At 36.1% G+C, this 72089-nt stretch overlaps 4 protein-coding genes and 2 non-coding genes across 6 annotated transcripts; 2 read left to right on the top strand and 4 right to left on the bottom strand.

The window, feature by feature from the left end:
* Nucleotides 1-31128: 31128 nt before the first annotated feature.
* On the bottom strand, nucleotides 31129-31256 carry LOC143628831 (small nucleolar RNA snoR77). The gene has a single exon (XR_013152826.1). It is a non-coding gene; the product is annotated as a small nucleolar RNA snoR77 (small nucleolar RNA).
* Nucleotides 31257-31329: 73 nt separating this feature from the next.
* On the bottom strand, nucleotides 31330-31425 carry LOC143628829 (small nucleolar RNA snoR1). Its single transcript, XR_013152825.1, has one exon. It is a non-coding gene; the product is annotated as a small nucleolar RNA snoR1 (small nucleolar RNA).
* Nucleotides 31426-33846: 2421 nt separating this feature from the next.
* LOC143628748 (endo-1,3;1,4-beta-D-glucanase-like) lies at nucleotides 33847-37254 on the top strand. Its single transcript, XM_077098245.1, has 7 exons — nucleotides 33847-34006; nucleotides 35547-35568; nucleotides 35793-35910; nucleotides 35976-36066; nucleotides 36723-36812; nucleotides 36895-36992; nucleotides 37059-37254. Exons 1-7 carry the CDS (start codon nucleotides 33847-33849, stop codon nucleotides 37197-37199), a joined length of 720 nt encoding a protein of 239 aa, XP_076954360.1. The 3' UTR covers nucleotides 37200-37254.
* Nucleotides 37255-48659: 11405 nt separating this feature from the next.
* On the bottom strand, nucleotides 48660-52733 carry LOC143628808 (monodehydroascorbate reductase 4, peroxisomal-like). The gene is made up of 7 exons (XM_077098293.1): nucleotides 52560-52733; nucleotides 50936-50987; nucleotides 50718-50798; nucleotides 50221-50339; nucleotides 49895-50114; nucleotides 49644-49762; nucleotides 48660-49556 (listed from the first exon to the last, which is right to left on the bottom strand). Exons 1-7 carry the CDS (start codon nucleotides 52677-52679, stop codon nucleotides 48825-48827), a joined length of 1443 nt encoding a protein of 480 aa, XP_076954408.1. The 5' UTR covers nucleotides 52680-52733; the 3' UTR covers nucleotides 48660-48824.
* A 5877-nt stretch (nucleotides 52734-58610) lies between these two features.
* On the top strand, nucleotides 58611-63020 carry LOC143628807 (shaggy-related protein kinase epsilon-like). The gene is made up of 13 exons (XM_077098292.1): nucleotides 58611-58828; nucleotides 60580-60766; nucleotides 60880-60972; nucleotides 61083-61142; nucleotides 61225-61497; nucleotides 61591-61662; nucleotides 61752-61808; nucleotides 61890-62030; nucleotides 62121-62171; nucleotides 62264-62359; nucleotides 62453-62536; nucleotides 62631-62733; nucleotides 62811-63020. The coding sequence occupies exons 2-13, from the start codon at nucleotides 60647-60649 to the stop codon at nucleotides 62891-62893; spliced, it is 1233 nt and encodes a 410-aa protein (XP_076954407.1). The 5' UTR covers nucleotides 58611-58828; nucleotides 60580-60646; the 3' UTR covers nucleotides 62894-63020.
* Nucleotides 63021-65169: 2149 nt separating this feature from the next.
* Nucleotides 65170-70062, bottom strand: LOC143628806 (phosphoenolpyruvate/phosphate translocator 2, chloroplastic-like). Its single transcript, XM_077098291.1, has 9 exons — nucleotides 69724-70062; nucleotides 68230-68352; nucleotides 67978-68130; nucleotides 66736-66821; nucleotides 66558-66642; nucleotides 66366-66485; nucleotides 66206-66283; nucleotides 65441-65570; nucleotides 65170-65366 (listed from the first exon to the last, which is right to left on the bottom strand). Exons 1-9 carry the CDS (start codon nucleotides 70060-70062, stop codon nucleotides 65296-65298), a joined length of 1185 nt encoding a protein of 394 aa, XP_076954406.1. The 3' UTR covers nucleotides 65170-65295.
* Between the last annotated feature and the right edge of the window lie 2027 nt (nucleotides 70063-72089).

The raw sequence follows: 72089 nt of genomic DNA, 5'->3' as shown, positions 1-72089 counted from the left end.
GCGGAGATCAATCTTCGAGAAACAAGAGGCACCTTGGAGTTGATCAAAGAGGTCGTCAATACGCGGTAAGGGATACCGGTTTTTAATGGTGAGTTTGTTCAACTCGCGGTAATCAATACACATGCGAAACGATCCATCTTTCTTTTTAACGAACAACACCGGAGCACCCCAGGGCGAAGAGCTAGGGCGAATGAATCCTTTAGCAGTCAACTCTTGAAGTTGGCTTGCCAATTCTTGCATCTCAGCGGGTGCAAGACGGTAAGGAGATTTAGCTACGGGGGAAGCACCAGGGACAAGATCAATACGGAACTCGACTTCACGAGCGGGAGGGATACCAGGAAGATCATCAGGAAAAACTTCAGGGAAATCACGCACGACAGGGATATCGCGAAGCTTCTTCTCTTCAGCAGGTTTAACCACATGGGCTAGAAATGCAATACACTTCTTCCGCATGAGCCTTCGGGCTTCGGCGCAAGACATAAGTTTAAGACCGCGGGAGGGTTTCTCGCCGTAAATATGAAGATCACCATTTTCTCGAGGAATGCGAATCAACTTCTTGGCGCAAATAACTTCGGCGCGATTATTCGAGAGCCAGTCCATACCAATAATAACATCGAAACTTCCAAGAGGCATGGGGATGAGGTCGATTAGAAAATCGTTTTCGTTAAGGTTAAGCGTACAATCTTTAATCACCGAGTTAATTAAAACAGTTTCACCGTTAGCCAATTCAACTGAAAAATCTTCTTTTAAATCGTTGCGCGGTCGCGCAAGCTTCTGCTCGAAGGCGCGAGAGATAAAACTTCGATCGGCGCCAGTATCAAAAAGTACAGAAGCATAAAATCCGTTAAGCAAAAATGTACCATTAACTACGTCATTATTCGCTTGCGCTTGGTGCGCGGTTATGTTAAAAGCTCGTCCACGCGTCACTTGGTTCGAAATCTGGTTCACCGGATTCGCTTGTGTGATTTGCACTTGTAGTCTCGGGCACGCGTTCCGGAAATGACTGGGATCACCGCAGTTAAAGCACGATCTGGGTCGTGGGTTTTGGTAGGTTGGTTGTGGGTTCTGCGGGTAGACTGGTGGTGTTGGCGCAATTGGATTGGCGAGAAGGACTCTACAGTTTTCTGCAAGGTGACCAGTACGGCCACATCGGGTACAAAGTCGACACGGGGTTTGGGTTGGGTGGTGAAATCTACAGGTTGGGCAAAAGGGATGGTTTCCTGTGTAAGGTTTCTTAGTTGGCGGGGCAGGGAGTGCTGGATTGGTTAAGGCATAGTTGTGGACTATAGGGGGAGTTGGGTAGGCTGATGGTGGGTTAGGCGTGTAAACTGGAGGTTGGTATGCGGGTTGCTGGACAATGGGCGGGTTGGTAAGCGCATAGGCCTTGCGCCTGCGCTTGAGGTTGTTACGGTTTGAGGGTTCAGGTTTGGTTTCTGTTGGTTCAGGGGCAGTCTTGGTGAGTTTGGTCTTCTCAGCTCCCCGCAGGAACAGGGTTCCTGCTCTGACATGGTTGTCGCTGAGCACAGCGGCCAACTCAATGGCGTCAGAGAGGGTTACTGGGTTCCTGGCCCATACAGAATCTTGAATTTCCATGGGGAGACCCCCAAGGAATTTCTCTATGGCTCGGCGGGAAGGGGTAACAAGGTGAGGGACAAGCAGGCTTAGTTCATGGAAGCGCGTCGCGTACTCGCGCGCTTCACCGCTGTATTGCTTCAAGTTCTAGAATTCCTCCTCTAGGCGCTTAATTTCGTTGGGAGGGCAGAATTCTCGCGTCAGAATTTCCTTGAATTCCTCCCATGTCATGCTAGAAGCAGCCTCTGCGCCACGCGCATGAGCTACTCCATTCCACCATGTAAGCGCTCTAGATTCCAGGACACTGGAAGCATACAGGGTTCGTCTGTCTGAGGGGCATTGGGTATGGAGGAAAGTGTTTTCAATCTTTTCGAGCCATTGGAGCATCACGGTGGCTCCTTCAAGACCTGTGAACTTTGGAGGGTTACCCGCGTTAAAGGACTTAATGTTATAACTGGAGGTATTGTTTTGGCTCAAAGCTTGGGCTATCGCGGCGGCCATTTCCTGGGAACGTTGCTGTCTACGCATGCGCGAGGCTTCTCTTCTCTGAAATCGGCGAGATAGCGGAGGCATTCTATAAAAATTTTAATTTTAGTTAATATCTTGGTTTTAGCGCAAAGTTTTAATCTTATAAAGCTTGGTTTCACGGAGTCAGTTACTGTCCAAAGTAAAATAAATGACCCTAAATGCAGACTTAATAAAGGTAACAAACTCGAACCAAGAATCGGCAATTCATGTATCACCATGACTTTCCGAATTCCCAATTTAAAATGACTAGTAAACGAGTATTGGAGATTGACGATTCATGTATCACCATGACTTTTCAATCTTCAATATAAAATATACAAGAAAATGAGTATTGGAGGTTGACAATTCATGTATCACCATGACTTTTCAAGTCTCCAACCTCAGAACATAATCGTAAATGAAAATTGAAAATCAACTATTCATGTATCACCATGACTTTTCGGATTTTCAAATCCAACAAACGAATATGTAGGTAAAATCAGTAAAAATCAAAATTCAGCAAAAATCGAAATATCGCGAAATAAAACATAAAATCATATACTGCGCAAGCGCGAGCATATTCATAAATAACGAGTAATTAACAATAAGCGCGCAAACATGAGATTTCTCTCATGCGCGAGAAGGGACTCTTAGGTATTCTAGGCCGTTACGTCTAACCACCTATCCTAAAGTCAACGAGCTCTGATACCAATCTGTAACACCCCGACCAAAGGCGGATTATACATCGGGGCGCCACATATTGTTTCATTACTCGTGACACTATTGGGTGTCAATATTTAATAAATACATTCATTCGCGCACGCGCAAAGCAAAAATAAGATGACATAAATCATCATAAATCAATATATTATAAATCATAATATTCGAATAGCAATAACTTGTCTTGATACATTTTAATCTAGGTCAAAAATAAAGAAAACTTCCTACGTGTCCACAAGCTCCAAAACAGCTACTGCAAACCTGAACATGTGTTAAAATAAAACGTCAAACACTTGCGTGTTGGTGAGAAATCAAGTTTAATACAATACATAGATAACAATAAATCTGCGCGCAACATGTGTATGTCTGGTTTTCAACAAGGGTGTAATCTGATCGGGACCAACTCTAAGATTCATAAGACTGCCAGTGCTCACAATTGAGCTCACAAACAAAACAAACTGTGCATGTGTAAACAAAAGAGAAAATCATAAACGATAGTTCTCCCGTGTTCATCTAATGGTACCATGAAAACTGCGGAATAGACCGACAAGACGGTTAATGATCCACACATACAAATAAACAGCCAAGTCTACGTCCTCAACACATGGGATATTGCGCGACTAAAGTTCATAAACAAGTTTAAGACTCTAAGTTTGTATGAACACATGAACATCCCAAAACATTAAAAGCAAAAAGGGATTAGGTACGAGATTACTCACTTGATAAACGATGCGGTGTAAGATAAAGCAAGAACCAACTTTAAACAAGCACAAGTTAACCTATAATTAAAGATTATTGTTTTAATGATTGGTTTTAAGTCTTGATTACAAGTTAGCATAATTAATAAGTAAGTTATTATATATAATATATTACCGGAAAACAGGGCAGAACAGGGAGGAAGACGGAGGCAAAGAGGGAGGCGGCAGAGAGAGCAAGGAGGAGGACAGGAGAGGTTAAGTGTTTTGTGTGTGTAGTGTTAGGAAAATAACATTATTATTTATAGAGAAACCCTAGGGGACACAATCCCTAGAAAAAGGGGAAAAGATCTCAAAAAGTAAAAGATTCCAAAAGCAAAAGATATCAAAAGATATGGCAGCTGCAGGGGGCAAGATAAAGCTGTCAGGAAACAGTAAAAGCATGGGCGGGTCAGAAAAAGGTACTGGTCAAGCATGGAAAAAGCAGATCTCAAAAGATAATGTCAGTCACTTTTTCTGCCAACCAATGGGGTTGGTGCGCATGCTGCGCCGAAAGTAACTTTTCAGACATAAAGCAGATTAGGTCAACAGCTCAAAAGATAAGACAACACAAAAGCAAATGGCTAGATTCAACAGAAGAAAACTCAAAGGGTTTAGCGCGAGAAGGCTGACACAGAAGGTCAAGAGAGCGCGAGCGCGAAGGCAGATAGAACTAACCTTAACGCGTCGCGGAAAGAACTACATTTCTAAGCGCGCCGCGGGAAGAATCACATTTCTTAGCGCGCCGCGGGAGGAACTAAAATTCCTAGCGCGCCGCGGGAAGAACTATAATTCTTCGCGCGTCGAGGGATGAACTACGATTCTTAGCGCGCTGCGAGAAGAGTTCATCTCGCGTATCGCTGAAACAGGTGGTCTTCACGCAGGATTCCTTGTAAGGGATCTGGCGCGTGGAGCTGCGCAGACAACCTTAGGCGGGAAGGAACAAAGGACAGCAAAGAGTAAGGAGAGAGAAACAAGGCTTAAGGGCGGGACGGCGACAAGAGGGAAAAGAAGGCGGAAAGAGATAAGGAGGAAGAGGGAGGGGACGGCGGAAAGAAAGAGAGAGAGAGGCGGGAAGGAAAATATATTATTATTATTAAAAGTAAAATATAAGTATAAATAAATATTAAATCATAAAAGAAAGAGATCGGATAAGGGAAACGGGTACCTGGGTCGGGTCGGATCGGGGCAGATGTCACACATACCCCTTGTCGACACGTGCAATATCCGAAGATCGTTCACGCCCCGACAAGTATTCATTTGAAACATTCATACATCTTCGATATATAATATTCGTACCTTTATTTTTAACCTGACAGTACGCGCAATATCCGAAGATCGTTCGCGTACCGACAAGCAATCATTCATATCTATCACACATATCACATATGACATACACTTATCACTTAGGATAAATGTATTAACAACACATCGAGTATGCACACAGCCCCGAAAACATAACAAGGAATGGGGCTAGAAACTCACCTGAACATGGTTACGTTCTCCGTTGATCGTAATCCCTTTTCTTCAGTTGTGCACGGCTGACTGTATAACAAGTATACATATCAATTTAACTATCACTACTTATAACATCTTTCTAGTCTTAATTACTACCCACAACGAACGGGGGTCCGGGGGCAGCGCCCCTGGCAGCGGGGTCTAGGGGCGGCAGCCCCTAGCGGGGTCCAAGGGGCGGAGCCCCTGGCTGGAAAAATTTTATTTTCGATAACTGCCTTAACACATTTTCCATTAGGTTTTTAATTTATTTTCTAAACGAACTTCACTTCAGGCGAAGTTAAACCTCGGGCGAACTTGGCTTCAGGCGAAGTTAAACCTTAGGCGAACTTGGCTTCAGGCGAAGTTAAACCTTAGGCGAACTTGGCTTCAGGCGAAGTTATCCTTAGGCGAACTTGGCTTCAGGCGAAGTTATCCTTAGGCGAACTTGGCCGTAGGCGAAGTTATCCGTAGGCGAAGTTATCCTTAGGCGAAGTTACGCTTGAAGGCGAAGTTACGCTTGAAGGCGAAGTTCATCAGGCGAACTTAATCTTGCAGGCGAAGTTATCGCGCTGCAGATCTGTTTGCCCATAAATCCTTCGTTTCATAGCCAAATAACTCGATTTTGGTACCCACGGAATCATATGATCGGCGCCTACAAATCCCAACCATCAAATCGGCCTAAAATCGACGTTTTAGGGGTCCGATTTGGGCAGTTTGGGTTTCGGGTCCGGTTAACCCATCCAATCCTAACCATTTCAGTAATATTAGCTTTGTTGGATTTGTTCTTACCTTACCAACTCAGATCTATCAACAAAATCTCGGGTCTCGGCTTCGAATCTTGATCGGTTATAATGTGTGTGTTTTGAGTGTGTGAAGAAATAGATGTAAATGAAGATATTTTTGGGATTTTGGGGGTATTTATATCCCTGAAATCCCATTCTTATTTAACCCATCTCAATTAATCCACGTCCATAACCCACATCCATTACCCGACACTAGCCCGACCCATACCAACTCCTATTCTTTTATTTATTTCCTGATAACCCGAGCAAACTTTCCCTCTATTATTAAGTAATATAATTAATATTATCTTGAAATTTCGGGATGTTACACCGACTACTGACGCATAAGGTATCATTCTCATCTGCTCCTTTTCAACCTCTGTCTTCGGGCATTGGAATGCACCAAAAACGTCTCCTTTAACTACTGGAGCTGCAATTGGGTTACAATATTGCATCTTGTAACGAGTAAGGACACAATCAATGTAGGCCCTTTGAGATAATCCTAAGATCCCTTTGTGTCTGTTTCGGTGAATTTCGATGCCAATAACATAAGAAGCATCTCCGAGATCCTTCATGTCGAAGTTATGCGAGAGTAATCACTTTGAATCATGCAACATGTCTAAACTATTACTTGCCAATAAAATATCATCTACGTAAAGGACAATATAGTAAATTTACTACCACTTATCTTGAGGTAGGTGCGTTGATCCACTTGATTCTTTGCAAAACCTTGTTTCTTCATGACTTCATCAAACTTTAGGTACCATTGACATGATACTTGTTTCAACCCATATATTGACTTTTTCAGCTTACAGACTAGATGTTCTTGACTTTTAGGTATAAAACCTTCAGGTTGTTTCATGTACACATCTTCGTCTATATTTCCGTTAAGGAACGCGGTTTTTACGTCCATCTGATGCAGCTCTAAATCAAAATGAGCTACTAGGGCCATAACGATCCTTAATGAATCTTTTCGAGAGACAGGTGAGAAGGTCTCTTGATAGTCAATTCCCTCTTTCCGAGTGTAGCCCTTTGCAACCAATCTTGCTTTATAGCGTTCAACGTTCCCACTTGGATCAAGTTTTGTTTTGAACACCCATTTTCATCCTACGGGTTTGATACCGTTGGGAAATTCTACCAAATCCCAAATGTCGTTTTTCTTCATGGAGTCAAGCTCATCATTCATCGCTTGATTCCATTCAGAAGATTGTTCACTGCTTATGGCTTCATTATAAGAGATAGGATCGTTAAGCTTTTCGGTGTCAACTTCAGTCAGGTAGGTGACATAATCATCAAAGTTAGTAGGTTTTCTGGACCTAGATGACCTCCTGAGTTGATTAGCGGGTTCGGCATTATCTTGGTTTTGAGTGTTTGATGTGCCTTCATTTTCTGTTATAACGGGTTCTGGGTGTGGAGAAGCTGAGTGTAGAGAAGTTGGTGCAGTAGGTTCAATTGCATTGGGTACAAGAGGAATAACCGGAGATACAACAATCGACAAGTCTCCCCCCGCATCTTGTATTTCTTGCAATTCTTATAAGGGTTGGTACTGCTCCCACTGATCTTGTAATCCTTCAGGAACACGGCACGTTTGGTTTCTACAATACGAGTGACATGGGAAGGACAATAGAAACGATAACCCTTTGAATTTTCAGGATACCCGATAAAGAAACAGGTAACAGTTTTAGGGTCAAGTTTCTTTAGGAAAGGGTTATATAGTTTTGCCTCAGCAATACAGCCCATACTTTCATTGTAAGGCCCCGAACCCGGTAGCCTTACTTTAGCGTCGGATTTACTCATAAACACAGTTCTTACAAATCAGAGTTCATTAAAACTTTCGCGGAATATAAAAACTTTCATAACAAAACACGTCTTGTCTTAAAACATCATTTTATCTTTCAAAATAAACGAAACATTAAACTTAAACGTCTTGAGTCTTCCGATGCCAGCCTCTTATTCAGTGCCACGTGTCTCCTCAAGCGAGCTGCCTCATCCTACTCACCTGCGTGCATACTAAAAGTCAGCTACGCTGAGTGAGTTCTAGTTAATCACATAATCATACAATACCTTCTTACATTTCATACTTAACCTCTTAACTTTCTTTCATACACATATAATTGCATATACTTTCATTCTTACCTTCATACTTTCTTTACATACATAATCATACGTTTTAAAGAGCCTTTCGCCCTATAACCTCACAGATATTATAAGGGTCTGGTCCCTAACATCACAGATATTATAAGGGTCTGGTCCCTAACATCACAGATATTATAAGTGTGACATCTGCCCCATCCGACCCGACCCAGGTACCCGTTTTCTGATACGATTCTTTTTATGATTTAAAATTTAATTATTTTCTTTTAAAACTTGACATTTAAAATATATATTACTAATAATAATTTCCTTCCTTCCCGCCTCCTTGTCTCTCTTGTCGCCGTCCCGCCCCTCTGCTTAACCCTTAAGCCTTGAACCCCTCTTTTTCTCTTAACTCTTTGTCCTTTGTTTCTTCCCGCCTAAGGATGTCTGCGCAGCTCCACGCGCCAGACTCCTTACAAGGAAGCCTGCGTGAAGACCGTCTGTTGTTGCGATACGCGAGGCGAACTGTCCCTGCAGCGCGCTAAGGATTATAGTTCTTCCCGCGACGCGCTTAGAATTGAAGTTCTTCCCGCGGCGCGCTTAGAATTGTAGTTCTTCCCGCGGCGCGCTAAGGTTGGTTCTGTCTGCCTTCGCGCTCGCGCACTCTTGACCTTCTGTGTCTGCCTTCGCGCTCGAGCCTTCTCGCGCTAACCCCTTTGAGTCTTTCTTCTGTTTAATCCAGCCGTTTACTTTTGTGATGTCTTATCTTCTGTGCTGTTGACCTGACCTATCTTATGTCTGAAAAGCCACTTTCGGCGCAGCATGCGCACCAACCCCATTGGTTGACAGAAAAAGTGACTGACATTATCTTTTGAGATCTGCTTTTCCATGCATTGACCAGTACCTTTATCTGACCCTCCCATGCTTTTTACTGTTACCTGTCAGCTTTTCCCTTGTCCCCTGCAGCTGCCATATCTTTTGTTATCTTTTGCTTTTGGAATCTTTTACTTTTTGGAGATCTTTTCCCCTTTTCTAGGGATTATGTTCCCTAGGGTTTCCCTATAAATAATAATGCTATTTTCTTAACACTACACACACAAACACTTATTATCTTTCTTTGCTCTCCGCCGTTGTCCTCAGCCGCCTCCTCTCTCTGCCTCCGTCTTCTCCTCTCTTCTGCCCAGATTTCCGGTAACATATAATATATAATAATTTGATTTACATATTAATAACGGTTACATATATTCAAGACTTAAAACCAATCGTTAAACCAATAATCTTAATTATAGGTTAACTTTGCTTGTTTAAGAGTTGAATCTTTCATCGCACCATTTATCAAGTGAGTAATCTCGTACCTAATCCCTTTTTTTATTTTTAATGTTTTGGGATGTTCATGTGTTCGTACAAACTTGAGTCTTAAACTTGTTTATGAACTTTAGTCGCGCAGTATCCCATGTGTTGAGGACGTTTACTTGGCTGTTTATTTGTATGTGTGTATCATTAACCGCTTTGTTCGGCCTATTCCGAAGTTTTCATGGATCCATTAGATGAACACGGGAGACCTATCGTTTACGGTTTTCTTTTGTTTACACGTGCACAGATGATTTCTTGTTTTTGTGCTCAATTGGGAGCACGGATTGAACTATGAGCTATGATCTATTTAGGCTTGATCACAATCTGATTACACCCTTGTTAAACACCAGACATACACGTGTTGCGCGCAGTGATTATTGTTATCTATTATTATCTATTAAACTTGATTTCTCACCGACACGCAAGTGTTGACGTTTTATTTTAACACATGTTCAGGTTCGCAGTAGCTGCATTCGGAGCTTGAGGACACATAGGATGTTTGCTTTTATTTTGGACCTAGATTAAAATGTAACGAGACAAGTTTATGTTAATTGAATATTTTGAATTTTAATATATTGATTTATGTTATCTTGTGATTGCGTTGCGCGTGCGCGATAAATGTGTATTAATAAATATTGACACCAAATAGTGTCACGAGTAATGAAACAATATGTGGCGCCCCGATGTATAATCCGCCATCGGTCGGGGTGTTACAGATTGGTATCAGAGCTCTGTGACTTTAGGATAGGTGGTTAGACGTAACGACCTAGAATACCTAAGAGTCCCTTCTCGCGCATGAGAGAAATCTCATGTTTGCGCGCTAATTGTTATTTACTCGATATTTATAAAATATGCTTGCGCATACGCAGCGTATGATTTTATGTTTTCCACGATCTTTCGAATTTTATTGTTAATTCCGATTTGTTTCTTTATTTACATATTCGTTTGCGGGGGATTGAAAATCCAAAAAGTCATGGTGATACATGAATAGTTGACTTTCGATTCCCATTACTTTATGTTTTTACATTGAAGGTTGAAAAGTCATGGTGATACATGAATTGTCGATCTCCAATGTTCGTTTACTTGTATAATTTATATTGAAGATTTGAAAAGTCATGGTGATACATGAATTGTCAATCTTCAATACTCGTTTACCCGCGTATTTTAAATTGAGAATTCGGAAAGTCATGGTGATGCATGAATTGTCGATTTTCAATTCGAATTTGTTACCTGTACTAAGTCTGCATTTAAAATTCATTTTATTTTTACTTCAACATTTGATAGTATCTAACTTCGCGAAACAAGCTTTACGACGATGTACTTTGCGCTAAAACGATATTAACAAAAACTAAAACTTTTATAGAATGCCTCCGCTATCTCGCCGCCATCAGAGGAGAGAAGCCTCGCGCAGACGTAAGCAGCAACGTTCCCAGGAAATGGCAGCCGCAATAGCCCAAGCCTTAAACCAAAATAATCCCAACCCCTCCGGATACAATATTAAATCCTTCAAAGCGGGTAACCCTCCGAAATTCACAGGACTTGAAGGAGCCACCGTAATGCTCCAGTGGCTCGAGAAAATTGAAAACACTTTCCTCCATACCCAATGCCCTCCAGACCGACGAACCTTATATGCCTCTAGTGTCCTGGAATCAAGGGCGCTTACTTGGTGGAACGGAGTAGCTCATGCGCGTGGCGCAAAAGCTGCTTCTAGCATGCTCTGGGAGGAATTTAAGGATCTCCTGACGCGAGAATTCTGCCCTCCCAACGAAGTAAAGCGCCTGGAGGAAGAATTTTGGAATCTTAAACAGTACAGTGGTGAAGCGCGCGAGTACGCGACGCGCTTCCATGAATTAAGCTTGCTTGTCCCACACCTAGTTACCCCTTCCCGCCGAGCCATCGAGAAGTTCCTTGGGGGTCTCCCCATGGAAATTCAAGATTCTGTATGGGCCAGGAACCCAGCAACCCTCTCTGACGCCATCGAGTTGGCCGCTGTGCTCAGCGACAACCATGTCAGAGCAGGAACCCTGTTCCTGCGGGGATCTGAGAAGACCAAACCCACCAAGACCGTCCCAGAACCAACAGAAACCAAACCAGAACCCTTAAACCGTAACAACCTCAAGCGCAGGCGCAAAGCCTATGCGCTTACCAACCCGCCTACCAACCTCCAGTATACGCTCCTAACCCACTGCCAACCTACCCAACACCTGTAGTCCATAACTATGCCTTAACCAATCCCGCACTCCCTGCCCCGCCAACTAAGAAACCCTACACAGGAAACCAACCCTTTTGCCCAACCTGTAGACTTCACCATCCAACCCAAGTCCCGTGTCGACAATGTAACCGATGTGGCCGCGTTGGCCACTCTGCTGAGTACTGTAGAGTCCCTTCCGCCAACCCAATCGCGCAAACACCACCAGCCTACCTGCAGAACCCACAACCAACATACCCTAACCCACGACCCAGGTCGTGCTATAACTGCGGTGATCCCAGTCATTTCCGGTACGCGTGCCCGAGACTGCAAGTTCAGATTACGCAAGCGAACCCAGTTAACCAAATTTCGAACCAAGTGGCGCGCGGACGAGCTTTTAACATAACCGCGCACCAAGCGCAAGCGAATAACGACGTGGTTAATGGTACATTTTTACTTAACGGACATTATGCATCTATACTCTTTGATACTGGCGCCGATAGAAGTTTTATTTCTCGCGCGTTTGAGCAGAAACTTGCGCGACCGCGCATAAACTTAAGCGAAAACTTTTCAGTTGAATTGGCTAATGGTGAAACTATTTTAATAAACTCCGTGATTAAAGATTGCACGCTTAACCTTAACGAAAACGATTTTCTGATCGACCTCATCCCCATGCCTCTCGGAAGTTTTGATGTTATTATTGGTATGGATTGGCTCTCGCAAAACCGCGCTGAAGTTATTTGCTCCAAGAAGTTGATTCGCATCCCTCGAGAAAATGGTGATCTTCATATCTACGGCGAGAAACCGTCTAACGGTCTTAAACTTATGTCTTGCGCTGAAACCCGAAGACTCTTGCGGAAGAAATGTATCGCATTCTTAGCCCACGTGGTCAAACCCGATGAAGGAAAGAAGAAACTTCGCGAAATCCCTATTGTGCGTGACTTCCCTGAAGTTTTTCCCGATGATCTTCCTGGTATCCCTCCCGCTCGTGAAATCGAGTTTCGTGTTGATCTTGTCCCTGGTGCTTCCCCCGTAGCCAAATCTCCTTATCGTCTTGCACCCGCTGAGATGCAAGAATTAGCAAGTCAACTTCAAGAGTTGACCGATAAAGGATTCATTCGCCCTAGCTCTTCGCCCTGGGGTGCTCCGGTGTTGTTCGTTAAAAAGAAAGATGGTACGTTTCGCATGTGTATCGATTACCGCGAGTTGAACAAGCTCACCATTAAGAACCGGTATCCCTTACCGCATATTGACGACCTCTTTGATCAACTCCAAGGTGCCTCTTGTTTCTCCAAGATCGATCTCCGTTCTGGTTATCACCAGTTGCGTATCCGCGAAGAGGATATTCCCAAGACTGCTTTCGAACTCGTTATGGCCACTTTGAATTCTTGGTCATCGGTTTAACCAACGCACCCGCCGTTTTCATGGATCTAATGAATCGGGTGTGTAGACCTTTCTTGGACCGATTTGTGATCGTGTTTATCGATAATGTTCTGGTGTATTCTAAGACCAAGGCCGAGCATGAGCAACATCTTCGGTTGGTGTTGCAAAAGCTTCGAACTGAGCAACTCTATGCTAAGCTCTCCAAGTGTGAATTTTGGTCGGATGAAGTACAGTTTCTTTGTCATGTTGTAAACAAGATGGGTATCCATGTCGACCCATCCAAGATTGAAGCAATCAAGAACTGGATTACGCCATCCACTCCTACCGAAATCCGTTCCTTTTTGGGCTTAGCTGGTTACTACCGGCGATTTATTTCGAACTTCTCAAAGATCGCGTTGCCTTTAACAGCATTAACGCACAAAGGCAAACCGTATATTTGGGGCTCGAAGCAAGAAGAAGCCTTTCTAACGCTCAAGCGATTGTTGTGTGAAGCTCCTGTTCTTGCGCTACCTGAGGGTAATGATGATTTTGTCGTGTACTGCGATGCCTCCAATCAAGGTCTCGGTTGTGTTCTTATGCAACGAGGCAAGGTTATCGCTTACGCGTCAAGGCAGCTTAAGATTCACGAAAAGAATTATACGACTCACGATCTCGAACTTGGTGCAGTTGTATTTGCCTTGAAGATCTGGAGACACTACCTTTATGGTACTAAGTGTATCCTTTACACCGACCATAAAAGCCTTCAGCACATTTTTGATCAAAAGGAACTTAACATGAGACAACGCCGATGGAACGAACTCATCAGCGATTAACACCCTGGGAAGGCTAATGTTGTAGCTGATGCGCTCAGCCGCAAACCCAGCCAGCTTAACTGTATCTTGCCGCGCACGCAGCTTCACTTCGCGCCGATCCAAAGCAACCTTGAATCGCGCATTCGTGACGCGCAGCGCGCATCCATCAACAATGGCAACCTTCGCGCCGAGTTAGCGTGTGGCGCGGAAGCGCATTTTGTCCCTAATCTGAGTGGAATTCTCTGCTATCTCAATCGTATCTGGATTCCTTGTGATGAGAATCTTCGTGCTGTCCTACTGAGTGAAGCGCACAAAACTCGGTATTCCATTCATCCTGGCGCTGATAAGATGTACAAGGATTTGCGCATTACTTATTGGTGGCCCGGCATGAAAAAGGATATTGCTGTGTTCGTAGCTAAATGCCTGACTTGTTCTAAGGTAAAAGCTGAACATCAACGCCCATCTGGTTTGCTCGAACAACCAGAAATTCCTACGTGGAAATGGGAAAGTATAGCGATGGACTTTATCACCAAGTTACCTTTGACCGCAAGCAAACATGATAGCATTTGGGTAATAGTGGATCGATTGACTAAGTCTGCTCACTTTCTGCCCATTCGTGAGACCTACCGTGTTGAGCATCTTGCGCAGCTCTATGTCAAGGAGATTGTCTGCCGTCATGGCACTCCTTTGAGCATCATATCCGATCGCGATGGCCGTTTTATATCTCGCTTTTGGAAATCTCTCCAATCTGCGTTAGGAACTCGTTTGGACATGAGCACTGCATATCATCCTCAGACTGACGGACAGTCTGAGCGAACCATTCAAACCCTTGAGGATATGCTTCGATCTTGTGTTCTTGATTTTGGAGGTAATTGGGATTTACACCTACCTTTAATCGAGTTCTCTTATAATAACAGCTATCATTCCAGCATCGGTATGGCCTCATTTGAAGCACTTTACGGTCGAAAGTGCCGCTCACCGATTTGTTGGAGCGAAGTGGGTGAAGTACAAATCACAGGACCCGAACTAGTTCAAGAGACAACCGATAAAATCGCCAAGATCCGTGATCATCTGCTGACTGCCAGAAGCCGATAGAAGAGTTACGCAGATCGCAGGCGGAAGCCTCTCGAATTTCAAGTTGGTGATCTTGTTCTCCTCAAAGTGTCGCCCTGGAAGGGTGTTGTCCGCTTTGGGAAGAAAGTTAAGCTTGCACCTCGTTATGTTGGTCCGTTCAAGATTCTCGCTCGCGTAGGAAAAGTTGCCTACAAACTTGACCTGCCGCCCGCGCTCAGCAATGTGCATCCAACGTTCCATGTATCCAATCTCAAGAAATGTTTAGCTGACGAGAACCTTCACATACCACTTGATGAAGTTCAAGTTGATGAATCCATGCATTTCGTTGAGAAGCCTGTTGAGATTTTGGATCGCGAGGTAAAGCAAACCAAGCGCAGTCGCATCCCTATCGTGAAAGTTCGCTGGGAGTCCAAGCGCGGAGCCGAGTTTACATGGGAAAGGGAAGATCAAATGAAGATCAAGTACCCGCACCTGTTCTCTGCGCAGCCTACTTCGAGATAAATTTCGGGACGAAATTTCTTAAAGTAGGGGAGACTGTGACATCTGCCCCATCCGACCCGACCCAGGTACCCGTTTTCTGATCCGATTCTTTTTATGATTTAAAATTTAATTATTTTCTTTTAAAACTTGACATTTAAAATATATATTACTAATAATAATTTCCTTCCTTCCCGCCTCCTTGTCTCTCTTGTCGCCGTCCCGCCCCTCTGCTTAACCCTTAAGCCTTGAACCCCTCTTTTTCTCTTAACTCTTTGTCCTTTGTTTCTTTCCGCCTAAGGATGTCTGCGCAGCTCCACGCGCCAGACTCCTTACAAGGAAGCCTGCGTGAAGACCGTCTGTTGCTGCGATACGCGAGGCGACTGTCCACGCAGCGCGCTAAGGATTATAGTTCTTCCCGCGACGCGCTTAGAATTGAAGTTCTTCCCGCGGCGCGCTTAGAATTGTAGTTCTTCCCGTGGCGCGCTAAGGTTGGTTCTGTCTGCCTTCGCGCTCGCGCACTCTTGACCTTCTGTGTCTGCCTTCGCGCTCGCGCCTTCTCGCGCTAACCCCTTTGAGTCTTTCTTCTGTTTAATCCAGCCGTTTACTTTTGTGATGTCTTATCTTCTGTGCTGTTGACCTGACCTATCTTATGTCTGAAAAGCCACTTTCGGCGCAGCATGCGCACCAACCCCATTGGTTGACAGAAAAAGTGACTGACATTATCTTTTGAGATCTGCTTTTCCATGCATTGACCAGTACCTTTATCTGACCCTCCCATGCTTTTTACTGTTACCTGTCAGCTTTTCCCTTGTCCCCTGCAGCTGCCATATCTTTTGTTATCTTTTGCTTTTGGAATCTTTTACTTTTTGGAGATCTTTTCCCCTTTTCTAGGGATTGTGTTCCCTAGGGTTTCCCTATAAATAATAATGCTATTTTCTTAACACTACACACACAAACACTTATTATCTTTCTTTGCTCTCCGCCGTTGTCCTCAGCCGCCTCCTCTCTCTGCCTCCGTCTTCTCCTCTCTTCTGCCCAGATTTCCGGTAACATATAATATATAATAATTTGATTTACATATTAATAACGGTTACATATATTCAAGACTTAAAACCAATCGTTAAACCAATAATCTTAATTATAGGTTAACTTTGCTTGTTTAAGAGTTGAATCTTTCATCGCACCGTTTATCAAGTGAGTAATCTCGTACCTAATCCCTTTTTTTATTTTTAATGTTTTGGGATGTTCATATGTTCGTACAAACTTGAGTCTTAAACTTGTTTATGAACTTTAGTCGCGCAGTATCCCATGTGTTGAGGACGTTTACTTGGCTGTTTATTTGTATGTGTGTATCATTAACCGCTTTGTTCGGCCTATTCCGAAGTTTTCATGGATCCATTAGATGAACACGGGAGACCTATCGTTTACGGTTTTCTTTTGTTTACACGTGCACAGATGATTTCTTGTTTTTGTGCTCAATTGGGAGCACGGATTGAACTATGAGCTATGATCTATTTAGGCTTGATCACAATCTGATTACACCCTTGTTAAACACCAGACATACACGTGTTGCGCGCAGTGATTATTGTTATCTATTATTATCTATTAAACTTGATTTCTCACCGACACGCAAGTGTTGACGTTTTATTTTAACACATGTTCAGGTTCGCAGTAGCTGCATTCGGAGCTTGAGGACACATAGGATGTTTGCTTTTATTTTGGACCTAGATTAAAATGTAACGAGACAAGTTTATGTTAATTGAATATTTTGAATTTTAATATATTGATTTATGTTATCTTGTGATTGCGTTGCGCGTGCGCGATAAATGTGTATTAATAAATATTGACACCAAATAGTGTCACGAGTAATGAAACAATATGTGGCGCCCCGATGTATAATCCGCCATCGGTCGGGGTGTTACAATAAGGGTCTGGTCCCTAACATCACAGATATTATAAGGGTCTGGTCCCTAACATCACAAATATTATAAGGGTCTGGTCCCTAACATCACAGATATTATAAGGGTCTGGTCCCTAACATCACAGATATTATAAGGGTCTGGTCCCTAACATCACAGATATTATAAGGGTCTGGTCCCTCTTTCCTCGAATATTAGTAGGGTTCGGTTCCCTAGTTCTCGAATATTAGTAGGGTTCGATTCCCTCTTCGTTACCATACAACCATACATCATACCTCGAGTATTATTAGGGCCTGGTACCCTCTTCGTAACCATACAACCATCCTTTCATTCTTTTATTAACTTTATCACATTCATACACATAAGCATACATATCATACTTACCTTATACTTAGCGTTACAACCTGACAGTACGTGCAATATCCGAAGATCGTTCACGTACCGTCAAGCCATCATTCATACATATCACATTATTCACATAAGGCATACACTTATCTCTTAGGATAAGCGTATTAACAAACATATCGAGTATGCACACAGCCCCGAAAACATAACACATAAATGGGGCTAGAAACTCACCTGAACTCTGCTTCTTCCTCCGATAGTTGTAAATCCCTTCTTTAACTGAGCTCGGCTGACTGTATAAGTTACACGTATCAATACTCGCCTGATCTAATCTGGTGGCCTAGTATTAGCTTACTTTTACTTATCGTTTTTAATTTATTTTCTAATCGAACTTGACTTTAGGCGAAGTTAAACCTTAGGCGAACTTGGCTTTAGGCGAAGTTGTCATCAGGCGAACTTAGCTTTAGGCGAAGTTGTCATCAGGCGAACTTAGCTTTTAGGCGAAGTTGTCATCAGGCGAACTTAGCTTTAAGGCGAAGTTGTCATTAGGCGAACTTAGCTTTAGGCGAAGTTGTCAGTTAGGCGAACTTGGCCGTAAGTGAAGTTATCAATTAGGCGAACTTGGCCTCAGGCGAAGTTACCAGTTAGGCGAACTTGGCCGTAAGCGAAGTTATAAATTAGGCGAACTTGGCCTCAGGCGAAGTTATCGCTTTGAAGGCGAAGTTATCGCTTTGAAGGCGAAGTTGCCCAGTTCGCGGCGAAGTTGCCCAGTCCAGCCGCTGTTTGGTTTCTATCAAGCATTTTGGCGATTTTAACACCCTTGTTATGGTTCAACATCACCCACTACGTTCCCCAACCGTTTTCGGTCGTTTATACACTATAAAGCTTGGATCTTTAAACTTCAAAGATCAAGAATCATACCTTTTTGAGCTTGTTTGGATCTCGTTTAACTTGTTTAATCACAACTAATCGCTCACCCTCTCTCGGATCTTGTTCGTTCCTCTCCTCGGCCGCCGGTGGTGTATGTGGTGTGTGTGTAGAGATATGGATAAATGGATGGAATGGAAAGGATTGGGGTTTAAGGGGGTATTTATACTCCCTCAAGCCCATGGACCGAAGGCCCATTTTTCCTTTTGGTCCATATCCAAACCTATCTAATTATCCTACTAAGTCTTCATATTATGCTGTTCCACTAACTCGTTTATTTCACCCGACAAAATAATATATTAAATATTACTTAGAAATTTCGGGATGTTACATTCATATAATTAAGACTCGGTTTCCTTCCTGTCCAAAGTTCATAAGGATTTTTAGGGACAGACTTAGAAGGAACTCTATTGAGTATATGAACGGCTGCTTTTAAGGCTTCAGTCCAGAGGAATAGAGGTAAATTAGTGTTGGCTAACATACTGCGTACCATATCCATAAGGGTTCGATTTCTCCGTTCAGCGACACCATTTTGCTGAGGAGTACCTGGCATGGTGTATTGGTTCATAATCCCATGGCCCTTACAAAACTCATAAAATGGACCAGGAGCCTGACCCACATCAGTATGTCTTCCATAATATTCACCTCCTCTATCTGATCTGACAACTTTTATTTGACGATCTAATTGTTTTTCAACTTCAGTTTTATAATCCTTAAAAGTTGTTACAGATTCATATTTTTCTTTAATGAGAAACAGGTACATGTAGCGGGAATGATCATCAATAAAAGTGATAAATGAAGTATGTTCAATTATGCCAGCAATGGGGTAAGGGCCACTGATATCAGTATGAATGAGTTCTAATAAATTAGAGCTCCTAGTGGCGCCTTTCTTATTTGCCGATGTCATTTTGCCTTTTAGGCATTTGACACATGTTCCAAAATCGGTGAAATTGAGATGTGGTAAGACTTCATTTCTCACGAGTCAGGCTAACCGGTCCCGTGAGATGTGGCCTAGACGTTGATGCCACAACATAGAAGAAGTCTCTAAGTCTCGTTTCTCTTGAATCTTTGTGAGTGATTCATTAATATTATACGACAACAAAGATTTAGAAAAATTATCATCTAGTTCTAATTTATAAAGACCACCATCCAAAAAACCATAACCAAACACTTGAGAATTAAAAGAAATAGTAAGTTTGCCATGACCATGAGAAACATCAAAACCGTCCATGTCTAACTTTGGTCCTGATACTAGATTCCGAGTAATCTCAGGAATATATAAGGTATCATAAAGTTTAATACATAAACTAGTTTTCATTATTAATTATAAAGTTCCCACAGCCTTGACTTCAAGTTCTTTATCATTCCCAGTCTTAGTGTTCTTTGGTTTCTTTCCAGCTTCCGGATTGAAAGGAATCCCTGAGTAGAATTGGTCACATGAACCATAGAACCAGAATCAAACCACCATGTATTAGCAGGAACAGTTAAATTATAGGATTCAAGTACCATAAAGAGATCATTACCTTTCTTGATCAGCCACTCCTTAAAGTCTGGGCAGTCTTTCTGCTTGTGAATGTACTTCTTACAGAACTTGCAGAAAGGCTTTCCAGTGGAGTTTTGAGAGCTGAATGAAGCACCTGTATTATTCTTTTGAACTTTAGCAAACTCATTTCTTGAATGAGTGTTCTTCCTCTTCTTGGAGCTGGTGGAAAGGTAAGCAACTTCAGGTTTATCCATCTTCATACGCTCTTCCTTTTGCACGCACATAGCAATCAGGTCACTCATGGTCCATTTATCCTTCTGGGTGTTGTAATTGATCTTGAAAGCTTCATAGGCAGCAGGAAGAGAAGTCATGATGAAGTGCACCAGAAAACCATCACTGATCTCCATGTCTAATCCCTTTAGTTTATGGGCCATGTCGTTTATCATCATAATGTGCCCACGAATGCCACTCCTTCTATCATACTTAGTAGTCACCAGCTTGAGAATAAGAGTACTAGCATATGCCTTAGATGTTCCTTTATATTGCTCTTCCACAGAAGCCAGATAGGTTTTAGCATCTTCAGAGTCTGGAATGGATCCTCTTATCGGCATGCTAATGGAGTTTTTCATAAGCATTAGAGACATGCGGTTACACCTCTTCCATTTTTCGAACAATAAATGCTCAGCAGGAGTACTGTTGGTGGTTAATGTTGGAGGTTCCTCCTCGAGTAGAGCATAGTCGAAATCCAGGAAGGCGAGATGAAAATATTAAGATACTAAACTAGAAGAGACTTAGAGTGATCTAGGGGAAATTAAACTAAGGCAGGCATAGATAAGGACCATTTAAAATTATGAAGTTGTGATAATAAATGTCTACTATTAACATCAAACTAATAGACAACTTGAATAAAAAGTTCTGCTTAAACAAAAAATAAATCACCTTTGGGCATAATTAAATTTTATTTAAGTATATGCACAAAACAATTGTAACACATCACCTTTAGACAGAAGTGAAACAATCATTTTAATTATCCACGAGTTAGTTTTGCTTGAATTAAATGTAACTCATCACCTTTGGGCAGAAGCGATACATTTAACTCATGTTAGGCTAAACTAACACGGCTTTGTATTAAGACTTGAACGATATGCTAGATGTAATGCATTACCTTTGGGCAAAAGTTTACATCAATAGTTTATTCAAGTTTAAGCCTTTTCATGTTTTGTAAAATCAATCAATATATATTTATATTATAAGTGTCTTACAAAACATTAATTAATAGCAAAGCAACCGTTACTGCGGATCGAACTCCGCGATGAGTTCACTGGGGGTTGCAGGGGTAGTGCGCCCTGCTCGGGGTTCGGGGCGGGAGCCCCGAAAAAATTTATCGTGTTTTCGGTTTTATGAGATCTCGGAAATTATGAGTTCTCGGTTAACACTTGGGTTTTCGTTTTTTATTGTGTTTTCGGTTTTATAAGATCTCGGAAATTATGAGTTCTCTGTCAATACTTGAGTTTTCGGTTTTATTGAGATCTTGGTTTTAACCAAGATTTCGGTTTTAATGAGATCTCGGTTTTAACCAAATCCAAATTATTTAAGGTAAACATATCTTGGTTCAAATTCTTTAGAGATTAATTTTATCACCAAGATTTGTTTTTAATTTTGAAATTTATAGATTTCATAATTATTCAAAATTTAAAATCTTTGAAGATTTGTTTATTCAATTGTTTTAGGAAAAACACAATCATAATCCGAATTTTAACCAAAATATGTAATATTTTCGAAAAACTCATGATGAACACGAAGAGCATCGCCGAAAAACCATAAGGTTTTTAACAGATATTTAATGTGAAATTGGTTATAACATTGTTTTTAAACAGTTTATGTATAACCAGATTTCAATAAGTTAAATAAGAATTTAATGATAATAAAATAAGAAATAGAATTCGGGTTTATCAGATTTTAGTTTCATGTTTTCCGGTTTAGATCCAGATTTAGGGAAAACATAAAGAACTGATTAATCAACATCGCTCTGATACCACATGTTGATCAGTTCTTTACGTATGTAATGAAAAACATAAATGTTATGGTAAACCCACAAGTAAAACATACCTGTTACAGCAGAGAGAGTAGCCATGGTTGATGAGAATCCTCTTGATGACATGATAGTCAGCTTGGTCGAGTTTCCCTTTAGGATGTATGTTAGTGATGGGGATTAGGGTTCTTGAGAAAAACCGAATATAGAGAGATAGGGGTCACGAATTTCTTAAGTGTGAGAGTTAGGTTTTTCTTATGATGTTAATATATCTCTTTCATTTATTTATATATATACACCCAAGGGGAAACCCTTGATTAGCAAGTAATGGCAATGTAGTTCATCAACAATTACCTAGCTAATATACTAACAAGGTATAATTAATTTTGATCTATTATTATATAAATGATAATGATGGTCACACATAAATATATATATCCATATATTTATTATTATAGAAACCAATTTAATGACTGGGTTAAGATTGATTTTGGTTCGGGTTTTGATCATTTTTTGTTGGGGTTTTGACCGGTTTTGGCCAGGTTCGGTTAACTAGTTTCTGCAGAGAAAATTACGTATAAACATTTGTAGGTGGTAACATTTGTTTTATTGAGATGATTGAAACTTGAAAGAGATTGAGATAACTACGTATAGACTAATCCCACTTATCCTCTTGGGTGTATTTTTCCTACCACTATTTGTGGCATAGGAATTTTTTGATACTATTCAAACAGGTGTACGACGCGTAGTCGTGAAAGGGTTCGGTTTCTTTGGGTTAATCGGTTACACCACCTATATGCGGTAAAGGCCTAAACTCTAAAGGGGATCTAGATGAGTTTTCAGGTAGTTTTACCCGATCAACAAAAGTGAAAAGTGACGTTGGTAAACAGTCAAATGACCGTTAAATTTGATCATTCCAAGATTTTGAGATATTGTTTCATCGCTTGGATAACCATTTCGAGATAAGGGTTTTACATAAGTCAAAACGTATCGTTCTTCCGATCAAAAGTCCTAAAACATCATTTGAAACTCTTGAAAAAACATAACAGCTTTAAGTGTTTTTTAACGTAGTTGAAAGTTGGGATTACTGGTAGTGATTTTTAATGTTGAGATTATTTTCGGTCAATACACAAAAATTGGGATTATTTATTTCCAATTTGTCTTTTTTATTTTACCACTATGAATACTAACCAACTTTAATCAATTGTTTTACACCAAAATTCACATCCTCTTTTCTACTATTTTTCTACTCTCCTTTCATCAAATTGATTCCAAATTTCCAGAGATGGTTCTAGCCGAAAAGCCTCTAAATCGAAAGGTGGTTCTGGCCAATATCAACTAATACAACCTTCGTTTCCACTTTGATGGGTGGTAAGGGGGTTAAATGTGAAATAGGAGGTTACGGGTTCAACCCCCGTAATGTTTATTTATTAATTCAAACAAAAATTATCTACTTCTAGAAAGTAGACTTTCAAGCACTTATAGAAAGCAGTATCTAATTCCACTTAAAAAGTTGTTTATAAATAGAATGGCAAGTATAATAAGATCAACGATCAAGTTTGGTTTATATGAATTATTAGAAAAGTAAGGAAGAACGTTATAATAAGATCACTGATATTGAAATGTGGTCACAATCTATACTCATGTAATCAAAGCATGGGTGGTGTAGTTCAAATTCCCTAGTATTGATGATCAATCTAACTACATGTTTAGTCAAAGTGTGTGAACTTTTAGTCCAACACGTCTTTTTTCTTTTTTACATGTTCGTTAATTTGTTCATGATTTTTAGCAAAGAGTTAATGGCTATTTTCGTCTTTGTGATGTACTACTTTTGTCACTTCAGTTCAAAGTTTGAAATTTTGTCAATTTAGTTCTCACAGTTTTATATATTGACCAATTATACCCCCGTCTAACATCATCCAACTATGTCATTAGTTTAAGGGTATTTTTGTCTTTCTCCTTTTTATTTTTGATGATGTTTAATTTAATTCATTTTGTTTTTGTCTATAAGCCCTAAGAGCATAATCCAGCCCTAAACCATTGAGCATCGGCCAAAACAGGTTTGCACTTACTCTGTTGACAACAGTAATCATACCCTCTCGTATGTAATATTTGGGCATTTCCTAAACTCTCCCCTATGATGGAAGTCTATAGTAAAGTGGTCAAGGTAATTCTCTGAAACCGAATTGTACAGAAAAAACTAAAAAATCATTTCTTTGATTAATGCATAATAGTTGGGTTTAGGGATTAACATACCGTAGCGAACATCTTGGTCGAAATCAACATCAGGAGATCGAATATCCCACATTTCCATGTTTGCTCAAGAAATCAATACACTAAATCGCTTGTGTGTTCTTCAAATCGTGGTGCTGTTCTTGAATCCGTCGAACTCTAGGGTTGTGGATGGCTAAACGTTATTGATTACGTCTAAAGATGATTATAGCCCTCACGTAATGTGCAACAAGACTTTTATGACTCTCACGTAGGGACACGTAATAACGAAGTTACGGCATAATTGGATGCCGTTAGATGGGGGACGTATTTGGCTAATGTTTAAAACTATGAAGACTAAATTGACAAATTTTCAAACTTTAGACTAAAATGGCAACAGTAGCAAACCATATGGACGAAAATGGCCATTTAACTCTTTTGCAAATATTATAAAAAATTAATATACTTTATTTTTCTTTTCTATAAAAGCTATTCAGCATTTAACTTTTTTTTTTTGGGTTAAGGAAAACGATGTACACTTAGATATTCTAGTTTTTCATTTTCTTTTAAGGGAAACGATGTACACTTGAATATTCTAGTATAAACATAGGTGTGCATCAAGTAGGATCTTTCACGACTCACGAGTTAAATTTATAAGTTTCACCCTTTTGTTCATTTATGGTTCATGTATCAAGGTGTGTCAAGATACGATTATAGGAAGACCCTACTTAATTTCTTGATTAAGGGGGTGTTTGGTATTGCTTATTTTCACAACTTATAACTTATTAATTTTTTGAAAAGTAATAAGGTGTTTAGGATTGCTTATATTGTAAGAGTAAAAGTTTCATAAGTTACATTTTTGTAATTTATTAACTTACTGAAAAGTTATAAAGAGGTAAAATAAGGAATCCCAAACACCCCCTAAGCAATAAGATCCTTTTTTTGCAACTTATCAAATTTTATATAATAATTAATTTCCTTATTGTTTTCTTTTTATTAGATTTTCTTATCATTTAAGTTTTCCTATTTTCATGTATTGTTTTTAATAAATTGTGATCTTCATTTAAAAAATAAAATAATTAGAAAAATTGCGATCTAACGATATGGACTTGGTTTGAAGCTCAACGATGAGCTCATTCAAAGTCCGCCACGACAAGCCATCGTCTTCCACCGCCTTTACAATCTAAATAAAAGTAGGATTTTTTTTTCAAATAGCACAGATGAATGGTATTAAACAAACCACTACTGTTAACACAATTTGAAGTAGAGAAATAAAAGAATATTTATAAAAATCATTTACGTATTTCACTTATGACTAATAGATACAAATGTTTATATTATCGCTGCAGCTCTTAAGGGTGAGCAAGAAACGGTTTGGAACTGCTAGAACTGAACTGGTGCCTTAGAACCGTTAACGTGTGTTACCTTACGGTTCTTGGTTCTCAATATTTGCATTAAACGGTTCCCGGTTCGGTTTCGGGTAAAACCAGCGGTTCTAAAAGTGGAACCGAAGAACCAGAATATTAAAAACTCTTTAAATAAATTTACCAATCCCCATTTATTATAGGGTAACTTATTAGCATACATCCATTCAGTCATTCTTTAATTCAAATCTTCTTTCTTTGCGTTCAACACGTAGAGGCCAAGATCAATTTTGATTCAAACTTTCAAGGTAATATAATATAAAATGATATAATCCTCCTTTAACTATCGCCACTAATGATTATTTGACTTCAACAATTAGGTTTTAATCAAATAAATAATGGATGTATGTTGTAATCTAAATAAATTTTACCGTGAAAGAAGACATCCAATTATATGAACTTTTTTTGCAATTTGCAAAGTTTACACAACCCATTTGATAAATAAACAACCAAACTGGTTCTAGCACAGAACCGATTAGCGAGAACCAACTTTAACGGTTCTGGAACCAAACTGGTTTACTATATGAGGCTCCGGTTCTGGTTCTATATTTCAAACTGGTTTCGCAAAATTGAACTTTGCATATGAAGGCTTCAATCTAATGGCTAAGATTTATTCTTAGCCTTCCTAGAAAACTACTTCTTTTTAGTATAACCCTCCCATATATAAATATATAAGGTTAGTTTCATTTGAGAACTCAAAAAAAGTTAAGAACTTCTAGAAACTCTTAAAAACCAATTATTTTTTAAAATTTTTTCATATATTAACATTATTTGAGACTTGTTTTATCATATTTTATAAAAAAATTTGATTACATATATAAATCACAAGTTACACATGTGTAAAATTTGTGTGATAAAAAATTTACATATGTGTAAAAAAAAATAGGTATATGTAAAAAACTAATTTTCATAATTGTAATCGTAAATATAGATATCAAAAGTGATAAAACACACTCAAATAGCATTCATATACAAAATTTTTTATTAAAAACGATAGTTATTAAGAGTTTCTTCAAGTTCTTAAATAATTTAAAGGTTCTGTAATGATACTCTTCCTATATATATATATATAAATCTTAAACTTAGTTAAATTTTCATCTTTTGTTTTGTGTTGATTACAAATTTCAATTTTAAACCTTACCAGCTCGTTAGTACTTCAGAGTTCAACTGGGCTTTGCTCCTATAAGCTCGGGCAAGAGAAGGAGCATCGGGCTTACCTTTACTTCAGTTCCCCTTTCAAAGGTTCAATTTTCTAAAGTTTCCTCTCATTCCATCATTCAATACTTCGATTACACATTCGAAATCCTAGTCGTTGGTCCTCGTCACACTTAATACGCGAACTGCTTGTCCATTTGCTATGAGGAAATACCGAAGTATCTTTTGTTGAACTTATTTTGTACGTTTTCTTGTTAACTTTGTATTTTAAACATTTTAGAGTTTGAAGTCTAGAAATTTTGTAGTTAAAATTCTTGAATTAATGAAATTTGTAGTTTTAGAAATTTAAAATTGAAAGTTTTGTACGAAACCAAGCGAACCATGCTGCTTGGTTTCAAACAAAACCAAGTTCAAGAATAAACATATCACTCATTTCTTTAAATTCAAGCCGTTCGGTTCGGCTCGGTTTCATTCCAAACAAAGTATGAGCAAGCCCGTGTTCGGTTCAACTTGATTCATAAACAACCTATATTTACATGTAACCCATTTGTGGCTAAATTAGTAGGCTTAAACAAAAAGGAACACAAAACTACATATAAAACTATAGGGTCTGGCATATGCTATGGAAGTTGCTCTTGTAACATAAATAAATAAACAGGAATTATTGCAACACGTTTTTGTTATGGTTTTGTTATGGATCCTTGGTTTTGTTATTAAAACTACTAATTAACCCGTGTGCATTGCACAATGAATTCGGTCAGAAAAACTCGGATGTTATAGGGGCGAGTTAACACGAATTCTGTCGGTATTGACTACGTTCGTTAAGGTACCAGAACTAAGCTTAAAAAATAAATTCATCAAATTAACATATTTAAAAAAAAAAAGGAAAGAGGCACTCATATAGCATATTATTAAATAATTAACATATTTAAAACAATGCTTATTCGATCACTAAAACCCGAGCGTTGGTCTGAGCATTGTAGCAGCGAATCGACGCGTATTTGGTTGGTATAGGCTACGCTCGTAACAGTAATATAGTTAAACCAATAAACATAGATTTGTCGAATTAACATATAAAAAGTTAAAACATTTAAAACCATGTTAATTCAGTCGATAAAACCCGGACAATGGAAAAACCTGAGTGTCGAAACCCGGGCATTGGTAAAACCCGAGTGTTACGACAGTGAGTCGACGCGAATTTGATCGGTTTCGGTTACGTTCGTTACAGTACCGGAACTAAAACAAAAGGATATATAAATTGACGTGGACCGATGGGTGACATCGGTCGGTAAAACTCGGGTGTTGATAAAACCAAGCTTCGTCTGTCCGGGACACTGAGGCGGTACACCTACATGAATTTAATCGGTTTCCGTTACACTCGTTACGGTAGCCTAACTAAAACAAAAGAAAACAAACCAGATTTTTGCCACTTGACCCAATAGGAGCTATTACTTCACAAAAATCCTCTTTTTCAATATATTTTCTGAAGAGGTTTATATTGCATCCTTATATTACTTATCACACAAAACAGACTGTCATTACTACACTAAATTCTCTATAGAAATAAATGATGCACTTGTTTAATTGATTATTACACTTGCAAAAGACACCAAAGATTTTCAAGATCATAATGATATTTTGAAACTTATAAAAATTTTAATGCGTTTAACGAAAGTATACTTAACTAAGAAGCAACATTTTAAGCAAGTCAATAGAATCCCCACCTTCTATTTAATTGATTTTACAATATTGTCAAGGAAGGAGTTTCATCCATGCTTTTTTAAAAGTAGAACAACATGTGTGTTTGTCGTAAATTATAAAATAGTATAATTGAGAACTTTAGTGTCACGAAGTTTTAGACAAGATTTTAATTATTTATTTATTTAGTTGTAAGAATTATTCAAAGTATTGAGTTGGTTTGGTATTTGATGAAAAACTTCTTAAGTCTTGTCTCCATTGTATGCCCATAGTAGCAGCTTTCCTTTCTTCATTTTTTTAGCGTTTTTTTTAAGTTATTCGTCTATGTATTGATTGTGGTATTAGGTTTTTATAATTATGTGTTATTTGTTTATTTTTTGAAATATGACAAAATTATTTTTTTAGATTTAATTTTCATACACGTAATGAACCTAAATGATACCGATGAAATTCGCATCGAGTCGCCGCCGTCATGCTTTTTTTGTCTTAACAATGATAAGTTGGCGTAACTACTTTTTAGGTTTAGTTCGGAAACATAACAAACATAGATGATACCGAGCAAATGCAACGGCTATGTGTTATCGACTGAATAAACGTTGTTTTAAATATGTAAAATTTTGTATCATATGTTATTCGGGTATCGCTATTATTCAGGTGTTTACTAATTTGTGTTTTGGGGTTAATGCATCTGTGGGTACGAGCCTAGCTGATACCAACAGAATTCGTGTTCATCGTCGCAACACGACGGGTTGCTACCTAGTTTCTAGATAAAGAAAGAATTCAAAACAAAATTATAACTTGTTTGTATCAAATGTTGAATAACTACTTAACTAGGCATACGAATGCAAACGAACCAAACGTTGAGTGAGAAATTCGTTTATTTAATAAATGGACGAACATGAACAAAAGTTTGTGTTCATTTAATTAAATAAAAGAACATAAACACGTGTTTTTGATTGTTGATTTATATCCAGGAACGTTTATGTATGTTTTGCCACAATTGAACCCTCAACTCTTGTTTTATTTCCAATTCTAATTTTTATCAAGACAAGCTTCCTCCATTTATATATTATCAATGCTTAAGATAATTATAAAAAACTTTTGATCTATAACCATAAGATTACAAATAGCTTGTGTGATTACCTCTCATATTGATACATTCATTTATATTTACCGGATCACCATTGAGAAGTTTTATTGGTAAGATATACCGTATACGACTAGATACTCTATAGAATAAAAGAAATTTAAAGGTAGTACTTATGATTTATGAATACAACTTGCATACGAGTAGGCCATAATTAGTGATGGGGTTAAGTTTTTTTTTTCTTCTTTTTTTAGCTGAATAAATTTTCAAATATTTATGTTTATTTCAATATAATGTTGGGTCATTTAGCCGAATTAATTATAACATTTGTTTTTCACGTGTTTTAAGGTTATATCATGCACTGATTGTACTCAGAATTTGTAGTTATATACACAAGCAACAAATCTGATACAATAATTGAGATTAATTTATTTATAAACATAAAGTAATATTTGTCTTTAAGATTTTTTTATTATTATTTTTTCACTAGGAATCTAAATCCATAAAGTGGCTCTAAATAAAAAACAAAAGATAACCGGATCACAATCACATTTATTAATATTTTATGTAGCAATAAAGTAAATCTTTATTGAATCTTAAATAATAATTATTTTAACTATATATCTTATATGGCTTCCAAAGCACTTTAGACAAAATATTAAAGAGAGTGGGCTCTCTAGAAGCAAAATCTTTTTATGTATCACCATTTAAATAAAAAAAAATCCAAATTTTACGTCCTTATGTTGGAAAGCTATTAAAAATATATAATTTTACACGTTTTGAGCATTATATTTGGTATTTATATTTGTTAAATGCCCTTAACTACTAACCCGGGGACGAAATTAGAGTTATTGTGTATTTGATTGTGGCTTACACTTTAGATAGCGTCTCTTCTTAAATTATGGGACTTAAAAGATGAAATTGTATTCTAAACAAGTCTTATTAAGAATTCTTTTAAAAGAAAATTTCAAGAAAATGATGGTAATAATCCAAGTCCAAAATTTGTTAATAATATGCAAGAAAATGATGATATCAGTCTCAATATTCCTTGAAGTTCTTTTCCTTCAATACCGATACAATCAATTCGAATGATCTTCCTTCGAAACTCTTTAATAGACCATTGATTGCTAGTTATCGCCCTAACAAATTAATAACTTTTGAACCACGAAGTCAAATATTTCAACCACAAAGTATTGATGCAAAAGATATAAATAAATAACTTTTAGCCCAAGTACAACATTATCTTGTGTATAGGGTGAGGAATATCCAAGCCAATAACTGAACCAAATGGTATTAAGTTATTAAACTATAATCAAATTAACAAAAAATTGGTTATCGGTTATAAATTAAGCTAACCAAACCAAACCATTCATATTTTCAAATACTGATACATTAACATTTGATTACTCCATTAATGTATTTCATGTTTTTCCAATCATTTGATGTATTTATTTATTTGTTCTATTTTCATGTATTTAAACAAAAATGTCATGTGTTTATGCATTCATTTAACATTAATTAATGTCAACCAAACCAAAAACTAATTAGTTAATTTAGTTGAGATTAATAACGCCACGATCTCGAGAAACATAATCCAGTAGACAAAATTGATATGTTTATATTAACAAATTTTGACAACTAAAACATCAATTTTAGTTGCCATAAGTTTCAAAAAGACATAATTATTAAAAATGTACTTGTGCTTACTAGACCAACTTCATAGACTATTAATCTCAACAAGTCTGAAGAGCAAAAGAATTTAATTTACGAACAGATTAACACCAACCTTTAAAATTATTTTACAAAAGGTGGTTGCCTGAATATCTGGTCGATAAGGTAATCAAAATTAATAATTTAACAAAAATAAATAAATAAATAAATAAAAGAATTAGGCTCAGAGTGTTGCTTTGTGTGCTCAAAGAACAGCTTTTGAAGGCCATTCTCATACAAGAGGTGTCGGAATATTAAGCAATCAGTCATCTTAGCAAAATAAAAAATCAAGAAAACAAAAATTATATCATAAAAAAGATTATGAAAACAAAATAAGACAATAAATTTTATTAGGCGGCTACATACATGAAACATATCAAAGGCCTAAGGGTTTAGGGTGGTGTTATTTGGGTATTATAGTTGGGTGGATATTTATAGATGGCTGATGGGCTTTACACAGGGCCAGATTAGTTTCAACTATCTTTTCTAAATGGGTTAAGGCCCAAAAGGTTTTGTCACCATCTGATTAGATATGTTCAAACAAACTGGTTTGGATCTGGCTCACTGAAGCCTAACCCGAACTGATTTGACAGCTAAACCGGTTCCCAAACCAACCTAGTCTGCCGGTTCCATCACCGATTCCCCTTTAAAACTACCAAACCGGTTTCTAAACCGACCCGAATTGGTCTAACCGGTTCAAACTTTCATGCTCTTAAACCGGTTTCTAAACCAAACCGATTTAGGTCAAACTGGTTTTGACCATGGTTTGACCAAACCGGTTCGGTTTGATAAAACAGAACCCGTTTTGTACACCTCAACATCCGAGTATAACCCAAAATATAAATATATGTTTGTTTGAACTTGTAAGAACTTGAAAGTAATAGGAAGAGAAAAAAATATTTTTTTATTTTTTATATGTTTATTAAAATCTTAGTTTATTTGACTTAAATTTCAAATCTGTTAAGAGTTTCAATTAATTACATTGATGGTCTATATGATAACGTTTTAACACGGTTTTGGTGTAAACTTTTCAAAAAAATTCTATTAGTTACAAGTGTCTGTTCAATTGTGAAATTTAAACCATTTGAATGGATGCACATATCATGGTGCTTCAAAGTTGACCCACGACCTAACGGGTTAACTCCTCTTGAATACATGCGTCACCTACAAGGCTATCATCCTGTAAACACCCGAGCAAAATGGGGTTGCTGAATGCAAAGCCAACATCTCTTCGAGTCTTTTAAGACTGCCCGACTCTTTTGCATGCCCATCTCCCCCATGACGTTTTTGCCACGACTGCCTATCTCATTAACCGTCTACATTTCCAACCCTTTTCTTTTCCCTCTCCTTATGAGCTACATTAGTATCAGGGATGACAATGTATTGAGTAATGTTTATCCTAGTCTCATACCCAATTTTAAGATTGTATCGGTCCGACACCCATAACATTTTGAGAAAATAAGTTTTACAAAGTAGTTAATAGTTGGTGCTAAAAATGTAATTTTAATAACGCAAATTTGAATTTTAATAACCTGTAATTAATGTTATTGGCCGATAATAATCCCAACTGAGAATATTTCCACTTATGGTCCGAACTTTCAAAAAAGTTACTCTCACTTGACCGCCATTAATAAAAATTTGACGATAATAAGTTGCCGTTAAGTTTTATTCGAATTTTTCGAACTGATTTTTAGGGCTTTTGAGTTTCTGGTTAACACAAATTAAGTCATTTGGAGCACTCTTTCAAAATAAGTTTTGCATCTATCGGCACGTATCCTTCTTTCGATCAAAAACCCTAAAACATCAATTTGAAATTCGGATAAAACTTAACACCATTAAAATGTGTTTAACAGAGGTTCCGTAAGAGTACATTTTATAAAAGTTGACCACTAACACAATACTTTCAGTTTGATGTTATCAACTAATAACATGAAGCTGAGATTAGGGCCGTCCAAATCACTCGTCGCTCGTTCAGAAATTGCTCGAAAAACGTTCGCTCGGTTTTTCACTCGATTGTAAACGAGTCAAGCAACGAGCAATGGTCTGCTCGGTTTGGTTCGAATATTTCAATCTATTTTATAATAATAATTATATATGAACAAATATATAAATATATAGAAAACACACATAAATATAAGTATACGATTTTTTAAACCCTTTAAAATTTTCCCAATTCCATCAATTTTATAGTTTTATTTGTTCGCTTCAAGTTTCCGAATACCAGAAGTTTGTTTACATATTCATTATATCTCAGTTCAAATATATTTCTTTCAAAATTTACAACTCATTACACGTTTGTCTAAAAACTCCTAATTTATTTACAAAATATATTATTTACAACCTTCAAACTTGTTTCTTATTGAAAATTTTAAAGTGAAAAAGAAATAAATAATGCTCGAAAATCGCTTGATGTTCGATCGAAAAATGCTCGATTCGATTTTAGCTCGGTTCGAATTTCAGCCGTTCGGTTCGATTTAATTATAAATAAGTCAAACAACGAGCAAGCCTTAATTCGATTTGGCTCTGCTCGGGAACAGCGAGCAAGCCCTATAGATTACTAAAATCCAAACTAACACATTATAATCATGATCATAAGCTCTGTCGTCATCCATGAACGTGTGATATTATATTCACCGCTCTCTATCTTGACTCTATTTATTATTGTTTTATATTATAGAATATTAATATTAATATTATCATGTCCGGCCCACAATGCTGTGAAAACCCACCGGAGATAATCTCCGGCAGCAGCCAACAGGGTCACATGACTCACATAGAAGTTATTGGAGGCTTAACTTCATACACTGCTGGCTCGCTTGCTTCTAAGCTTGCTATCATTTTAATTGCTGATATTCATGGTATGTTCTTGGCTATGCATTATATTATCATCTACTTTTATATGAATTTGCAATTGAATAGAATATGCAGTGTTTTAAAAACTGGTTCGCATACCGGTTTTAAGCCCAAGAGATTTTTGGGCGGTTAGCTAGAACTAACCGGAAGTTAAAAAAAAAAAAAAAAAAAACCAGTGTTTTTCTTGTATATAGCCATATAGGCTATTGTACTCATCAAATTTGGAGATCCGCATTGACTCACTTTGGCCAGAGTATGTTGTCTAACCGGGCTCATGCTGGATTCAGAGTTTGGCTAGGGCATTCCCAGGGAAACCATACCGCCGACTGCCACTTGACAGTGGTTGTGCCACCACAAGAGCATAACACTCTGGCGTAACACATGGAGGGACGAAAACCCGGGTTGGCTCTGGGTTTGAACTGACAACCTTTGCACAAGGCCTAGATCAAATCCTTCATTGCCAATATCCATCCAAAAGTGACACAAGTGGGATTCGAACTTGGGTCTCCGTTGGAGAACCCAAGCCTCCTACCACTAGGCCACAAGTGGGGTGGTTAGGAGGCCCAAGAGATTTTTTTTTCTAAAATACCGGTTTTAAGCCCAAGATATATTTTTTGATATTTTGCGGCCCATATTCTTTGAAAATTACTTTTAATCAAGCAATTAACATTGACGAGTAAACTTTTGGATTACTTTTTTAAAATCGAGTGTTTTTTTATTTTTTTTTCTTATAGATTAACTTTTGGATTGCATTTGACTATGAAATCATATATTTTTTTTATTATTATTTGAGTTAAAGGTTGCATTTATATGAAATTACAAGAAAAATATTCAACTCAGTTGAACCTTCCGATACAACCTGGTCGGCTGTACCATTTTCTAGCACAATCCGGTACAAGTTAAAAACCTGTTTTTAAAACATTGAGAATATGAATTAGAATTAGAAAAAAACGAATTCAACCAGTGACAAACATTAATAAATATTCCTAACCTGATTCGGTTTGTTTTGAAATATTTTTTGTTAGTGATTTTTAGTGTCATCAGGCCATTTTGGGAAATTATGATTCGCTTAACACCAAATGAGAAATTTAAATATACTTTGATACAAGTAAGGAGGTGCAGAGTGCACAACAGGTAGTTATGGCGACTATATAACTACCAATGGTGGTTATAAAGAGGTCATTTGGTTGTTTCTCGAGTCTCGCGGTTAAAACACACATACTTGTTCTTGTCAGAAGTATGAGGTTTATTTGATTGAAAGTTCTGGAGAACCAATGAGTTTTTTCGATCTAAAATGTTTCACTTCTCTTAGACGATCCAAGCGTCATGAATCCCGAATCCCCAACATTTTTATATATAAAATAATATACACATATAATCCGAACTCGGTTTGATTAAAAAATCGGAATTCTTAGTCAGAATTGGATTATGATCTTGTCTAAATAAACCGAACACGATTTGGTTTGTTTTTTTTCTACTAAAAAGTTTGTTAATATGAAGAAACTGTTTCATTTTTATCTACATTAACATCTTATTTTGCTGCAGGCTATGAAGCTCCAAAACTAAGGTATAAATTTCCATATTTTCTAGCTACATAATATGGTTTTTCGCTAACATCGGACACCAATAATTATATGTATTTGTAATTAATATTATTATTATTTACTGTATTTGAAAACTACTATGCAAGAGCTTTGCAATGAACTAAACTTACTAAAAAACAGAGTTAAGATGAATGAGATATCGATACTGAAAGTACTTAACATATGTTGTTTTGTGTTAATTTTGAAGACAAATTGCTGACAAAGTTGCATCAGCTGGATTCTATGTAGTAGTGCCTGACTTCTTCTATGGAGATCCTTACGTACCCGACACGTCATTGTCTGCTTGGTTTCCAAATCATCAGCCAGTGAGTTCCCAACAATTATGTATCTTAATTTCGGTTTCATGCATAATCTAAAACGGTTTAATTAGGTGAAAGGGTGTGAAGATGCCAGAAGGGTAGTTGCTGATTTGAAAACCAAAGGAGCATCTGCTGTTGGAGCGGCCGGTTTCTGTTGGGGAGGTGCGGTTCACTTATTAACATATGAATCGATTCGGGTTAAATTTTATAGATGTATTGTTTATATTAATCCCAAATATCATCTTTTGGTCGCTACCGGTCTCAACTAATGAACTGGCTGCTGACAGTCCCATCTTTTAGTGTATTTGTTCCCAGTGGTCGGTGACTAACATAATTCTAACGCCGTTAGTTGCAGGTTGCCGGAAATACGTTTTTGGCCGGAAAATTCACTTTTTTTTAAACTAAACATTTTCGTCCCAAACATCTTTGTAACCTTGGATCAGACCTTGAGGAACCTTTTTTCTAGTAAAAACCCCAATTATTAAGGTCGTCGGAACCCTAGAACCAATGTCGGAATCGGTTGGTGGTGCTCAAGTGGTGGTTGAGTTTTCTGGCAAAAAATGTGGCTTTTCCGGCCAAAAGAGTTTTTCTGGTTACCTGCAACTAACGGCGTTAAGATTCTGTTAGCCACGGACCGTTGGGAACAAATACGTTAAAAGATGGGACTGTCAGCAACAATTCGTTAGTTGAGACCGGTAGCGACCAAAAGATGATTTTGGGATTAATATAAACCAATATATCTATTTTATATTTTTTCAACATGTCAAGTAGGTTAAGATAAAAGTTATGAACTTTCAAATTATTATTCTGTTATTTAGGAATGACCGTGTCGAAACTGGCAACGCATGGTGAGATTGAGGCTGCGGTTATATTACACCCCGGTCCACTCTCGGAGGATGATATTCATGGTAATATTATAATGTTCACTTGTAGCAACAATTACAATATACATTCTTATGCAACAATATATGATGTTAAGTTTGTATTCAGAAATAAAGGTGCCAACAGCAATCTTAGGTGCCGAAACTGATGAGTATTCTCCGCCTGAACAAATTAAAAAAATTGGGGAAATTCTATCAGCAAAACCAGTAAGACTTCCTGCAACAATTTTTCATAATAAAATATTAAAATCCGAATGATTTTTTTTTTTGTAGGTTGATAGTTTTGTGAAGATATACCCTGGTGTTGTTCATGGTTGGACGGTGAGATACAAGGACGACGATGAACATGTTGTTAGATGTGCGATGGAAGCACATGCGGACATGTTGGACTGGTTCAAGAAATACCTCAAATGAGGATGGGGCTCTAGAAGATTATTTGAATGTACACTAATGACTAATGTAACACATGTTGTATTGTGTATTCTGTTTTGATGTATTTCCTTTAAGTTTAATAAACAATTTAAGTCATGTTCTTGATGTAAACAAAATTATATTTAAGCATTTTTATATACTTGAAACCAAGTAGAACTTAGAAAAGGGATATGTAACACATAATGTGGTATTTAAAGTCACTTGGCTCACTAATACAAATGAAAGCTATGATCTATACAAGCATATAATTATCAAAATCAGAAGAGAGGGTATTATTGTCTTTTAGGAATATACAAAGGAAATGGTGAATTGCATGCTTAAGGTTGTGTTTTTGGGCAATATGGAGTTTTATGAATATGTTGACTATCGGCTAATTTTGACTTTCTTGTTGTCAACGTTGACTTTGGTGAGGAACTATTTTTTTGGTATATTGGTTTTTATTTTTATCGTCTTTTGGCCACTACCGGTCACAACTAACGAATTGGTTGCTGATGATCTCAACATTTAGCGTATTTGTTCCTAACGGTTCGCGACTAACAGAATCCTAAAGTCGTTAGTTTCAGGTCACCGAAAAAACGTTTTTGCCTGGAAAATTCAAAATTTTTCCCGAAAACTCAACATTTTCGTCCCAAACATCTTGGTAACTTTGTACCAGACCTTTAGGAACCTTTTTCTAGTAAAAGCCCCAATTATTGAGGTCGTCGAAAACCCTAGAACCATCATCGGAATCAGTTGATGGAGCTCAAGTGGTGGTAGTTGGTTGGTGGTGAGTCAATTGGTGGTGATTTCGGTGTTCAGGTGGTGCTTTCCGGCAACATATTTGACTTGTCCGGCCAAAAACGTTTTTCTGACGACCTGAAACTAACGACGTTAGAATTCTGTTAGTCGCGAACCATTATGAACAAATACGTTAAAAGCTGGGACCGTCAGTAGCCAATTCATTAGTTGGGACCGGCAGTGATCAAAAGACAATGGCTGTGATTAATAAAAACCAATATACCTTTTTTTTCCGCAGTTGACTGTTCTTGGGCTTATTGTCATTGGGCAGCTAAAAGCCCAACGCCCACAGAGAGAGAATGACAATTGACATGTGGCGGAACGCCGGAACCTGTGTTGAGTTGATTAATTTTTGGGCTTTGCAAAATGTTATGGTCAAGAGTTATAGAGGATATTTCATATATGGATTGCATCTTCCGTAGACACGTTATTGCATGTTATTTTTGCTGGCAATTTGTTTTTACATTAGTGATTTGTTTTAAGATTAGTAATAACTAGTGTTACACCTAGCGTGTTGCGCCGGGACAGGTCGGTAAAACCCGAGCAATGGTAAAACTCAAGAGTTGTCGGTCCCCGGACATTGAGGCGGTAGGTCGACACAAATTTGATCGATTTCAGTTACGTGTGTTATGGTAGCGGAACTAAAACTCGAGCGTCGATAAAGCCTAAACGTTGTCAATTCTCGGTGTAGAGGCAGTGAGTCTACACAAATTCGGTCGGTCTCAGTTACATTTGTTACGATGTCATACTTAAACAAAAATAAATCCAAAAACAAAGTTGGCATTCGATTGGTTTTTATTACGTTCGTTAAGGTACCATAACTAAAACAAAGCTGCGGTGAATCAACATGAATTCGGTCGGTTTCCCTCACATTACGATACTGGAACTAAAACAAAAAAAGAAAAAAACAAAGGCATTTGATTGATTTACGTTATGTTCGTTATGGTGCAAAACTAAAAACAAAGTGTCATCGTCCACTAAGGTGCCGCCAAGTTACTCAATCGATCACTTTGGCACCAAAGCTTTCATTTAATAATAATAATAATATTAATAGTAATAATAATATAGTAGAAATAAGTGGTACTAGAGGTGCACAAAAAACCCGAACCCGGAACCGGACCCGAAAAAATACCGGAACCGGTTTTTGTTACACCCTGGTTTTTAATACCCGAACCCGTAACCGACCCTACCCGTAGAGTACGGATAGGGTATGCATTTCAGTACCAAAACCAGTACTCGGAACCGGGCCCGATTTATACTCGGTAATGCCCGAAAATCGGAACCGGTTTTTTCCAATACCCAAACCTGGGTTTTTCAAATACCCGATCTATACCCAAAATTACCGGAAAAATACCCAAAAATACCACTAAAAATTGTAACCCTTTAAAAAAATCCAATCTATACCCGAAATAACCCCAGAAAAAACCCAAAAAAAAACCAAAAATAAGGTTTTTCAATACCCGGAAATAGGATATTCAAATACCTGGTTTTAGAATACCCGGTTCTATATCCGACCCGAACCCGATGCTTAGGGTATGGTTTTCAGAGACAATACCCGGACCCGAACCCGACCCGGGTATTACGAATACCCGATTTTTCAATACCCGGTCATACCCGAACCTGATTCCATACCCGAACCCGGGTGATTGAAAAACCCAATTTGTGCACCTCTAAGTGGTACTTTGTGGTTAGGTATATTCTATGGGCCGATTTTAAAACCGGTTGTTTTCGGCCTAAAGTAATAGTTTAGAAACTTAAATCATTGGACATGTCCTAAGAGCATTATCGGCCCGTCTATCATTTCCATCTCTATAATTACGCTAAAACACACTACATTTCTCTCTGCTGTTCAATTAAATAATACTTTTTATACCTTTATTATTACAGTTTTCTCTCTCCACCCTATAAGAGCATTCTCATCCGGTTCCCTAAATGTTTATGAGGGGAGTTTGTAAATTATAGGGTAGAGGTTTGAGTGATTGTGAGTGTAAATTATAGCGTGGAGAGAGAAAATGTAGTGATTTTTTGTAAATTTGGGAAAAGGGTAGTGATTTTTTGTAAATTATAGGGTGGAGAGAGAAACCTGTAATGAATAAAGTACAAAAAATATATCATGTAATTAAACAGAAGAGAGAAATGTAGTGTTTTTTAGTGTAATTATAGAGATATGATAGAGAACCGGATGAGAATGCTCTAATTTACAAAAAAAAAAATCACTCTTTTCCTCAAATTTACAAAAAATCACTACATTTTCTTTCTCCAACCTATAATTTACACTCACAAACCTACCCTATAATTTGCAAACCCTTCTCACATAATTTTAAGGAATGGATCAGGAAAGCTCGAAGAAATGTTGATTTTCTTTGTTGATGTTTGTACGTGTTTAATAATGATTTCCCCACTATCAACTATTATGAAATTGCTACTTAATAGCGTTGCTTAATGCTCGCTTTATTATTTGAATAGATTGAATTCACCAACATTCAACACCGTCACGCTTTCGGTTAACCAAATTAACAGTCATATTTTCCAATAACCAAATTAACCAAACCATTTAAAACCACAATGACTAATTATGAAAATTCAAAAATCGAAACATCAGATATAGATTTGGTTTTAGTACGTAACAAAACCGACCCATACTTACCCTAATTTCATCTATTTTACCTTCCATCACTTTTAACGTTATTTTCACAAAATTATTAAAATAACGTCAAAATTAGTGCAATTTTACTATATATTTAAAGATGTTCCCTAATATTACTAAAAGAAATTAATTCATCATCAAATTTTAAGAAAGAAAAAGGACATACGTGCAATCATGACCGTTGACTTACAACCGGACACCGGTTCATGATGGCGGACAACGACGGACATAATCACCGGAAAATTTAATTGTATTATTTAAAATCAATATCTCCACCTGGCATGATAACACTTTTTAAATCAATTTAATATAATAATTAATTAATTAAACAATTCATACATCTCCTCCATTACAAGTTTCATCCTTCATATAACTAAGCACATATATATTCATATTATCCAATTTATTTCTTCTCTACATTTCTCTCTTCCATCATCAACTCCAACTCTGAAGACCTATCCGTCCAATCAAAGGCCACAAGAGATCATGATCCGCAAGTTACCGGGTGATCAAATGTTAAGTTAGTTGCATAATTGACTTGGAAGGTGATCCTTGAGGTATACCTATATTGCAATGTTTTCAAACATATTATATGCAAATGTTATGTGATTCCATCGAAATTTAATCGCATTTTGAATTGATTGATTAATCTCTTGTTACTCACTCGTTTATTTTAACTAAATAAACTGACAGATACATATACTTAATGAGCAAATTTTTATTTACGTGTTTGTTCCCTATGAAAATTAATGTGTTTGTTTGTTAATTTGCATTTGTTTTATTATTATTATTATTATTATTATTATTATTATTATTATTATTATTACCTACCCACATTGACATAAATAGACAATCTTTGTTAATGAGTCGAACTTAAACCTAAATTTGAGCACGTCCGATAGACGAACTCAAACTTGGCTCAATCTAGCTTGACTCGTGATAAATCTTTTAAGTGTTCTTCTTTGAGGCATGAACACCCCACTAGTAAATATATTATATGGTTACATAATGCGTACCATTATAAGCATAACTATAAATTATAATAAAAGAAATTTAAATTATGTACATTAGGCTTTATATGTGATAATAACTATACATCATAATAATTTTATTTTTAAGTAAACGAGGTAACCTTAAACTTAGATTCAAGTTCTTTATGTCCTCATCTACTCACATCGATCACATTCACATATGACATTAGGGTCCCATGATATTATGTGACATAAAATTAAAGAAACGTAGATTGAAATATCTAGATTTTGAAAAGCAACAAAAAAGGTTTAAAAGAAGAGTTGTTGAGGACTAATGTACGAACATCCCACGTGTGGAGAGGTCCCACAAATCATAATTCATTCCCCCACGATTCAAAACATAAAACATATTACTTGTTTTGTTTACTAGGAATCTATTTCATTAATTTTGTTTGAGTAAACTATGGTTTTTGTTTACGTGGTTTGTTTATATATGATTTTAATTCAATAGTTTTAAATTTGTGATTTTTGTTTTTGTGGTTTTATTTCATTTGCAATTAAACCCGACTTCACTAACTCCGTTAAGTCTGGTCGTTAAACCCACAACGTGAGGGCAGTTTTATCCTTTTTCTCCACAAATAAACCCCAACCCTAATTCGCAAGCCCTCTTCACATGAGAGGCTGGGGTGTATTTGGGAAAAATGACAAAACTACCCCTAACGTGAGGGGCACACTGATGGATTTAACGACCAAACTTAACGGCGTTAGTGGGGCTGGGTTTAATTGCAAGTGAAATGAAACCATAGGGGCAAAAATCAAAAATTGAAACTGTTGGACTACAATCGCATATTCGGACAAACCACAGAGAAAAAAACCGCAGTTTACTTATTGTGTTTTTATATATGTTTTACACTTTTATTGTTTACGTGTTCAAATGTTACCTACGTTTTTCTTTGTTTTTTTTTAAATAATTGAGTCTATAGACTATAGTTGTCAAAAGCTAATATATGTAATTTCATATACTTAAAGATTAAAGTTTAAAAATTTAAATGAAATGTATTGTAAAAGGATGCGGTGCCACAGTAGCTTATTGTCCGCTTATCTGTATCTCTATTATAATTGAATCCTTTTATGGTTGCTTAATAAAAGTTCGTGTTTCCTGAAATGTATTATAATGTAGTCAATAACATGTGTCTATTCACTGGAAAGGATATTTTATTGAGTAAAAGTTAAAAACATATTATTAATGGAAATAAAACGTCAAAAGTAAGTGCTTTTGGTGGCAACATTGTTGGTCTATTTTTATCATAAGATAAAAAGATAAGATGAGTAGAAAAATTAGGTTAGTTTTGTTACTATAAGCATATTACTACTTTATATCTAAGAAATAATAATATAGTTTTAATGTCGTTAAAGAAACATATTATAACTAAAATATGGCATGTTAAACAATAATAAAAGACTTGAAACAACAATATTTAGAGTCAACACACAAAAACATTTATCATGCACAACAGTTGGAACAATAGTTATTAACTCAAATGTCTGAAAATTTACACGAAAAATGTATATTGGATCAATCAAAAAATACTTAGATATATTTTAGGTGAAAAACTATATTTTCCTTCACATTTTAGAGGTGAAGAGTAATACAGAGCGTAAGAAGTGAATGCTCTTAGAATACCTACTTTGTTTATAAATATTCATATATAACTGTTAGATTTAACAAGTTAATAGAGAGACTGCTTTCAGTTGACTCTGACTTCAAATATGATATGTGGACATGAAAAAATATATCTTAGTATAGAGTGTATTTTTCATATATCTTAGTATAGAGTGTATGTATCCAACATGAATATAAACAACCCAAACGATATGCATATGAAAAATACTAGAGATGTAGCATTAGTAAAGAACCAATAAGGCAATAACTGAGACAAAATAAGAAAGAATAATAGTAACAGATAGCACGTCGCAGAAGAGCAATGACAATATGATAATTGTGTTTTTGTTAATTGTTAAACATGGGTAAATAACTAAGACACGTGTATGATTGTTAATCGTTCGATTAAAAAACTACTGCTTCTAACTTAAAATTGCAAGCTAAATCAACTTAGCTCGTTTACAAGAGTGTTTACAAACAAAGTATTGTATTTTTTTAAAACGGCTAACTCACACATCCTCTAAACATGCTATTAAATCTACACTAAGTCACTAATGTCCACTACATGATCAAAAATTTCAACCACTTCGTAAGTTATACTTAAACACACATCTTAGTATCATTAGGCTATAAGTACTACGGGTAAGAGTGTGACATTCAACTACGGACCACTCATGGGTATAACCCATGCAGCAGCCAATTCTACACCACCACTTCATTTCTATCCTTAATACCCACAAACTACAAAATTAATGGCAGCACCTACACACATGTGTGATAAATTAATTACTAATTGATTTTAGTTCTCCAACCTTTGCCATTAAATCAATTTTATGTGGTAAACATTTCATTTGCCTTGGAACGATGGTGTTATATTTAATTAAAGTTTTGATTGGTCGTTCAAAAAAAAAAAAAAAAAAACATTTACCTTCGAATGAAGCAATTCACTATGAGGTAGCTATGATGTTGCCATGTGATCTGAAAATCATACACCCTAGCTATATAGTTATCGTGTCCTCTCCGACAACATGCAAATTGCAAAGCATGCAATTAAATTAGGAGAGTGATAGTAACTTTAGAACATGGCGCGTGCTAATGGGTTATCCATCTTCCATTTCTGGCGTACACTTTAAGTCCCACATCATTAAATTACATGAACTTTAGTACCCCTTTAGTAAATCCAAGAATCACCATATAGGCATATACATTCATATATTGCATGCTAAAAAAAGTGAATATTAAAAAAAGAAACCATACAAAAGTTTGCATAAAACCCTCTTTCCTTTCCATAACACGATGAATTATTTGTCCTTTGTCTAGGTTGAACTATCACTTGCCACAAATTCAAGATCTCAAATGGGTTGTGAAATACAACCTTACTCATCTCAACCCACCACCCAAATCAACAAAAGAAGCCATCCAAACCTAGCGGAAGACGACGGGGTGGAGTGTACCGGGAAGGCATGCCAGTCTTGCACCGCTAGGGTGATCGCTGACTGCGTGGCAGTGTGTTGCTGCCCGTGTGCGGTCGTTAACTTCTTCACACTCGCATTTCTTAAGGTTCCATGGATGATGGGGAGGAGATATTTGAGTAAGAAAAAGAAGAAAAAAAAGGTTGAAGAATGAGTGTAAAGATGGAATATCAAGTAAAGATCAGGGAGAGAATGGGGATTTAGGGAAAGTAACCGTGGTTGAAGGCGAAGACGAGTCGGGAAGTGATAAGTATAGTGCAAGGTTTGAAGCTGAGAGGGTTTGGTTAGAATTGTATAGAGTTGATAATTTAGGTTTTGGTAGGGTTTCCTTTAGTGGCATCCAATCGCTCGGCTAGTTTATTATTTGGTTTGCATCTGTCGGATTTTATCATAACCTTTTGAAAGTCATCTGTCCTACACAGGACACAAGTTATGATTTACCTGATTTTGCTGACTAGATATTAGGCAATTATATTGTCATTGATAGTGATTGTAGTTGATGTCTTAAATCGCCTCAACATAATCCTATATATAATTTTGCATGATTAATTTCATGTTGCTTTAGCGTTTGCTTGTCGCGTTGCATTGTGTCTCATTTACCTTTATATCGTACTTCTTCACGTGTTTCAATTCGCTTCAGGACTAACTCTTAACTTTATCACCAAATTGTTTGGCAAAATCTATCTAGCACTCAAAAGTTATCCCAAGTCTTCATGGGTGAAATGTTCGCTTTTAAGACTTTATTTCAAAAGACGACTACTTTCTCTTATCACAAAACGAGTCATTTTTTCATTTCTTTTTGTATGTGCTGTATTTTGGTTGGTGTATTATTTGGGTAAATAGTTACAGTTAAAATAAAAATGGAGACAAAAATAAAAGGTGTGAGAAAAATTTATAATCACACAAAAAACCTTTAAAATAAATTTAAAAAAATTAATTAAATACATAATTGCAACTAAAAAAAGACACTATAGATCACAAAATATAACACAATATCGAATAAAATATAACACAATGTTGCGTAGTATAACACAATATCAAGGAAAAAAGACACAATTAATGACGAAAATAAATACAAAATACAATGATAAGCAAAAAGACACAAAATGATGTTTTTCACTTAACATTGTTTTTTTATTAGAACGAGAAAGACGGTAGAAACATTTTTGTGTTTAAACTTTTTTAGTTTTTTTATTAAATTTTGAGTTATGGTTTTTTTATTAATTTTTTATTTTTTAGAGGTTTTTTGTGTGGCTAAAAATCTTTTTCGTTATTCTCATTTTTGTGCGCTTTGTTGAATAACTTAACCTCCTAGTTAGTTACTTGCATGTATATTCTATAGTCAAAGAGTTACACACCATAATCATGTATTCTACAGTTTCTACTTTAACTCACATGTTCCACTTATTCGATCTATATACTAAACACTGGCAAAAATCGTGTATCACGCGAAAACCGGCCCTCTCACGTATCACAAAACAAAGTTCAACTCATAAACTAAGCTGACTCGCATATAGATCGTTTTATTAGCATGTCTAGTTATATGTACTCATATTTAATGTATGAATTTTAGACCCATAAAACAATATATATTCATAACAATAAACACATAGAAACAAAGATATCAATATGAATCAACGGTATTTAATCAACGATGATGAGTTAAACATGTCAAGCTCTTCAAAATAACAAGATCAACTGTTGTTTCTAGTTGGTGGTTAGGTCAATGATGCGAATGGTGTTGTGCAACACTGTCAAATGATCGGAAGCTTAGAGCGCTACTCATATCACTTCATAGTTGTAGGTTTTCAGGACAATCGATGTTCTTGTTTTACAAAAGAGTTAAGTCTTCTTATCATTCTTAATTAAACTAAAGTTGCACATATGAGGTTTAAATCCTTGATCTTTTTGCCTTGAGCATTACATCATATGAAGATAGCAAATAAGTCGGGTAACGGTTACCAAACGTCCTGAAAGTGATGCAGGAGCATCATAGGAAATTGAAATCTTCTAAATTATTACTTTCATGTGGTTAGAAGGGGTGCAAACAAGCCGAGCTACTCGAGATCGGCTCGTTAAAAAGCTCGATCGAGCGCATCTTACTCGAGCCCGAGCCTAAAAGTAAGCTCGTTTAATAAACGAGCCCCAGTCCGAGCTTCACTTATCGAGCTCGAGCCGGCTCATGAGCCTAAACGAACCTGTCATTTATATAATTTTTTAAAATATATATTTACTAATTATTAGTTAATATATATAATGTTATGAAAAAATTTAAAAATAATAAAATTATATATATTATTTTATACATAAAATTATAATAGAAAAAAACATATAAAAGTAATTATAATTATATAAAAAAATTTTGATAAATAGTAAACGAGCCGAGCTCGAGCTTGAAAATCTACTCACTAGCCGAGCTCGAGCTTTGAAAATATAGCTTGAAATGAGCCGCGCTCGAGCTCTGTGTAAGTTAAACAAGCCGTGATCGAGCCTAGTCGAGCTCGGGCTCGGCTTGGCTCATTTGCATCCCTAAGTTTAGACTTTAGATCACCGAACTCCTCAAATTGGAGTGCTCCGTTGCCCTTACTTTGACCTGACTATGTTGTCTTAACTGGGCCTAGACAGGCTTCAGAGTTTGGCTTTCACGAAAAGTCATACCGTCGGCTGCCACTTGGCAGTTGTTATGTCACCACACGAGCAGAGCTCTCTAGCTTAGCACACGATGGGACGACAACCTCGTTAGTTTCTTGTTTATTTCAATAATTCAATCCAATTCACTAACCTCATTAGTTTTATGTTAACTTAACTCAAAATTACTAAAATACCCTTAATAATAAATAGAGCAACTATTATTTTCGTCCCCGTGTATATATTTAATGTTTAAACTCAATTACATAACAATTAACTTGCTTTAGTGGTAAAGGGGTATGACTCCCAACCAAAAGGTTATGGCTTTTAGTCTCATATGAGACATTTTAAGCCTGTTTTTATACATTAGTTTTTTAAACAAACCATATCATAACCAAGGAAGCTAATTTAAAAATTAAATTGTTTAAACCTAACAAAATACTATTTTTATTTAAGGCCCAAAATATTTTTCGCCTTTGGCCCAAAATTTTTTTTCAATTCTCGAAGCCGGCCCCGGGTTAAAAGTTTGGATGATGGTGGGGCGTCAAGTGAAAAATAATAGTAAGTGGCATATTTAAAAAATCACCGGGACAAAAATGGACTACCATCTCATTAAACAGTCGATTTTAACATTCGTTAAGATTTTGGACCGAAGTGGCATATTTAAGAGGCCATCGGGACAAAAATGAAAAAAAAAGAAAAAAAGACATTTGGACGAAAATTGCAAAAGTCATCAATCCACACAAACAAAAATGATAGTTTACTCTTTAAGATAGGATACATGTGCTATTATCGTTAAATTTGGGTTTAATAAAACATGACTCGATTTTTTTATTTGACTCATACCACAGTTAGAACCAATGTCAACTTTCTTTGGCTTTAGACTCCTTTACATTGGATTTTTCACTTTTGGTTTGGTTGCATTGCATTCATAACATATGAACAAGAAACTGACAAAGGAGGGAAATTCCAAGTTAAAGAAAGAATCTCACTAAAGGTCCATATTTTTTCATGTAAAATAACCTCACATTAATAAATGCAAATTCTTTTTGTACATAAAAGCCAAGAAACAACAATGTTGTAACAAGAGGCGTTACAATGCTGACAATGCGCCTATCTTGTGTTAACTCTTTCGAACACCTACAATGAGTCTGAGTACGTCATACAACTCGACTCTCGCTCCAGAGTACGTTTACAACATAGAGTTTAATGAATAAATGAATTGAGTAGAGAGAACTAAATAAGCTTACTTGATATAACAATTGTGCAACTATTGTCTATTGATATGTAAGGTTATATTTAATTCATAACAAGAAATTAAATATGTTTTCTTGGATACATTGCTACATAATAGAATGCTGATAATGCTAAGTAGTTTTATCAATCTTTTACATGCACTTTCTTCTTCACCAATCCTCCAAAACAGTAGAATCAATGGAAGCAAACTACTCACCATCTCCGTCGTCTTCTTCCATACCAATACGCGAATCCAGCTATTGCTGCTGCCACTACCACCCCAGCAGTCGCATGCCACGGATACATCGGTTTCTCCAAAACAACTGTGGATACCGAACCACTGGCATTCACTACTGGCGCCACCGGCAGTTTCTGGCTCAAAGCTACCACAAACCCGAGCCCCTGCCGCTCGAGCTCACTCAAATCATCAATTTCGGGTTTAAGCCTCGTTACTTTGGCTATTGCTTCGTACTCTTCTTTACTCCCGCCTTCAAGAAACGACCCGACTAGATGACCTTTGTGCACCCAATATGCGCCGAAATTAGGTCCCGAGAAATCACCGAAGTAAACTACTTCTCCTAAATTGTCTCCATAAAACTGCCATGAAAATGAGAAAACCCGAGAGTAAAAGAATGGCAAGTAATCGAAGTCTTGTGTTGTGTCCGGTTCCATTATTGCAGCGACAGCATGTCGGGCTGATTTTCTGGCGGCGTCCACGTGCTCAAGCCGCCGGCTTTCACCGAAAATCTTGACTGGAAATGATGCCACGTCTCCGACAGCATACACTGAGCTGTTGCTCGTTTGTAACCGACTGTTGACTTTGATGCCGCCTTTTTCTAAAGTGAGTTGACCTTCGAATAGACCTGTGTTTGGTCGAATCCCGATTCCGACTACTACCAAGTCAGCCGGAAGATTGGTTCCATCCTTGAGGTTAACTCCAGTGACCTGCATGTAACCGTTTGATCAGTTGACTAATCTTGACTCAGATTCGACTCAAATGAGATAAACGAGATAAATGAGCTTAAGATCTACCTTCCCATCTTCATCAAAAACAAATGATGATAGAACTGTGCCTTTAACAAAGTTTACGCCCTTAGATTTATAAAATTCTTCATAATAACTTGCAATCTTGTGGGTGAATAAACGACCCACTGTAAAAAGATATATAAATTATTCAACTTTTATCATAACTTAAAAGATTATACAAAATAAATCATAGACAACGGGATAGAATATTACAAATAGAAAGAAAATATTTAGGCATTGAAAATGCAAGTGCTTACTGCAATGTGGTTCGGGAAACACCATTGAAACATTAATCTTATTTATAACCAAAGATGCAGCAACCTCCATTCCAATGTAGCCACCGCCAATGACCACCGCATTGCCGCCAGTAGAGGTTTGCATCACGTCCGACAGGCTGGTAGCATCGGCCAAATCACGTAGATAACATACATTTTCAGCATCTGATCCACTTACACCAAACTCTTCAAGTTTCAAAGCCTGTTAAAGCCATACAAATTATTCAGGAATTATAGTTCTTTTGTTTTATAGATTGTTGAGAAATGAGGATAATATTGTATTGAGAAATAAGAAGCGGTTTCAGTACCCGAGCACCTGTTGCAATGATAAGAAACTTATAGCTAATGGTTTCTCCTGCTGCAGTGAGTAATGTTTTACGTCTCACATCAGCAGACTTTACCCAAGTCCCCAAAATAAGCTCGATTCCTGAAAATAATTATGTATTATGATTTCATCATCAGGTGAATCTATAAAATATGATAATGTTTGTAACGGTACTTGTTGATCAAACATACTCAAGTAAAGTACTCTTTTCCTCCCTAAAGTTTGACCATTTTAACTTGTTCAGTCCAAAATTAGAAATTTTAACCCTTTGCGTCACTGTGGTTTCAATTTTTAACAAATTTCGTCCTTGATACCAACTCTGTTAGATTTTTATATTAAATAGATGGGCATTTTAGTGCACGTGATTGAAATGGTTGCAGAAGATTTATTTTTTGGACGACAGGTTAAAAATAAACCACAAAATAAACCATACTATTAGAAAATGTATTGTCAGTTCTTATTTAAGAAACAAATGCATACCATGTTCCTTGTACCACTTTGGTGTCAATCTTTCTTCATTAGCACCGACACAAGTGTGAAATGCAGGAAGACGCGCAGGAGCTATGCAAAGCAAACACAAAACACAAAGTTAAAAAGAGGAAAATGTTAATGATTTTGAAATTCACAAAGAACCAAGACTAAAACAATCGCGAAAAATCATAAGTTGTATAAAAAAACAAAAATATAACATGAAACACCTTCGGGAAGTAAAAAGCCTTTGCTGAGTGCAGGTCTCTCATATGGAGCCACCTGCATATTATAAAGCATATACTCATCAACAAAAACCAATACCAATTTATCAATCAATGAATTATTAAACCAGAATGCTTACAGCTTAAATAAAATTCCAGGTTATATCAAAATACACTGGCTTTTTGCAAAATACAATTTAAAAACCAATCAATGTATTAAGTTGAAATATGCTCCATCTATCAATCAATTTTGCAAAAGCAATTCAAAAGATAACTAATTAGGGCTATAAACAAACTAAAGCAAACCGAACAAGGTCTTGTTCATGTTCTTTCGTTAACCTTTTATCAAACAAGCGAACGGTTCATGAACATCTAACTGTACAAAATTTCTTGTCCGTGTCCGTTCATTAAGGAAATGAACTTGATCATGAACGGTCAATGCCAACGGTTAATCAACAAACATAAACAAACACAATTGAACGAGCATAGCCTCTATTCGTGTTCGTTCATTTAGTTAATCGAACGAACATAAACGCACTCCCCACCAAACAGGAACAGTTCATGTTTACAGCCCTATAACTAATAATTTCTCTAAGTTGTGAGAGGTCGCAATTAGATGCGAAAACACTTAAAATCCCACACGCAAACTCGCGAGGCATTTGAACAAACACCTTGAGTACAACAAACTAAACTAAACCAAAAATCAATTATTCAATTTCAACAAACACAATGAAAATCAACGAATTACTAAATCACAAATTAAGTCAATATTAAACAACTAACAAAATCGATGAAAACAAGGATGAATAATCAAAAAATTAGATAATTACAGGTTCTTCTTCCGATATGATTCAAAGTTCACCATGCGTTTACGACCCTAAAACTAATAGTTTTTCTAGGCTGTGAGAGGTCGCAATTAGATGCGAAAACACTTAAAATTCCACACGCAAACACATGAGGCATTCGAACAAACACTTTGTGTGCAACAAACTAAACCAAACATCAAATATCAATTATTCAATTTCAACAAACACAATGAAAAACAACGAATAAATCACAAATTAAGTTAATATTAACTAACTAACTAACAAAATCCATGAAAACAAGGATGAATAATTAATCAATTAGATAATTACGCAGTTAGACGCGAAAACACTTGTAATTGCACACGCAAACACGTGAGGCGTTTGAACAAACACCTTGCGTGCAACAAACTAAACCGAACATCAGCCATCAATTGTTCAATTTCAACAAACACAATGAACAACAACAAATAAATCACAAATTAAGTTAATCTTAACTAACTAACTAACTAAATCAATAAAAACAAGGATGAATAATTAACCAATTAGACGCGAAAACACTTCCACACGAACACGTGAGGCATTTCAACAAACACCTTGCGTGCAACAAACTAAACCAAACATCAACGATCAATCATTCGAATTAATAGAACGAAACAAATTAAGTTAATATTAACTTAATTGCTTAATAAGTTAATAAGCAAATAAGCAATTTCCGAAAGCCTAGACAACCACCACTAACTAACTAACTAACTAACAAAATCGATGAAAACAAGGACGAACGAATAATTAGTTAATTAATGAATGAATTATAATAAAATAATTACAGGTTCTTCGGAGATGATGCAGAGTTCACCATGAGAGACACCGCGTTTGGTGAACTCAAGAGCTGCGTAACCGGCGGCAACTCCTCCGCCAAGTATTACATACACAAACGCTCTCCCCATTTTAGTCCGCCAGCCAGCCAGCCAGCCAGCCAATCACACTTTCTCTCTCTTAAACTGTTTTGTTTTATTGTAGAAAATAATAATTATGATAATAATAATAATAATAAAAGGTGAGTAATATTTGTGATGGTATTAAATTAAAAGAAGAAGAAAAATAATATGTGTTGAGTCGATTGGTGGGTTATCCGGAAGGAGTGGGCAAGATAAGAGTGGGGTCAAAGGGTGGACATGAGATGGATAGAGATGCATAGGGAGTTGTGAAGGGTGAGGATTGAATATGAATATGAATATGAATATGAATATGAATATGAATATGAATATGAATATGAATATGAATATGAATATGAATATGAATATGATCGGAATGGGTGGGTTGGTGTGTTGGAAAGAACCAACTGGCCAACCATAACTTTACGCACAGTTCTCGAGTTCAACTTAAAGGAAGGAAAGAAAAGGGATGGGATGAGAACGGAGATTTCTGATCCTGGGTTTCATTTAAGGAAGGAAGAAATGAAAAGTGTGTTTTTGAGTTTCATTTCAAAAAAGAAAAAAATAAAAAGTGTGTTTCTAAGTTTCATTTAAGGAAGGAAATTAAAGAAAATGAAACGAAAGTGGAGGCTTTTGTAGTGCACATTCTTTCTTTCCTTTGGAAGGAAAGGAAAGAAGAATGACCGAAAGGAAAGGAATGGAAATGTTTTCTTTTCCTTTCATTTCCTTGGTTAAGTGAGCTCGGGAACACGGTTATAGGTTTTATAGGAAAATGAGATCAATCATATTTAAAGTTTTTTTTTTAACACAAATATCTCACGTGCAAATCTACCTTTTCGTGGTCATGTCTAAGGGTGACTACTCGATTGTCGTGAAACCATACCCCACCTAATGCGCGGGAACCTGATAGAATCCATAACCCCTCGCCCCTAGTCAGGTTCGAATCTGGAATTAAAGCCTTGATTCGTTCTTTCACCCAGATGTCCGTTGAACCAGTCTAAGTGAGAATCAAATCTGCATCTCTACTTAGAAAGGACAGACCTTTACTATTACGCTGTTTTCCCGAGTTTCATTAAAGAGAGGAAAGGAAAGGAATTGGAAAGAAATGAAATGGTGGTTGTGTTCCCAAGTTTTTTTAGAAAGGAAAGGAAGGGAATTGAATAAAATGTTGTGTTCCCTAGATTCATTAAAGAAAAGAAAGGAATGGAATTGAAGAGAAAGAAAGAAGAAAACAAGAACAAACAATTCTTTCCAAATTGGAAAGAATTGGAGAGAAAGGAAAAGAATTGAAATATAGAGAAGATGTAGAAAAGAATGGAAAGGAAAAGTTTTCTTTTCTTTTCCTTTCTCTTCTTAGATGAACTCAGAACACAGCGTTAGATCAGATTCTCAAGACAGTCATATTTTAAGTGATAACTTTGTATCTAATTTTTAGGTTTTCTACCTATTATTAGTTAAGTATTAGACTTTTAGAAAACATGCCATATGTACATGTTGTGCAACAGCTTTTACTCATGGATCATTATCGTGATTCATTTCATAAGTTTAAAATGAACAATGTATTAATAGTCTACCCCTCATTAAGCCGTGAAGGCCTATGGAACACTATAACAATGAACATGGTCATGAATCTTTGTTTTTTGATTGGAAGTCCTGATTATGGAACACACATAGTGAAAAAGGTCGATGATCATGAGAATGAATTATCTCCTCGGTTCTCAGCAAACAGTGATACGTAATCTAATTTAAGTGATCAATTTGTATATAATTTTTAGGTTTTCTACCTATTATTAGTTAAGTGTTGGGACTTTTAGATAACATGTCATATGGACATATTGTGCAACAGCTTTTGCTCATGGGTCATTATCGTGATTTATTTCATAAGTTTAAAATGAACAATGGTATTAATATCTTATCTCTCTGAAAGTATAGGACCCATTCAAAGTTATATATGTGTCACTAGGCCAAATATTAGGGTACTTAGGGCGTCATCAGGTAGGTTGTTTGGTTTCAACGGCTTCTTCAACCACTTCTTCGGCCACACAACCGTCATTTCATCTGGTAGGGTAATTGGTTTTCAATTTCGGTGACTATTCTCTGTTGTGATTGTGTGAATGTATCAAAACCAGCTTCGTCGACTTCCACCCCATATGCATTTATGTAGTGAATCAAACCGAAGATGAAATCACCATAATCATTAGGTGCCTGAGCTAGGTTTCAATGACATGTGCCCTAAGTACACTTATAAGGTTACAATGAGCTAGAGTCTACCCCTCATTAAGTCACGAAGGTATATGGAACACTATGACAATGAACATGTAAGGTGGTCATGAATCTTTGTTTTTTGATTGGAAGTCTCGGTTATGGAACACACGGTAAAAAAGGTGGATGATCATGAGCATGAATTAACTTCTCGGTTCTCAGCAAACAATGATACGTAATCTATATTAGCAAAATTGGCGTTCATAAGTTTCATTAGAACGATTATGTTCTTTAACACTTCAAAGTTGAATTTCTATCATCTAGATTTAGATGTGAAAATGCATATGAATGTATGATAGTGAAGGCACGAATGATTACTTTACATCCTTGCAATGGCTTTAGAGAATTATAGTGGAAAGGTGCGTTATTGAGTAGGCTAATGGTGCGTGGCGTTGAAAAGACGTTAAAACATTAGTTTTATAGTCGTATTAAATAAGAACAGTAAACCATTTAACCATATTATGCAAAAAAATAAATTTAATCATCTTTAATAACAATTTAAATAGGTTATTAAGCATGGACACAAATAAAGTTACTGCAATTAACTTTTCCACTAGTTTTTAGCATATCTGTATATATAATAAATATAGAATGTACGAGTAATTCGAATATCCTAATAGGTCTGAAAAATCACAAGTTCGAAGACGAACCAGAAAACTGAATTCGAATCGGTTGCTAATTTGATTCGAATATTCAAATATCGAATTCAAACTGAAATTCGACAAGTTATTTAAGTTTGATTTGAATGTTGAATACCCCCTATAAACATGAGAATATCCTAAGAATGCATAAATGAGATGATGCATCAATCATCAACCACGCCAATTGCCACAATCACCAAAAGACAACGAAGACATAAATGTGGCAAAACTATGTTATAGTCACGATAATTATTCTAAAAGATTTATAAATTATTGTACAACTGGCCTAACAGAAAACTATGAGAAAAATGCATGTAATGGAAAAAAGGTAATTTTATTTTTATTGATCAAATGTTAAGTACAACGAATACTATATAAAATAAATTTAATCAATATACAATACTAACACCTATTAAGATAACGTGACGAAATATATACAATTATTGCTAACCACAATGAACAATATTTTTAACAAATCCATGTTGGTTATTAACTTATTAAGTTAATTACTCCCAAAGATGCTGTCCCATTTAAAGCTTTAGCAGAAAAATCAAGCAATACAAAACCATAGCAATCAAGATGAGAGTGCAATGCATATTTTCTCTATTTGATACATTTCCACCAACTTTTTTTTAACGGCCAACAAACATATAATGTCTAATTATTTCGTACGGGGTGATCCAATGACAAAAGGCAACTGTCAGCTGGCCCAACCCAGCCGTACGGAGCCCTTAAACGCCTCCAAGTTATCACCAGTTTCGGGAAAAACCCACCGCCCGAAGGCCCACTGGTAGTAAAACCCGGATGCCCTCAGGATCGAACTAAAGATCACAAAAATCTCAGTGGAAATTGAACTTGTGTCTACATTTCAACCAACTACATTACTTTATTAAAACTCATTAAAAAAAAACTATTATCTTTTATTAACTCCGGTAACATATTCTAATTTGAAATTACAAAACTGTACTGAGTTCTATATTATTTACACACTTTTAGTGAATTTCGTTTTTAAACTAAGCCAAACCGAGTTAAATCAAGGCAGCGGTTTAAAATCGATCTGATCACATCTCAAATTTTCAACCCGGTTTCAAAACTAAGCCAAGCTAGCTCAATGTAAAACTCAGAGCAGATGAGCAGACTCAGGCTCGGCTCGTGAGCACCCATGTCCATTATATTTTAGCAATTATTGTGTTTATATAAATTGAAATACTTCATTGATACTGTTTTGGGTTCTATATTATTTAAATACGTTTTTAGTGGATTTCTTTTTTAAACCATACCAAACCGAGTTAAACCAGGCCAGCTCGATTTAAAATTAAATCAATTTGAGCCTCATCTCAGATTTTCAACTTTGTTTCAAAACTAAACCAAGCTAGCTCGGTTTAAAACCCAGAGCAGACGAGCATATTTTGACTTGGCTAGCTCGGCTCATGAACATCCATGTGTTCATTATATTTTAATAACTAGGTTAGGTACCCATGTCTTACATGGGTTTGACAACTTAAATTCTGTAAGTAATAACTTTTGATAAATAAAGTTGAGTAATATATTAAATAAGTATGATTACAACTACTATTCACAATCTTAAAAATAAATCATAAATCTCTAAATACTTATTTCGATACAACATTAGACGATACACGGTACAATCGGAACAATACGAACCATCCATCAATAAAAGAAAGCTTCAGTCGAAGAATGTGCAGCAAAAGAGAATCAATAAGGTTTTAATCGGCAACTTATGAATAGAAAGAAATAGACTACGGTTACATGGGAAAAGAAGGCAGATTGAGTTCAGTTAAAGATCCACGTATTATTAACAATGAACCCGCTGAGTAAGTTTTAAAAGCTAAAATGTTTCATATACATGCAAATGTTTCATACATATAAAAACGATATAGTTTATATTCGACAAGTTAAATAATGAAAATGTTTAGTTTATAAAAATGTTTTATAAACAAACCTAGCATTTTTTTTAAAATAAAATACGTTTTGCAAAAGGAATTAGAGAAATCATTAAAAATATATATATAAAAATGTATAATTAATGTATAATTAATATGAGAGAGAGGCGGGAAAAAATACTAAGATTGCATAAGGGAATGACATGTGACAAAAGGAAACTTTTGTTTATTATTTAATATAGATATAGATAGGTTAGGTATCCATGTCTTACATATGTTTGATAACTTACATTCTGTAAGTGATAACTTTTGATAAATAAAGTTGAGTAATATATTAAATAAGTATGAATTACAACTACTATTCGCAATCTTAAAAAAAATCATAAATCTCTAAATACTTCTTTCGATACAACATTAGACGATACACAGTAGAGTCGGAACAATACGAACCATCCATCAATATAAGAAAGCTTTCAATCAGTCGAAGAATATGTAGTAAAAGAGAATCAATAAGGTTTTGATCGACAACTTATGAATAGAAAGAAATAGATTACGTTTACATGGGAAAAGAAGACGGATTGGGCTCAGTTAAAGATCCACGTATTATTAACAATGAACCCGCTAAGTAAGTTTTAGGAGCTAAAATATTTCATATACATGTAAATGTTTCTTACATATAAAAACGATATAATTTATATTCGACAAGTTAAATAATGAAAATGTTTAGTTTATAAAAATATTTTATAAATAAACCTAACGTTTTTTTAAAGAAAATACGTTTTGCAAAAGAAATTAGAGAAATCATTAAACAAAACATATAAAAATGTATAATTAATAGGAAAGAAAGGTAGAAATAAAATACTAAAATTGCATAAAGGGAATGACATGTGACAAAAAAATTTTTTTTTTTATTATTTAGTATAGATTAATGTGGTGCATAGAAATTTACATTTACATACATCATTAAATGATATGATTATAATTAAAGGTGTACAGCCAGCACCCTCATCCAACCGTTAAAAAGCCATACCCAAAAAGATCAACGGCTACAAAGCCTCACAAACACAAAAGCTTCCACCAAACCACCACAGGGCCCACCCAAAGCCAATGTATACGGACCTCTAAACTCGCCCAAATCAGATTTCATAAAACCATTTCAAATCCGCCTGCAACAATCAAATCAATTCAACTTCATCATACAAACATATTAATATTATTATCGAATCGCAGTCTCAGAAGTATCAAATTCACCGGCGTTACGTTCCGATTTCAATTATTTAGCGGTTGTTTTGGTCTGGTGTTGAATTTGATCGGCGATTTACAGATTCCGAGCTGTTTTAGCTACATATTACAGGTGTATGTCGAATTTATTGGTTATTGAATCAGTTTGTTTGTGTAATTTTGTAATTAGATTAGAACTGAGTATGATTTTGCCCTAATTTTGTGTTATGTGGTTGTTAGGATATGTTTTAGTTGTTAGTTGTTGGTGTTTGAAAGTTAGGGCATATATTCATTGAAATTAAGGCAAGTTTGGTAGGTTACATGTAAATAAGGGAGTGTATAATATATTATGATGTAATTTAAACGATCTAGTGGCTAAGCAGTTAATGCGGAAAAATATCGGACATCGGTCGAGGACCGATATTTGAGATATCGGTTATCGCGGTGAGATATCGGGGGGATATCGGTAATTTTAATATCATGAAGAATTTATATATATAGCACTTTAACACTAACAATTCAACATATTCTACTATTAACAGATTAACCTTTTGCAACACTAACAATTTAGCAAGTAGGAACTGATTAAGACTCGAAACACCAACATTAAACAATAAAAGTTGAAAATTAAGACTTAAAACACTGATACCGGGAATATTGGTAATATGTCGGTGAAATATCGGTCAATATTGCCGATATTATCGCCACCGATATTTTGACCGATACTTCACATGAGGACCGATAACCTAGATACCATCGATATACCACCGAGATTGACCGCATAGTCTAGTGGTAGGTTTTGAGTTTTGACAAACTCAAAATGACAACAGATTTCGGTTTTTTAGCGGTTGTTTGGTCTGGCGTTGAATTTGATCGGTGTTTTGTCCGAGCCGTTTTAGCTACAGATTATAGGTATATATCGAGTTACTTATTGAATTAGTTTGTTTGTGTAATTTTGTGGATTGATTTTGCTCTAAGCTTGTGTTATATGATAATTAGGATAGGTTTTAGTTGTTAGTTGTTGGTGTTTGAAAGTTAGGGCATATATTCATTACAATTAGGGCAAGTTTGGTAGGTAACCTGCATTTAGGGGAGTGTTTAAAGTTATAATTAGAGGATGTAGCTCCTGGTTTGAAAATAAGACTATAAATTGTTATTTATGAGTTATGACTAAACAATTGCAGCTAGTGGTAGCTTTTGACAAACTCAAAATGAAGCAGCTTTCGGTTTCTTTCTCTAATGCTCTAGCTGTTACACGTCATATATTGCTTTAGCCACTTTGCGATTATGATACGTGCTTCTAGATCATAGGGATCTCTAGATAACTCTGATGTAGATGTTATTTAATGATGAGTTGTGATTTTATTGTTGTACAGATGCTTTTTAGCACGAGTGATTTTGGAAGTAATAGTATCATGAAATGTTCAAGCTCATAGTTTGAACTAGGGCTTCAGAAATTACGGAATCTTGTTTTCTTTGTGATTAATATTGCCTTCAGTTTCTGTTATATGGTTATTAGGATATCTTTTAGTCGTTAATTGTTGGTGTTTGAAAGTTAGGGAACATGTTTATTGAAATTAGGGCAAGTTTGGTAGAAAATTTACCTGAAAATAGGGAGTGTATAAAATATGAATTAAAGGATGTGGCTCCTTGTTTGAAAATCAAACAATAAATAGCTATTTATGACTAAAAGTTGCAGCTAGCGGTAGGTTTTGACAAACTGAAAATGACAGCAGCTTTCTACATAATGCTCTAGATGCTACACATGTCACAATTTGTTTTAGGCACTATGCAATTTGATTCATGCTTCTGGATTATAGGGATCTATCTCTATAATTCTGAAGTAGATGTTATTTAATGATTTCTTATGATTTTTTTTTCCAGATGCTTTTTAACACGGGTGATGCTTAAGTGACAAGAAATACATTATATTATTTGGTCTTCCACAATTATGGCTTCTGGTGGAATGGCTCATCCGACGGTCGAAAAAGTGGACGGTGATTCAATGTTTGTTGACAAACTGCCTGAAGAAATCAATGAAATGAAAATCAGAGATGACAAGGTGGAAAAGGTTGCTCCTTGTGTCTTCGACATAGTTCCATTTTATTTACTTTTCGCAATTTGGTTTATTATTCCTTGGGTGCATCTTTTCTACAACTCTCACATATACGCTGCCTATTTTAGGAAATGGAAGCAACCGTAGTGAACGGAAATGGCACTGAAACTGGTCATATTATCGTTACTACTATTGGAGGAAGAAATGGTCAACCCAAACAGGTAACTTTATGTCTTTACACACCTCATAAAGTGTTTATGTGGGTGTGTATAAGATAGACTTTAGATATGATTCCATTTGTTGTTTAAATACTTTGTAACTGTTATTTCAGACAATAAGCTACATGGCGGAGCGTGTGGTTGGGCAGGGTTCTTTTGGAATTGTGTTTCAGGTAATATTTTTAATTTGCCTTGAAACACCTCAAAAGAAAGAATCTTTTTACATACCTCATAAACAATTTGTGATGTATGCAGGCTAAATGCTTAGAAACCGAAGAAGCTGTTGCAATTAAAAAAGTATTGCAGGATAAACGATATAAAAACCGGGAATTACAAACGATGCGACTTCTTGATCATCCCAATGTTGTTTCACTTAAACATTGCTTCTTTTCAACTACAGACAAAGATGAACTTTATCTCAATTTGGTTCTAGAATATGTACCCGAAACAGCTTATCGTGTAGCTAGACACTATAGCAAGGCAAATCAAAGAATGCCCATGACTTATGTCAAACTATACACTTATCAGGTTTGCGCTTTTCATATACGGACCTTCATTTATCCTCATTTATATTCACATACCCTTTTCATATATGAACCCATGATACTCTGGTGTTTTCAGATTTTTAGAGCACTGGCGTATATTCATTCACTTGGCATCTGCCACCGAGACATTAAGCCTCAAAATCTTCTGGTTTGCTTCTATCAACCCCCCCCCCCCCCTCCCCCCCTCTTTCAAAAATAAAAAAAAGGTTTACATATTTTGGAAAATATTTCTTGCAGGTGAATCCTCATACCCACCAGCTCAAACTATGTGACTTTGGAAGTGCTAAAGTTCTGGTAATATATATGTTTGGTCATTAGTTATATGTTATAACATGCTATTTTGTTGATTTTATTTTATATTGTCTGAATGAACAGGTGAAAGGCGAACCGAATATATCGTATATATGCTCTCGGTATTACCGTGCACCTGAACTCATCTTCGGGGCAACTGAATACACAACTGCCATTGATGTGTGGTCGGTTGGTTGTGTTCTTGCTGAACTGCTTCTAGGACAGGTTATTTGCATTAATATTAATAATACTACTCTCTTTATACATCATGGAATACTTCTTTCTTTTTAAATCTATTTCCATTGTACTGTATAGCCTCTGTTTCCAGGTGAGAGTGGAGTTGACCAACTTGTAGAGATCATCAAGGCAAGTTTTTTCCGTTTTATACAAAAAATTATTACTTTTGAAAAAAAAATCTTCGTTTCTGTATTTATTTATTTTTTTAATTATCTTTTTAGGTTCTCGGTACACCGACCCGTGAAGAAATCAAATGCATGAATCCAAACTACACTGAATTTAAGTTCCCACAAATCAAAGCTCACCCTTGGCACAAAGTGAGGATATTTATTATTTACTTTTCAATTTCACTTGCACCTGCATTTTTAAACTGTTATTATATTTTATTCAACTTCACTTTTCATACATAGATTTTTCACAAGCGGACCCCGCCAGAAGCCGTAGACCTTGTTTCAAGACTCCTCCAATATTCTCCTACCTTGAGGTGCACTGCTGTAAGTGCACATAACCTTACTTAAAGTTATTTTATTCACTGTAAGTCTTTATATATCGATATTCTTGTATAATAAATAACAAATTATTTGACAGTTGGAGGCATGTATCCACCCTTTCTTCAACGAACTTCGTGATCCAAACACACGTCTTCCAAACGGGCGGCCCTTGCCACCACTCTTTAATTTCAAGCCTCAAGGTTAGTTATTATTTCTAACGATTATGTGTTTGCATTGGAATGCTCATTAACTGGTTCGGTTTATGGTAAATTGACAGAGCTGAAAGGGGCATCTTTGGAACTTTTGGCTAAACTGATACCAGAACATGCTCGCAACCAGTGTGCCTTCCTTAGCTTCTAAGTCACTTAAATTATTATTGTTGTGTAATATGTTATGTTATCCACATATGCTTATTTGTTGTTCAACTTTGTTGCCTACCCCATTTTCATGTTCACCTTAGACTAGGGCTTGAATCTTAATATTTTATGTAGTATGTTATGTCGTTTCATATATATATATATATATATATATAAACTCTTTAACATGATAAAAAGTTGCTTTCTGATTATGATTACGTCATATACCTATATGCTGTATTATGGTTAAAAAGTGTGTTATTGATATTGTCTTCTTTTGTGTGACCGTTTGATGCATCATTACAATGGCATCAAGAGTTGCAGTAATCTTTGAGTGACCTGTTTGTGCATCATTACAATGGCATCAAGTTCGAATAGGTTATGTTTGTGTTTCTGCGTCGTGATGGGTTTAGTCTGCCCCGGTTTCAACCGAGTTCGAATTAGGGAAATACATTCTGCGTCTTTATCCCCTTGTTTCTTGAAATGGTCTCTCTGTTTTGAGTTTTCAACCTTTGTTAGATGAGTTTATTCCCTTTCAACTACTCGGGTCTACCTGTAGGTGTCAACATGAACCTAAGCAGGAACCCGAATCCCGTCATTGAAGTCCTTGGGACGGGGACTCCACATGCTTAGGCATTTCCGTGCATCATAGATCTAAACTCTCATCATGGTAAGCCAAAACTTTATCTTTCAGTGGTAGAATAACATTAGTTAAAATTTTTCTTGGCAGCATTCCAGTTTGTTACCTATCTGTGAACAGGAGAAGAGATCCACAAGATGATTCGGAGACAACAGAACGACAAAAACACCTAGCCCTCGGATATCAAGCATAAACATCTGAGTGTGAAGATAAGAGCATTCGTAGTGGAGCGGCTAAAAACGCCTATTTTTCTGCCACGTAGAACGGGGATATGCGTAGTGGTTGAAACCCCTTCTAATGTTTTTAATGATGTTTAAGTTTGTTAAAAGAAGATTAAAAATTAGGAAAGATATGATTGGTCAGTTGACCAAACCTTTTGCCCCAAACGTCGTCATTCCAACAAGATGCAGAGCCAAAAAAAAAAATCAAAATCGCTCCACTCATATAGTGGTGTGGGGGTGTTTTTGGCGCAAAAAGGGCATGAGTGACACCCATTACGGATTCCATAACTGGGTTTCAATGGGAGGCGATAGGTGATTTCTCGTTTAAAGAAATTAGGTTAGAAATTGATCCGGGCCAGATCCTCCAAATGATGAAAATTTTATTTGGATGAAACGGATGCCATCAAAGATTTTTTTTTTTTTTAATTTATTTTTTGTACGACTAAAGGGAATCAATAGAAACTTAAATGTAGAAACGTTAAAACATGGTTGCAATTCGTCTCTGTGTTCATTTTGCGGTTTAGCGCCGGAAGCTGCAAATACTCTCCTCGTGTAAGCTATCATCTTTCGTCTATATCTCGCTGAGTGAAGTTCTCGCCATCCTCAGTTAGCTCCAGATGAGGACACAAAAAAGGTATTTATGCCACTGCATTAACCACATGTTGGTATATATGGAAAGCGAGTGGCTGCTATAGCAACAAGTTTTTCAACAACCATCAGTATGCTATAGTGGTCCAACAATTGTAGTTTTAATTTGTAAAATTGGCACCACTTGAACAAATATGTGGCTTGTATATATTTTTTTTCTTTCTAGGTTCTGTTATATAGTCAAAACCCTTAAAAAAGTTATCTGATAATCTGATATATTGATATAATGTTTATCTTCAAAGTTTGTCATTTACTCCTTGTTCCATCTCTAGTGTATCATATCTCACTATCTTTGTAATCTAAGCAGTTAATACAGAAAAATATCGGATATCGGTCAAGTACTAATATCTGAGATATCGGTTAATATCTGTAATTTTAGTATCATGTAAACTTCATATATTTTGAAATTTAGCATTAATAATTCAGTATACTCTCTACTCATTAACAAACTAACCTTTTGCAACTTGCAAAACACTAACAAACGTAGCAATTAGGAACTGATTAAGACTTAAATCATTAGCATTGAACACTAAAAACTGATAATTAAGACTTAAAATATTTATACTAGGACTATCGGCGATATATCCGTCAAATATCGGTAAAATATCGGATAATATCGTTGATATTATCGGTACCTATAATTTGACTGATATTTTAACCGATATTTTGGCAAGGGACCAATAACTGATATATTACCGATATAGGCAATATCAACTGCATAGTTTATAATTCGGTTATACTTCTATATTTAAAAAGGGGAATCATGGCTAATAAATATATAAAGAAACCCTGGATTTATAAGCATTTTCACATAAATGAAACTGCTCCTCAATTCTATGCAATGCACTATCAATCCAAGGAGACTCGTATCGAACGGCATTTTACTTGGAGTACAAGTCAAGCGGCCTTTGGCTTTATCCGCTTTGCCTTTGAATACAAGAAAACTCCGGCAAGGGCCAAACCGGTTCCTGAAGTTAAAGAAGTATAGTTCGTAAGCGTGCTATAGAAGTTACATATTGTAGTAAATTGTAAGCATTTGTACCAAGAGAATTGATGGGAGAAACTGGTGTCTGGAAGAAGATAACAGATGACACAATCACTACCACGCGCTTCACACAGTTCCCAACAGCATGTGTCACCGGTGACACCATTCCTAGAATCATGTATGAAACCTGTTTGCCCAAAACATAGACGAGTGCTCTTAGCATAGTTGTCAAGTTTTACACATGTAGAGGTGCGCAAAAAACCAAAATAACCCAACCATAACAGGAATAACTGACGTAGAAGGTTGGGTTTTATTTCTTTTTTCAGAAAATATATTTTTCACTTCAGTTTTGGTTTTATTGTAACAAAAAACCGAAAAAACCGACTTGACCATTACAGAAAAACCAATTTCAAGTAGCACATAAGAAATTAATAATTTCTTTTATTTTTATTTTTATATGAAGAAGTTAATAATGATGTAGCCCAAAAATATTATATCAAAATGTGTAATTGTTAATTTAGAAATAAAGTTTAGGTTCAAAGTTTCAAGCCCAAATTTATTTCTATTAGCCTATTAGTCATTTTTTTGGGCACGAAATTTTGCAAGCCAAAATGGTAAAACAGAAACCGAAAAAGCATAAACCAGACGGATTTTCAAAACCCAAAAATCTTATTTTCGGTTTTGTTTTAGAAGTTTGTATCCCTTGAAACTTGCGCTATTTAGAGCGCCCATAGGTGGAACCGTGGAACAATTGTGAAACTTGTTTACTATTATTTACCGTGATGTACGTGTAAATGTAAATTATGGTAAAATTATATATACCTGTTGATAACTATGGAAGCAGATGCCACTCAGGACAAATCTTAGACATACATCTCTTACATTTACACCTTGACTTGCCTAAAGAAAACAAAAAATGTTACAAATATATCAAGATACATCAAAAAGGCTAATTCATTTATATGACTATAATTATACTCACAGCAAATTGCAGGTATTCGGGCGTAAACTTGATGCCGTCTAACAAGAACACAAACGGGATCAACAGGAAAAGTGAGACGATTGTCATAACCGAGAAGAGATTGATATTATCCAAAGCTTCCTGTCATTAATCACTTGATATAATTACAACAAATATTATTATGTATATGATGGTTGATTAATGAAAGTGTACCTCTTTGTTAACCATAAACATTTTGCTAAGCACATTGCGCGACTGGTTGGTCACATTTGATGCCATTGCACTCCCAAAACCAACCCTGTAACACTCACATAATATGGTTAATAGACCAACTCTACATGATTATATTAATTTTTGACAATTTAACTTAAAATTTTTTTTAGTATCAAACCAGTTAAATGAAGCCTCAGTGAAGGATGCTAACGCCACACCGCCAACGATAGGTACAAGAGATGACACAACCCATATTGTCGGTCTCTATACTCGCATAGATATGTTAGGATCCCGGTTAAGCAAAACACACACAGTCAAACTGCACAAAATAAATTAACACGAGACACAACGGTTTACGTGGTTCAGTCTAGGACTCTAGCTGACCTACGTCAACGGGCTGCAACCAGAATTTTTTTATTGCTTTATGTTCTCAACACTCACGATGAGATATTACAAGTATGATATGAATATATAGCGACTAGTCTAGATTGTGTGGGACAAAAAAGATAAAACGGGTTTCTATTTAGGATACTAGGGTCGGCTCCCAAGTAGTGACGGACCCAATATATTTCACTCACAGGGGTTGGAAAAGGGTCGGTGCCAAAATTTCATAGAGGTCGGTCGGGATTTTAACATATATATAACTCTAAAAAATATTCACATGGTCGACCGACCCCTAGTGTAGGTTCGCCATTGCTCCCTAGTGGTTTTCAACTAAAGAAAGGAACCCGATCAAGAATGGACCCAAAGGCCTCCACCAAACCCGACAACATATACAAGTAACAATTACAAATAATCATTTTACAAAGGTATATTGGTTTTTATTAATCCCAAGTATCATCTTTTGGTCGTTGCCGGCCCCATCTAACGAATTGGCTGCTGATGGTCCCATCTTTTAACGTGACTAATATTCCCAACAGTCCGCGACTAACATAATCCTAACGCCGTTACTTGCAAGTCGCCAGAAAAACGCCTCACATTTTTTGCTAAAAAACTCAACCTGAACATCGCCACCACCACCAACTGACTCACCACCAACCAACCACCACCACTTGAGCACCACCAACCAAATCCGACGATGGTTCTAGGGTTCCGGTGACTTCAATAATTGGGCTTTTACTAGAAAAAAGGTTCCTAAAGGTCCGATCCAGGGTTACAAAGATGTTTGGGATGAAAATGTTGAGGTTTTTGGAAAAAAATGTGAGTTTTCTGGGCAAAAAACGTTTTTCTGGCAACCTGCAGCTAACGTCTTAGAATTCTGTTAGTCGAGAACTGCTCGGAACAAATATGATAAAAAGTGGGATCGTTATCAGCCAATTCGTTAGTTGGGACCAGCAGCGACCAAAAGATGATAGTTGGGATTAATAAAAACCAGTAAACCTTTTATAGATTCAAATATTACAAGTATTGAATTACTGACCTCAGAAAGCAAGAGTACTGAGAATACAACAGTGAAAAAAGGCTCCATGGCTTTGATTGTGTGAGTGAAAGAAACTGCAACTTTTCCCAAACTTATATTAGTTAAAAGATTTCCCATTGTATGTGCCACTGCCAACATTAAAACAGGTACAATCTGCATAAATAAAACATTTTGAACATTAGCACTAGAATGAAACAATAAACATTTGTAGCATGATGCATTTATTTGCCTTAATAATATAATTAAGTTAACCTGTGATTTATGAAGCTTTGGTCTTGGATGAAGTTTAAGTGTCCACATAATCAAAATCATGAGCGTACCGCACCCGAATTGGCACGTTGTAACCGTGGTTGGGTACGGGAAAACCTTGAGTACCTATATATAACATAATGCATTATGAATTTATGTACAATCAATTCATTAAAGTATTTTCACCCTTTCTGCTTTTATTCATCAAAAGCTAAAGTATTATGTTCAATTATTCACCAATAAATTTGAATATCTTTATTTCTTATATCTTCTAACATTCTAAATCTACACCATTGTCCATTAAGTGCAGAGTTATAAATAAAAGTAGTGTTGCATTAATACATATCCGAATTACGTTTATGATACACAAATAAAAACTATTTGTAATATTAATACATATCTGCAGGCTTGTAAACGAACAGTATCAAGGTGTTTGATAAGATGAAAACTCCCAAGTGACAAGTGTTCAAGTCCCAGACAAAAATGGTGTAGTACTTGCCGTTCATATATATATATATATATAGGGTAAGGTTAAAATGAAAATCCATTTGAGTTGTGAAAACCCGCGAAAACCCTATGTAACATCGCTTTTTTGTTACATGTAATATATGTTGTAACATTAAATAAAAAATAGAAACATCAAAAAAAAATGTTTTGCTATTTTTTAACATTTTTTTACTAATTTTTATATGTGTGGACCACAAGATTTAAAGTTATATTTATATTTTTTATTCACTTTAATTGTGGACCACAAGATTTAAACATTAATTAAAAACGTGTGATTGAGAATGGGTTTCTAGAGTTTTCACAACTCAAGTGGGTTTTCATTTTATACTTAGCTATATATATATATATTAATACATATCCGAATTACATTTATGGTAGAAAAATAAAAACTGTTTGTAATATTAATACATATCCACTGGCTTGTAACCCAATGGTATCAAGGTGTTTAATAAGGTGAAGACTCCCAAACGGTAAGGTTTCAAGTCCCAGACAAAAATGCTGTAGTATTTGCCATTCAAATATATATATATATATGGATATATATTAATACATATCCGAATTACATTTATGGTATAAAAATAAAAACTATTTGTAATATTAATACATATCCACCGGCTTGTAACCAACCCAATGGTATCAAGGTGTTGAATAAGATGAAAACTCCTAAGTGGCGAGGCTTCAAGTCCCAGACAAAAATGGTGTAGTATTTGCCGTTCAAAAAATATATATATTAATACATATATATCCGAATTACACTTATGGCATAAAAATAAAAACTAATTGCAACATTAATAAATATCCACCGGTTGTAACCCAATGGTATCAAGGTGTTTAATAAGTTGAAAACTCCCAAGCGGTGAGGGTTCAAGTCTCAGACAAAATTGGTGTAGTATTTGCCGTTCAAAAAATATATATATTAACGCATATCCGAATTACATTTACGGTATAAAGATAAAAATGATTCGTAACCACAGGAAAATAGAAATAAACCTGCTTGTTGAAGATGTTAAAGTATATATTCAACAAGTACCATACTCCAAACATGGCTGCAAGTTGTGAAGTCTTGCCAACTTTAGCCGGACCCGTCGACTCGCCCGAGGCTTCATTAGCAGCAGAAGCAGCAGCTCTAACAACTGGAGAATATTCATGGTGAACTCTTTTGGTGAAAAATGAAGAATAAGATGTGAAAGAGACAACAGAATGATTTGAATTTGTGGTCTTGTAGTTGATGCTAATTGGTATGACTTTGGGTCTGGTGTTACAGTTGATATGGTTTAGAGGTTTAAAATCTAGAGAGGATCTATAGAGTGTTAATGCACAACTCTCCATCTCTTGTTTGTGTAAGAAAAATAAATGAGATTTTGGATGTATATTTGCATATATGTGGTCTGCACTCTGCAGAGAGGGAGAAATATATATATATATATATATAGTAATGTGTTATAGTGAGATTGGCTGTGATTTAGTTTGCTGGCATATAGATCCAAAAATGACCAGTCAACATGGTTAGGGGACCAGTTATATATATCAACCAATAAAAAATATATTTATTATCAAAAACTTATGATATAATTTATAGGTATGCAAGTGTGTTGTTAAACACCTATCACTTTTTACTTATACTAAAAGCATAACTATATAGTATAACAACACGAATGTGAATGTAAAAATACATTAACACCTCTCAGTGACGGATCTAGACATCAATTTTAGGGGTAACATTTAAAAATTTTTTTTTACTGCATTTCATACAATGTAAACGGAATAAAAATAGAAACACAGTAATAAATAAATTTAAACACATGGGTGCAGATTTCTCCTCTTACTTTATCAAGCGTTTAATTTTCGACCGCATAAATTAAAGTATTGTTCAAATGCTCATCACCCATTCGATTGCGCAAATCCGTTTTGATAAGCTTCAATTTAGAAAAACATCTTTTAACGTTGCGGTTGCACCTGGTAAAACTAACGCTAGCTTCAATATTCGATAAACCAAAGAAAAAGTATTGTTCTTTTCAGTTTCCACCATTACACGAGCAAAGCCAGACATTCCATCCAATTTTGCAAATTTATCATCTTTCTTTAAAGTGTAATAAAAGTTCGTAAGATCACCTGAAATACACCCTCTTTCTTCATTATTAAAATCATTCAAATACATCTCATAAAATGTCACTATCTTAGATATGTCAAACTTATAAACAAATAAGGATTTAAACCAGCCATATTTTTTAATAAACTAGTTGAGACCTCATTGAATCTATTTTCAAGTTCTTGAATTTGCACATCCAAAACCATATTAAAAACTTCAAACTCAAAATGATGTATGGTGCAACGTTGTTTGATGTCCGGCTAGTTTTCAATTTCCAAACAAAGTATAACTTTTGGAAAGGGTTATTGGGTTTAATTGGGTTGGGCTTTAAAGTTTGATTGGGTTTTAATTGGGTTGGGCTTTAAACAAATATGGTAACGTTATATTTTTTTTCAGGGGTAGCGAAATATGAAAACCGACAAAAAAAATAAGTTTTTTGCATTATTGACGAAAAATTAGGCTACCCCTAATAATGAACTAGGTCCGTCCCTGATACCTCTTGTATGTAGAACCAACAACGTACGTGTGACATATTTTTTCCTTTTCTTGGACAAAGCTCAATTTGTACCAGAACGTATGTGAGGATAAATTACAGCTCATAAAAAAAGATGGGGTACAAAAGGTCGTCACTCAAGAAACAACAATTAAATATTCTACTAGAGAATATTATAGAATATATTCAGTTTGATTATTATAGTGTTATCGTAGTTAAGAAATTATATTTTATTATATTTTTTTGTATTTATCCTATTATACTTCTTTATATAGTTGATCAACAATACAATATGCCTCAAGGTTATCATTATTCTACATATTCCTCTCCGGGAGAGGAAGGCATTGAAGCTTCATGAAATTCGAAGGAGAAGGCCCAGATGAATACTTATTTGTTTTGTTTTAAAAGAGGATGGTTATAAAATAAAATTTTTCCGTGTAGGCTGTGTAACCTGTTAAATTTTAACAAGTAAAATGCATATGATTAACACCTTCATGTTATTGTGTTTTTGTTTATTGTAACTATAAGTGGTGTTTTGTTAATTGTAATTATGTTATTCACGGTGTTTTGCTCATTGTAGTTATGTTATTCACAATATTTTTGTCCATTGCAATTATGTTTTATTATTCATGGTGTGTTTGTTCATTGTAATTATGTTTCATTACTCAAAGTGTTTTGTTCATTTTAATTATGACTTATTCGCAGTGTTTTTGTTCTTTTTATTATGGTTAAATGAATTATGGTGTTTTTGATAATTGTAATTATGTTTTTCAC

The sequence above is a fragment of the Bidens hawaiensis genome, unplaced genomic scaffold (genome assembly GCF_021521415.1).
Source record: "Bidens hawaiensis isolate Kalapana, Puna unplaced genomic scaffold, B.hawaiensis_p1.1 tig00005061_1, whole genome shotgun sequence".
Classification (NCBI taxonomy): domain Eukaryota; kingdom Viridiplantae; phylum Streptophyta; class Magnoliopsida; order Asterales; family Asteraceae; genus Bidens; species Bidens hawaiensis.
The sequence above is the reverse complement of the archived record's forward strand: the minus strand, read 5'-3'. Positions and strand labels throughout refer to the sequence as shown.

Excerpts from the sequence above, each read along its gene's own strand:
- LOC143628807 (XM_077098292.1), top strand. The coding sequence starts at position 60,647 with ATGGCTTCTGGTGGAATGGCTCATCCGACGGTCGAAAAAGTGGACGGT. Across the intron at positions 60,973-61,082 it reads GAAATGGTCAACCCAAACAG|ACAATAAGCTACATGGCGGA; the intron begins GTAACTTTATGT and ends CTGTTATTTCAG. Across the intron at positions 62,537-62,630 it reads CTACCTTGAGGTGCACTGCT|TTGGAGGCATGTATCCACCC; the intron begins GTAAGTGCACAT and ends ATTATTTGACAG.
- LOC143628806 (XM_077098291.1), bottom strand. The coding sequence starts at position 70,062 with ATGGAGAGTTGTGCATTAACACTCTATAGATCCTCTCTAGATTTTAAA. Across the intron at positions 66,284-66,365 it reads CCGAATACCTGCAATTTGCT|GCAAGTCAAGGTGTAAATGT; the intron begins GTGAGTATAATT and ends TGTTTTCTTTAG. Across the intron at positions 65,367-65,440 it reads TTCTCCCATCAATTCTCTTG|GAACCGGTTTGGCCCTTGCC; the intron begins GTACAAATGCTT and ends CTTTAACTTCAG.
- LOC143628808 (XM_077098293.1), bottom strand. The coding sequence starts at position 52,679 with ATGGGGAGAGCGTTTGTGTATGTAATACTTGGCGGAGGAGTTGCCGCC. Across the intron at positions 50,340-50,717 it reads AAAGTGGTACAAGGAACATG|GAATCGAGCTTATTTTGGGG; the intron begins GTATGCATTTGT and ends AATTATTTTCAG. Across the intron at positions 50,115-50,220 it reads TCATTGCAACAGGTGCTCGG|GCTTTGAAACTTGAAGAGTT; the intron begins GTACTGAAACCG and ends TGGCTTTAACAG.
- LOC143628748 (XM_077098245.1), top strand. The coding sequence starts at position 33,847 with ATGTCCGGCCCACAATGCTGTGAAAACCCACCGGAGATAATCTCCGGC. Across the intron at positions 34,007-35,546 it reads TTTAATTGCTGATATTCATG|GCTATGAAGCTCCAAAACTA; the intron begins GTATGTTCTTGG and ends ATTTTGCTGCAG. Across the intron at positions 36,993-37,058 it reads AAATTCTATCAGCAAAACCA|GTTGATAGTTTTGTGAAGAT; the intron begins GTAAGACTTCCT and ends TTTTTTTTGTAG.